Source organism: Nicotiana tabacum, chromosome 3, assembly GCF_000715075.1.
Source record: "Nicotiana tabacum cultivar K326 chromosome 3, ASM71507v2, whole genome shotgun sequence".
In the NCBI taxonomy this organism is placed as follows: Eukaryota; Viridiplantae; Streptophyta; class Magnoliopsida; order Solanales; family Solanaceae; genus Nicotiana; species Nicotiana tabacum.
The window spans coordinates 145,753,906-145,825,994 of NC_134082.1; the positions used below are offsets into that span (position 1 = coordinate 145,753,906).

The following is a 72,089-nucleotide window of genomic DNA, read 5'->3' on the forward strand; positions in this document are numbered from 1 at the left end:
GCCCAAATATGACAATTAGCCCAAATCATGATGAAAACAAATAAGTTTCAGTCAAATACGCGGTAAAATCATCAGTCGAGATGGACCAAGTCTCAATCCCCAGTAGTAAAAGACCCCACGTTCATCATCCAGCGCGTGTCTCACCTCAATATAGCACTACGATGTGCAATCCGGGGTTTCAAACCCTCAAGACATCATTTACAACCATTACTCACCTCAAACCGGCTATAACTCTAGCTCGCGATGCCTTTGCCCCTCGAATCGGCCTCCACGCGCATCGAATCTATCCAAAATCAGAACGATACGTCACAATATGTTAAGGGAACAAAGCCCAAGCGAAAACAATCGAAAAATATCAAAAAACCCGAAATTAGCAAAACCCGAGCCCCGAGCCCACTTATCGAAACTCAGAAATTTTTACATCAACGGGTTCCTTATCCTCCCACGAGTTCATACATATCAAAAGTTCTCAAATCCGACCTCAAATGGCCCTTCAAATCTCTTTTGAACTTTAAATTCAAAATCTCAAGCCCTAGTTCTTCCATTTTTAGCTTAGGTTCCATGAATTTCTAGGTTAATTTCACAATAGAATCACGTTTTAGGTTCATAAATCTTACTTCCAATCACTTCTCCTTGAATCCCTCTTCAATATCCCTCAAAGAGCTCTCAAAATGATCAACTATGGTGCAAAAATGGCTCAAAATCGCGGATAAAATGTTTTATAAACTTACTGCCTAGTTCTGGTATTCCTTCATCGCGATCGTGGCCCAAGCCTCCCGATCGCGAAGAGCAAAATTCCACGACTCCAAAAATACACTATGCGAATGCGATGACTTCACTGCGAACGCGATGCTTGATTTCCTAGACCTGTGCGAACGTGACCCAACTGATGTGAACGCGAAGAACAAAACCACTGGACCCCCAAATACTTATCCGCGAAAGCGAAACACTGCATGCGAACGCGAAGCACAAGATCAAAGCCCTCCGCGAACGCGAGACCTCAAACGCGAACGTGAAGCGTAAACTCAGGCCAACCCAAAATCCTTCTACACGATCGTGATGGACCCTATGCGATCGCAAAGGCTTAAAACCTGCAACATCTGATCAGCCAATTCTACAACTTCTTAAAGCCAAAAATGGTCGAATTGACCATCCGAAACTTACCCGAGGCCCTCGGGACCTCAACCAAAAACACCAACACATCCTAAAACCTCATTCAAACTTGCTCCAATCATCAAAACACCTCAAACAACATCAAATTACCTAAAATTCATCGGATTCAAGCCTAAGTTTTCTAAAAACTTCCGAAATACGCTTTCGATCAAAAACCCAACCAACCACTTCCGAATGACCTGAAATTTTGCACACACATCACAAATGACATAACGAAGCTACAATAACTCTCGGATTTCCATTCCGACCCTCGAATCAAAATCTCGCCTAACAACCGAAAATCGCCAAAATACTAACTTCGCCAATTCAAGCCTAATTCTACACCGGACCTCCAAAACCAATCCTGATACACTCCTAAGCCATAAATCACCTCCCGAAGCTAACTGAACCATTGGAACTCTCATCCGATCCCTTTAATACACAAGTCAACATCCGGTTGACTTTTCCAACTTGAACCTTCTCAAAAGAGACTAAGTGTCTCATTTCTTACCAAATCCACTTCGAACGCAACCTACTCAACTAGATCATATAAAACATGGATAACGAAGCATAATAAAGCAGAAATGGGGGAAACAGAGCGGTAACTCATGAGACAATTGGCGGGTCATCACATCCTCCCCAACTTAAACAGACATTCGTCCTCGAACGAGTCAAGAAACATACATGAAGCCTCAAATAGGTGAGGATATCTGCTCCGCATCTCCTGCTCGGTCTCCCTAGTAGCCTCCTCCACGGGCCGACCTCTCCACTGCACTTTCACTGAAGCTATATCCTTTGACCTCAACTTACGAACCTGACGACCCAAAATAGTTACTGGCTCCACATCATAGGTCAAATCATCATCCAACTGAACCGTGCTAAAGTCCAAAACATGAGACGGATCTCCAATATACTTCCGGAGCATAGAAACATGAAATACCGGATGCACGCTAGACATGCTGGGTAGCAAAGCAAGCTCATAAGCCACCTCCCCAATCCTCCGAAGCACCTCAAAAGGCCCAATGAATCGCGGACTCAACTTTCCCTTCTTACCAAATCTCATAACACCCTTCATGGGCGAAACATTCAGCAAGACCTTCTCACCAACCATGTAGGATACATCTCGAACTTTCCGATCCGTATAACTCTTATGACGCGATTGCGCTGTACGAAGCCACTCCTGAATCACCTTCACCTTCTATAAGGCATCCTAAACCAAATCTGTCTCCAATAGTCTAGCTTCGCCGGGCTCGAACCAACCAACTGGAGATCTACACCGCCTCTCATACAAAGCCTCATACAGAGCCATCTGAATACTCGACTGGTAGCTGTTGTTGTAGGCAAACTCTGCAAGCAGTAGAAACTCATCCCATGAACCTTCGAAATCAATAATACAAGCACGCAACATGTCCTCCAATATCTGAATAGTACGCTCGGACTGCCCGTCCGTCTAAGGATGAAATGTTATGCTCAACTCCAGCTGAGTACCCAACTCTCTCTACACGGATCTCCGAACCTACGAAGTAAACTGAGTACCTCTATTTGAGACGATGGAAACTGGAACACCGTGCAACCGAACAATCTCCCGGATATAAATCCCTGCCAACCACTCTGAAGAATAGGTAGTACATACCGGAATGAAGTGCGCAGACTTGGTCAACCGATCCACAATCACCCAAATAGTATCAAACTTCTTCAAAGTCCGTGGGAGTCCAACAACAAAGTCCATAGTAATCCTCTCCCACTTCCACTCGGGAATAACTATCTGCTGAAGCAAGCCACCCGGTCTCTGATGCTCATATTTCACCTGCTGACAATTGAGACACCGAGTTACAAATCCCACAATATCTTTCTTCATTCTTCTCCACCAATAGTGCTGCCTCAAATCCTGGTACATCTTCGCGGCACTCGGATGAATAGAATACCGCGAGCTATGGGCCTCCTCCAGAATCAACTCTCTAAGCACATCTACATTGGGCACGCAAATCCAGCCCTGCATTTTCAACACCCCATCATCCCCGATGGTCACATCCCTGGCATCATCATGCTGAACTATGTCCTTAAGGACAAGCAAATGTGGATCATCGTATTGGCGCTCTTTGATGCGATCATATAAGGAAGACCGAGAAACCACACAAGCCAACACTGTTGATACCCAATTTTTCCCTATGTATTTCTTTTACATGCAAATACTTTCAAATATCATATACATACATATATAAGTATGCCCAAGTGTTTTAGTATTTTTCCAATTTTTTAAAAAAGATTTTTTAAATTGATTTATTGCTCAATAATTATTCCCAAAATTATCACTTTGGTGAATAACTTATTTTATTCTCATATTTATACCAAAATATAGGTAGGTTACTTTTCATATATTTTTACAAATTAATTTGGTATTTTAAAAGCTAAATTGCATATAATTGCAATTTTAGCCTGCTTTAAGATTTAATAGCAATTTTAGCATGCTTTAAGATTTAATAGCATTTTATAATTATGAAACTGGTTCCAATATTTTTTAATTAATATTTATATACTATTAACGGATCCAGTGCTTTTAATTTGCTTTCAAAATTATTTTTTACTATGTTTATAAAATAAAAAGGGAAAACTGGCTATTTAAATTTTGGCCTCAGTTCGTTTCAATTGTAGCCCCATTACATTTTGATTTTAGCCTAAAATTGACCCAATTTCAAACTCAAATTTGGACCAGCCCAATTACCACTCTAACCCAACCCAGCACTTATTCAACCGACCCAGCCCATAACCCCTTTTAATCCCGGTCGTTGATCATTTAGATCAACGGCCACCGTTGCTTCTTACCTTTTTTAATCCAAACGAACCTAAACCCTACCTCATTCTTTCATAGACGCCGCCTTTGAATCCCTTCTTTCTCTCAACTCTCTCTCAACTCACCTCAAACCCTAGCCGTCGCCTCTCACTGAAACCCTAATCCATGGCTTTTCAGGCTCATCAAAGGCCTATACCAGCCTCTCATGGCTTCTACGTGCTCGTTTCTGAGGTCCTATGACCAGATCTTGAAAGGTTTCGACCAAGCCTTTGCTTGATGACTGTTCTCCGGTCGTCTTCAGCCTTTGTCCGGCCAACCATGGCTATCCGAGTTCGACCTTCGACTCTCCTACTTAGATCGATGGTTTTCAAAGCCTTCCTCATCACCTGGTTTCTTACGAAACCCCAAACTCTAAGGTTCCTCCAATTTTATTTCAGATCTGCTCCGGATCTATGTGTGTTTTGAACTTTCTAAGCATTTTTTCTCGAAGTTTCTTTAATTTTGCTTTCAAAACTCTTTATTCTTCAACTAGGGTTTCATGTTAAGTTATTTCGAATCTCTACTCTGATTCTCGACATGTTTTGCTGTGTTTTGCTTGTGTTGTTTTTCTATTTGAGTTTGCATGTTGAAAACCCTAATTTTTTGAATTTTGTTTGAGTTTCTTAGTCTGTTTGTTTGTATTAGTTTGATTTACCTTGTTTACACCTGATTAGCGTTGAAAACCCTAATTTTTGGGGTTTATTTGAGATTCTGAATTCGCTTGTTTGTTTCACTTGTTTATCGCCTCTAAACTCGACTAATTTTCGAAAAACCTTAGTTCTTTGGGGCCTATTCGAGTCCCTTGAGTTTATTCGTGCAATTCGTCTGTCTGAAGTTGCTCAGCCTGATTCTTTTTGTTTCAGCATCTCTCTTCCTTATGTGATTCCTTTTTGTTCTGAGTTCCGACTATCTGTCAAACTCGACTGTGTTTTCAGAAAGGTTTTTACTTGATTCTTCGCATGCTTCTAATCTTTTCCTCTACTACTAAATCACTGAAACCTGACCTACGTGACTATCATGCTATAAATGTTTGCTCTATGCTATTACTGTATGATGTTCCTTCTTGCCATAGCTTGGCCTCGCATGCTTATTACTTGTGCACTTCATTTATATACTGAGTCCCTTCTGTGATTGATTTTCAAACTTGTGATTGATTTTCAAAACTTTTCCTTATGAAATTCTGATTTTTTTACTCGCCCGTTAAGGGTTAATTGATTCTCTCTCTTTGTTTGGCCTTACCAGATCCTTTCCAAAATAAGTACATTCCTGTATTTAGACTTAATCCCTTACTATATGGTTTTACTGCTCCTTCTATGGTAACAATCATTCTGCTTACAAATTGATCTTCTTTCCTTATATTAATCTTGTTAGTGTCCGTTTGAGCAGTAATCCCTTGATTAAAGGGGAATACCTGTGTTAATTGATTCTGACTGTGTTTATTTCCATGTTTGTGTTGAAACCTTATTTGTTACCTTATTCTCTACTCGTTTTCAAAACTATAAATACTTGTACCTCTTCTCTTTCAAAAAACAAGTTCGAACACACAGCATAAGTCACCACTTCTTCTCTCAAATACACTTAGGTTTTCTAAAAAAGCATTCGAGTTTTCTCTGAACTCATAAGCTCTCTTCTTTGATTGTGTTTTGGCTGCAAGTATCCTGCTTTTCTTTGTACTTACTTTTCTGCAACTGGTATGTCTCTTCTTGTTTAAATTCTGCCCCCTCTCTTATGTGTTTATGCTTCAGTCTTTTCTTTGTTTATTTTACTGCTTTCTGCAAGCTTGTTATTCCTTCTCCTATATGAATCCCCATCCCTGAACCCTTTGTCTGCTGAGTTATGGTTCAGAAAACATGACAACCCTTGACATTGTTGTTTATGTATATGGAATGGACCCCCTGAGTCCTAAACTCTTTCAATTCTCATTCCTTTTCCCCCTTATATGTATTCGGAGCTTGAGACCTTGGTCTGGCAGTGTCCTAATCACTGCCTAGACCACAATCTGACCTTCAATAGGTCTATACTCTTATTTGTTGGTTGAACAGGCTTGGTCAGGGGTGTGCCAGCCTACCTTGTGGCTAGGCATGACCACCAGCCTGCCATGGCATTCCCCAACCCCCTCTCTTGCACTTACACTCATTCTTAGAACCTAAGTTCTGCCCCTCTTTTGTGAGCCTTGATTTGGGATCCATGATCTCCCTCTGAACTTGTACACCTGAGGGCTGGCTCTTCCACACTGCACTGTAACTCTTTCTAATTAACATCTTGGGTGTAAGCACTGCCTAGAGTTCCTGAAACTCCTTGGATCTCTGAAACACCCTAGATAAGAGAAGGCTTTAGAAATCTGGATCTCGGAAGTGGTTCAATCTCATATTGTTAGATACTAAGTCTGAATTAGGCTGCTCGGATGTAGTTGTAATTTCTGATGTATTTTTTATTTCTGTCTTATTTTTTACTGGTCTGTAATAATTTGTATAAACTCATGGGATTTTAGTGAAAAGGGGAGGGGGTTACTTTTCATGCACAAAAGGGTAGAAATCATGTCTATAGGTTTAATTTCTACACTGCACAATTTCACACGTAGAGACCATGCCTATAGGATTTAACTTCTAAACTTTCTGCAACTATGCATATAGATACCGTGCTCATAGGGGTTTACATTTCTGCACATAATGATATCATTAGGCAAACTGTAGGCTTAATTATAAAGTTGCATATAGATACCATATTTGTAAGACTCTTGTTAAAAAGTGTTAAAATTAGTTGACGTATAGAAAGCATGCCTATAGGAACTTCGAGTCGGAACTGTCTCATTTGTTCAAAACAGCACCAACCGTTTAAATTAATATATACTTTGGTAAAACTGGCAGTCTTCTGTGATTTTCTGAACCTCGTAAGTTAACAAACATTTTCTAAACCAAATTGGCATTTCTGAAACTCACTTTTTTCTGATAAGGTTTGTGAAAACTCTTTTTTTTCCAACTAGTATGCATGTCTTCTGAAGCTCCTTTCTTTTCTTTTAAATATTTTTCAAAACAGTACATTCTTTTTCTGAAACTCGTTTCACTCTGATAAAAAACTGGTAACTCTTCATAACCAGTTCGCTTTTCGAAATCGTTAGTTCTATCCAACACATAGCTGAAAGTAGACTAGTCCTTAAGAACTGCATTTGAGCGAGCCTAATGCGGACTTCCTGTCTAAAAGTATGTGTTGAACCAGTCCGCTTATCGCTTTAATTTTAAAGACCAAACCAGTACATGCAAGACATGCTAAACTCTATGGCTTATCCGACTTAAGGAGGTTTTTACTTGAGCCTTACTTGCTTATCTGCTTCCCCTTTTACTTGCATTATGTGTTTTGATTGACGCCTAGTGTTTTTGTCCTTTGAAAGCTCTCAAAAGGCCCCAAATATCTTTCCCTTTAGGATTAGTAGTCCTAAATGCCTCCGGGACTGATAGGATTGGGACGGGTACTAGCATGCAATAAGTAACAAAACTTTCCGCGCTTTAATACCTTAACGGGGTGGGATGCGTAGAATATGGATATGATGACCGGTGCGCTAATATCATGTGCGACCCCTCTTTGAGGAGTGGTTGCTGGATATTGCATTGATGTGATCCATATTATTTGTAAACCTAGGACCCTCTCCCCTTTACTTGTTAATTTTTAAGTTTTCTTTTAAATTAAATTTCCAAACTCTCTACTCCTTCAACTCTTAAACTTGTTTGCAAAACTATGTGAAAAATCCTTTTCTTTTCTACTTGTCTGCTTAAAGTCACAATTGTAGCATGGCCGGGAACCACACCAGTGGATCTTGAGGGGTGCCTAACACCTTCCCCTCGAGATAATTTCTAGCCCTTACCCAACCTCTGGTTCTTCATCTCAATTCTTTCTTAAAGTGTCCTAATGCACTATAATCATTAGGTGGCGACTCTTCAAATTCTAAACCCAATTCTTGAAAGGGAATAGAGTTGTCCTCCCAAATGTCGTATACCCGATTTCGACTCTTAGAAAAAGGGGGCATCGACAAACACTCGACTGGGTTCCAAAATATCTAATCTCACAAACCGATTGGCCAAGGCCTGAACATCAACTGCAAGGAGTCTCTCCCCAACTGGAATATATGCCAAACTCCCTATACTCACTGCCTTTCGGCTCAAAGCATCGGCCACCACATTGGCCTTTTCCGGATGGTACAATATGGTGATATCATAATCCTTAAGCAACTCTAACCATCTCCGCTGCCTCAAATTAAGATCCTTTTGCTTGAACAAATGTTGAAGATTGCGATGATCAGTGAATACCTCACAAGATACGCCATACAAGTAGTGCCTCCAAATCTTCAATGCATGAACTATGGCAGCCAACTCCAAATCATGAACAGGGTAATTCTTCTCATGGGGCTTCAACCGACGAGAAGCATAAGCAATAACTCTACCCTCCTGCATCAGTACACAACTAATCCCAACTCTCGAGGCATCACAATATACGGTATATGAACCTGAAGTTGATGGCAAAACCAATACTGGAGTTGTGGTCAAAGCTGTCTTGAGCTTTTGAAAGCTCTCCTCACACTCATCCGACCATACAAATGGAGAACCCTTCTGAGTCAACTTGGTCAAGGGCGATGCGATAGATGAGAATACCTGAACAAACCGGCGATAATAGCCTACCAACCCAGGAAAGCTACGAATCTCTATGACTGAGGACGGTCTAGGCCAACTCTGAACCGCCCATATCTTCTTTGGATCTACCTGAATACCCTTACTGGACACCACGTGTCCCAAGAAAGCCACTGAACTAAGCCAAAATTCACACTTAGAGAACTTTGCATAAAGCTTCTCCTCCCTCAGTCTCTGCAATACAACCCTCAAATGCTCCGCGTGCTCCTCCTAACTACGAGAGTATACCAAAATATCATCAATGAATACTATAATGAACGAATCCAGATAAGGCCGAAATACATTGTTTATCGAATGCATGAACGCTGCTGGGGCATTGGTCAGCCCGAAAGACATGACAAGAAACTCATAATGACCATATCTGGTCCTGAAAGCAGTCTTAAGAATATCTGAATCTCTGATCTTCAACTGGTGATAGCCCGAACGGAGATCAATCTTGGAGAACACTCTCGCTCCCTGAAGCTGGTCAAATAAATCATCAATGCGAGGCAAGGGATACTTGTTCTTAATCGTTACCTTGTTCAATTGCCTATAATCGATGTACATTCTCATTGTGTCATCCTTCTTCTTTACAAACAGAACCGGCGCACCCCAAGGTGACACACTGGCCGAATAAACCCCTTATTTAGGAGTTCCTGAAGCTGCTCCTTCAATTCTTTCAACTCTGTTAGTGCCATACGATACGGCAGAATAGAAATAGGCTGAGTGTCCGGCACCAGGTCAATACTAAAATCAATATCCTTGTCTGGTGGCATGCCCGGCAGGTCTGCAGGAAAAACATCGGGAAAATCCCTCACAACAGGAACAGAATCAATGCTAGGAGTCTCAGCTCCCGCATCCCTCACAAATGCTAATTATGAAAGGCAACCCTTCCCAACCATACGTTGGGCCTTCAAGAAAGATATCACTCAGCTAGGAACATAATCAGTCACACCACGCCACTCGATCCGCGGTACACCCGGTATAGCCAAAGTGACTGTCTTAGCATGACAGTCTAGAATAGCACGACATGGAGATAACCAATCCATGCCCAAAATGACATCAAAATCCCCCATGATCAATAGCAATAGATCCACTCGGGTCTCCAGACCCCCAAAAGTCACCACACATGACTGGTACACACGGTCTACAACAATAGTATCGCCCACCGGGGTAGATACATGAGCAAGTAAAGCAAGAAACTCTCGGGACGTACCCAAATGATGAGAAAAATACGAGGACACATAAGAATAGGTGGAACCGGGATCAAATAATACAGAGGCATCTCTGTGGCGGACTAAAACAATACCTGTAATGACAGCATCTGAAGCAATAGCATCTGTCCTGCCTGGAATAGCATAAAAATGAGCCTGGCCACCGCATGATTGACCTTCCCATCTGGAGCAACCCTTGGCTGTTGACCCCCACCCCTAGCTGGCTGGGCTGGTGGTGAAGTAACTGGAGCAGAAGTCGAGGGCAGTGCCTCCTCATATGTCCAAACTCTCTGCACTCATAACAACTACCCGGTGCTGGAGATGGGGACTGAAGGGAACCCCTGGCACCAGAATGACCAGTAGAAGGACATAGCATGGAAAAACCCTAGACTGATGGGGCACGTGACGAGATCTGGGCTGATAGGGCACTGAGTGATGACTGGCCCCACTGAGATCCATGATTACCATGACCCGAAGATGCCCCGCGATACTTTGGACGGGCCGACTGAGCGGGCCTGAAAGAACGACCTCTACTATGCTGGAACTGGCCCCTCGAAGGAGCACCACTGTAACTGTCAGACCCTCGAGGCCTCTTGGCCCCCCTCTCCTCTCGATCCTGATGGCGAACCGTCTCAATCTCGTGCGCGATATCAACCACCTTCTCACATGTAGCACCCAATACTCTCTCTCTAGTCATAAGAATACGGAGATGGTAGTTTAGGCCATCAACAAATCTCCTGATCCTCTCACGGTCTGTCGGAACCATCCAGACGACATGACGAGCCAACTCAGAATACCTCACCTCATACTGTGACATAGTCATATCTCCCTGCTTCAGCCACTCAAATTGCCTACGCAGCTCCTCTCTGCGGGACTGCATTACATACTTCTCCAAGAAGAGAGTGGAGAACTCCTGCCAAGAAAGGGGCACTGCACCAACCGGCCTACACCTCTCATACGCCTCCCACCAAGTGAAAGCAGCCCCAGTAAACTGAAAGGTAGTAAATGCCACACCACTAGTCTCAAGAATCCCTGTTATACGGAGCATCCGCTGACACTTATCAAGAAAACCCTGGGCATCCTCGCCCTCAGCACCACTGAATAACGGAGGCTGGAGTCTACCAAACCTCTCAAGATGACGTTGCTCATCCTCTGACATAACTGGTACAATGAACTCTTGAGCTGGTGTAACCGGCTGGGCTGGAGGTGCCCCCGATGTCTGTAGTCCCTGCACTACCTGCTCAGATGTGCGAGCAGTGGGGGTCTGATTGCCTCCACCGGCCTGTAAAGTAGTTGTTGTTGCTGTGGTGGCTGAAACTACCTGAGCCAAGCCAGTGCAAACTGTCAAGATCTGTGCCAAGGCCTCCTGTAGACCCGGGATCACGATGGGCACAACTGGTGCCTGAACTGGTGTCGCTGGAGCCTGATCCAGAGCTGGGGTAGCTAGTGGATCAACAAGTCCTGCCCTCGTTGCTCTGCCTCTGCTACGACTACGACCGCGTCCACGGCCTCTGGTAGCCTCAATGGGTGGCACTGGTGGTCGTCCACCTCGTCTGGTAGCTCGCGTCCTCACTATCTGTGAGAGAATAGAATAACAGAAGTTTAGTTCTCGGATCAACAAGGTCGCACGACAAGAATTTCAAGAATATGAAGTTTTTCCTAAAAAGGTTCTGCAGCCTCTCGAGGATAAATACAGATGTCTCCATACCGATCAGCGAGACTCTACTAAACCCGCTCATGACTCGTGAGACCTATGTAACCTAGGCTCTGATACCAACTTGTCACAACCCAATTTCCGAACCCGATCGTAATGGTGCCTCTTGTGAAGACAAGGCCAGCCCGACCAAAACAGAACACATCTTTTAAACAATTAAATATCATAAACAGTTTTAAAGCATGATATAATATCCATAATTTGCGGAATTAACGATAACAACAGTAAAAGCCATCCCGACACAGCCCAAACCGGGGTGTCACAAGTCATAAGCAACTAAGAGAAATCCTGATACAGTCTACTAATCACTAAACCCGATACAATAGTTCTAAGAACATGAAAATGATAAGATAAGGGAGGCATGGGGGCTGTGGACGCCAACAGCTACCTCGTGAGCTCCGAAACACTACCTGGACGGGAAGATCAGCACTCAGGAGCGGATCTGCGATGCCTGAATCTGCACACACGGTGCAGGGAGTAATGTGAGTACTCTGACCCAGTGAGTAATAATTATAAATAATGGCTGAAAGCATGAAAACACGTAAAGGCACAAAGCAATTCTATATCAAAGTAGTAAAAATCACGTAAAGCAGTAAATCAGTGAAGAAGTCAAGTGAAATCTCTTTAAATCAGGTAAAACAGGTAATTTAGCAGGTAAATAACAAGTAGAAATCCGCCCCTCGGGCACAGTATCAATAACTCAGAACAGTATCAGCTCCTCGGGCTCACTCTCATCACTTAGTGCTCATTCCCAGCTCTCGACCCATATATATGTCATAATAATAGAAATCAGAATAACCACTGCGGCGTGTAGCCCGATCCATATAGATAGTCGACTGCGCTCAGTGGGGGTGTGCAGACTCCGAAGGAGCTCCTATAGCCCAAACGCTATATTGTTGCGGTGTGTAGCCCGATCCAAATAAGTATTGCTGCGGCGTACAGCCCGATCCATAACATATATAATATCCTCACCATTGGGTTCTCAACCCCTCTCAGTCATTAACCTCACAGCCTCTCGGACACAATAATAGAAGATAGGGATCTCAGCCTGCAAATTCCTCTCATTTAGGAATAGTATGATAAAATAGCTCGAATCGTTTAAAACAGATAGAAACATGACTGAGGATATGAATTTTAACAAGTATAGTGAGGAAAATCAGTCAAAATTCCCGAAGGGTTCAAATAGTTGGCACGAAGCCCAAATATGGTAATTAGCCCAAATCATGATGATAACAAATAAGTTTCAGTCAATACGCAGTAAAATCATCAGTCGGGACGGACCAAGTCTCAATCCCCAGTAGTAAAAGACCTCATGCTCATCATCTAGCGTGCGTCTTACCTCAATATAGCACTACGATCTGCAATCCGGGGTTTCAAACCCTCAGGACATCATTTATAACCATTACTCACCTCGAACCGGCTACAACTCTAGCTCGTGACGCCTTTGCCCCTCGAATCGGGCTCCACGCGCATCGAATCTATCCAAAATCAGAACAAGTATATCACAATATGCTAAAGGAACAAAGCCCAAGCGAAAACAATCGAAAAATATCAAAAATCCCGAAATTAGCAAAACCCGAGCTTTGGGCCCACTTCTCGAAACTCAGAAATTTTTACATCAACGGGTTCCTTATCCTCCCACGAGTTCATACATATCAAAAGTTCTCAAATCTAACCTCAAATGGTCCTTCAAATCCCAATTTAAAAATTCAAAATCTCAAGCCCTAGTTCTTCCATTTTTAGCTTAGGTTCCATGAATTTCTAGTTTAATTTCACAATAGAATCATGTTTAGGTTCATAAATCTTACCTCCAATCACTTCTCCTTGAATCCCTCTTCAATTTCCCTCAAAGAGCTCTCAAAATGATCAACTATGGTGGAAAAATGGCTCAAAATCGCGGATGAAATGTTTTATAAACTTATTGCCCAGTTCTGGTATTCCTTCATCGCGATCGCGGCCCAAGCCTCGCGATCGCGAAGAGCAAAATTCCACGACTCCAAAAATACACTGTGAACGCGATGACTTCACTGCGAACGTGATGCTTGATTTCCCAGACCTGTGCGAACGCGACCCAACTGATGTGAACGCGAAGAACAAAACCACTGGACCCCCAAATACTTATACGCGAACGCGAAACACTACATGCGAACGCGAAGCACAAGATCAAATCCCTCCGCGAACGCGAGACCTCAAACACGAACGCGAAGGCTAAACTCAGGCCAACCCAAAATCCTTCTACGCGATCGCGATGGACCCTATGCGATCGCGAAGGCTTAAAACCTGCAACATCTAATCAGCCAATTCTGCAACTTCTCAAAGCCAAAAATGGTCCGATTGACCATCCAAAACTCACCCGAGGCCCTCGGGACTTCAACCAAAAACACCAACACATCCTAAAACCTCATTCAAACTTGCTACAATCATCAAAACACCTCAAACAATATCAAATTACCCAAAATTCATCGGATTCAAGCCTAAGTTTTCTAAAAACTTCCGAAATACGCTTTCGATCAAAAACCCAACCAACCACGTCCGAATGACCTGAAATTTTGCACACACATCACAAATGACGTAACGAAGCTACAACAACTCTCGAATTTCCATTCCGACCCTCGGATCAAAATCTCGCCTAACAACCGGAAATCGCCAAAATACTAACTTCGTCAATTCAAGCCTAATTCTACACCGGACCTCCAAAACCAATCTCGATCACACTCCTAAGCAAATCACCTCCCGAAGCTAACCGAACCATCGGAACTCTCATCCGAGCCCTCTAACACACAAGTCAACATCATGTTGACTTTTCCAACTTGAACCTTCTCAAAAGAGACTAAGTGTCTCATTTCTTACCAAATCCACTCCGAACGCAACCTACTCAACTCGTTCATCAAAAACAGGATAACGAAGCATAATAAAGCAGAAATGGGGGAAACGGAACGGTAACTCATGAGACGACTGGCCGGGTCGTCACAATGTACTACTAATTTAACTATGGTTCTAACAACTTAACAATGGTCAGCTGGGACCCACCACTAACTACTTTTTAACTAACTAAAGTCAAGCTTAATTAACCACTTATTAACCACTTAGTCTTCACAGGTTTATATAATTACGAGTCTCCAATTTCTATTCCTTGCTATCACACAAAGAAGGCCGAATATTCCAGCTTTTTTTGGATTCTGTCTCTAGTACTTTTCTTTTTTCTTCTTGTATTTTTATCTATCTTATGATTCTATGTATTTTAGCCAAATACTGAAATACAACATTAAAAGATTTCATCTCAATTATCTTTCTAGTTGGTCATGTCTTTAAAAAAGAATTTGCTTTTGCTTGGACAATATTAAATTTTTTAGAACAAATGAAAAAGGTACAAAATCTTTATAAAAAGAAAGAAAAGAATGGATAATTTTTACTAATATAAATATTTTAGAACTTTTAATAAAATTATTCAAATCTTCAAATTAGTAAATAAAGTTTTATAACAAGATCCAAGGTAATATATTGCAAACAATAGCTAACATCTTTAATGATCTTAAAGACATTATGTCTTGTAAGCATACTACATTATAAACAACAAAGTGCAAAAAAGAAAAAAAGACAACACTAGCCTAAAGTCAAGTGTTAATAAGAAGTCTTAAACTTTTAATTATATACAAATATTAATTAAAAAAAGTTTAGGTCTTTTATTAAAATTTGACTTTAGGTTACTAATTTTATTGAGAGCTCCTTGTTTCTTCCCCGTTATCCCACATTGCCATTGCTTAGCACTCACTTGTTTATATTTACCAAACACCGATTTGGCACTATTGTTGTTGCGGTAAAGCTTTATTGATGGAAAGAAAATATTATCTACTTCCTTGTAAGTTTACACATTTAAGCATTTTCTAATATGGTATTGCTTCAATTAATAGTTTGTTTATTAGTTATAAATAATTGGACACCCTCTTCTTTGTTTTGCTTACTCTGCTAGTTATTTTTTCTATTGTGTTTGTTTTAATTTAGCTTTGATACTTGTTCATTTCTTCCTTATTTTATTTTTAATTTTCGTTTCTTTTCTAATTGTTATTTTCAGCATTTTTCGCTTTGGCCCCGGCTGTCTTTGGTTGATCTACTGAAACTGAATTAGGCTTTGCTTGAATATTTCATTCTTGATTCTTTGTTTCATTCATTTTCTTCTTAGTCCATGGATTTCAATCTAATTCGAATTAGTAATATATAGGTTGAAAAAGTGTTAAGAGAGATGTCACAATTAGTGTCAAGAGAAAAGTAGCTCATATCATTGGTTCTAAGTCGTTTGATAGGATGCATTAGATAAAATAATACATGCATCAGCTTTTGGTATTACTAATTCATTGTTTGGTATACTTTTTTCAGCCTATGTATTACTAATGCAAGTATTAGTTATACAACATATTTGGTATTATCATATATATAACTAATACATAACTATGATATTAGCAATACCAAGGTTATTAATGCATGTATAAGCATGATTAAAGATAAAATTATCCTTAAAGTTCCTTAAAGCTAAAGAATATAGAGTGCATTTTTGTAAACAATTAATTTCTTTAAAATTATACAATGCATTTTAATACGTCACACTAGGGCTGTGCATTTGGATCGGATATCCGAAATCCGATCCGATCCACTCTATTTCGGATTTCAAATTTCGGATTTTCGGATTGGATACGGATTGTGTTTTATGAAATTTCGGATTTTCGGATTGGATTCGGATTGGTATGATTTTAATCCGATCCGATCCGATATCCGAAATTATATGTACCTATATAAATACACACTAAAATTTTAGGGTTATGCTTATTCATTTTTTCACACACACCCTCACTCACTTAGATTTTTCCGCCTCTCTTGCACCTCTCTTCTCTTCAGTGAAGACTAAAAGAGTCTCAATGACTCAAACTTCCGATTTTACTTTGATTTTATGTCTCTTTCTTCCGCCTCTCTTCTCTTCTCTTCTGTCTTTTATGTCTATTTCATGTTCTATTCTTCAACTTTTGATTTTATTTTGATTTTTTTGTTTGTTTTGGTAGATGGAAGATGAGATAGAGACACCGAATGAACTTTAAATTGTTGAAAAAATTTGTGACAATCCGATCCGACAATCCGAAAAATTATCCGATCCAAAGTTTAAAATCCGATCCAATCCAATGTTAATTCGGATCGGATTCGGATTGCCCTTTTCAGAATCCGAAATCCGAAATCCGAATCCGAAATAGGCTAAATCCGATCCAATCCGATCCATGCACAACCCTACGTCACACCAAACATTAAGTAAAAAATAATCTTTGTGTAACTAACGCAAACATTATTGATACACTTTATCAATACTATTCTTATATATCCTGTCAAACCACACCAAACATTGGGTGCAAGCATTACTTTTTTCGTTTGGACTGAAAAAAGCATGCATGTTTCGGAATTTAGACAAGTTGTGGGAGAAACTTTTACACCTTGTTTTTCGAAATAAACGTTATACATTCATTAGAAATTGCAGATTGACGTCATAGAAATGATGGGACGGCTTGCGTCAATCTGTCAAAATTCAATAATGTTTCTTCCAGGTCATTGTCCTACAGTAATAGGGAATAATAACTAACGGACAAACAAAAAGGCTTTAGGTTGAATACATGATAATGTTTCTTTCTTACCAAAAAAAGAAGAAGATAATATAATGTTTCTTGAAGTGATAGACATATTAAGTCTAACAACGGCATTAAGTACGTCGAAGATCAATTTAGTGAAAGTTTATATGTTAATTAATTTAAATACTATTTCCTTTATATCATTTTGTTTGAACTTGTTTAGAGATAAACATATAATTCAAGAAAAATAAAATACTTTTGAAACTTGTAATTTTAAACAAGTTCAACTTTTTTTTTTTTTGTAACTATAAAATTTTGACATTAAGGATAAAATAAAAAAATTAAAAGTAAATTATTTTAAAATTTTAAAAAGCAGCATTCTCTTCAAAAAGAAAATAAAAAGTATACCATAAATGAAACAAGGGTCAAGGAGTAGTTATTTTGGTCTTTTGTTTCTATATCCCAAGCTTGATTATAGGAAGAGATATGACGTGATCTATAGGTTAAGGATTCGAACAGTAAAAACAGTTACTAATATTTGCCTTATAATGTACTATCTACGTTGTATTTTTGGGGTGCGTCCAAATGCTGTATAAATACAGTAATGGTATGCGCATCGAATTACCTTTTTCTTTAATCATCGGAAGAGATAAGAATCCCTGCTGAGAAGACCATTCACAGGGGCAATGTAGGCACACGTGAAGGCCACGAAGGGACAACAATATATAATGACTTTGCCTTTTGCATTGATAAGAATAAGGCCATGCTCCAATGTATGTAGCCTTTTAAACGACCAGTTACATTGAGGGAGTACTGTAGGGTATACCCATCATTTTAAAAAAGGGATCATGAATTTCTTAAACCTTTTGTCTTGTTTGTGAGATTTTAATAAATCATATTGCAGTACATAATTTATTTTGGTTTGATTACATACTTCTGATATTAGTGCTACTCACCAACAATCATTGCAAATTCAAAATTTCCTCTTCTTTGTTTGCATCCTCACTTTTTAATGCCTATATCAGTTTTGTTCGTTTCTTTTGTTAATATTTCTTCCACTTTGTACTGTTTTAGAAATGACATCTCTATTAGTGAGCGAGCTAGCCACTGTTGCAAAGAGGAAGTAAATACACTGAAGGCTATGTTATCAGCATTTCTATTTTTATTTGATAATCATCATCATTTTTATATAAAAAAACCACAAATAGATATTAATGGTTCAGTTTTCTCATTCTAAAATTGGAATTTCGTAAATTTAGAAAGTTTCTGTTGCCTAATTGGTTTTAGATAATTAAATGTAAAAATAATAATTCATATATACATATAATTAACAAAAAGAATTAACAGAAACATGCGCACATGACAACTGTTGCGAGGTTGCATTTCATCGAAGAGGTAGACAGGTAATATCAAGTGGCACATGGACTGGCTAAGGAAGCACTGGAAAACCTCCCCCATCATCAACTACTACTTAGGCCCCCTAGTAATATCATAAATAAATTAGATGTAGATATGCTTGGTTATGTTTATCTAGTTAAGAAATTATCTACTGTTGTTTTGTGTGATCTTGCCGATCTGGGCAATATGAATATCCTCAGTATTACTATCACTGAGGACGATGTAATGAACTATGTTACATAACTCTATGTAAGTATCTATCTTTGTTTGTCAAAAAAGAAAAGAAAAGAAGAGGTAGACAGGTAGTTAAGTTACTAAATGCGCTAAAGGTGTATGCTGTTAGTTGAATTTCTTATAGGAGTAAAATGATGTAGGACTAACGCAATATATGTAAAATACAAACTGTTAGTGTATATGTATACTCAATCTAAAACTTTAATTTTCCCACTGCTTCTATGTCCTAAAAGCTAATACCTTCAAATTTTCTAATGCTCTGAAAAAGAGTGTTTATATTATTCCTTTGGTATTATTTATCTCATCGCATCTATTTTTTAAAAATACTGATCTAAATAAGTGTGAAATATTTTAAAAAAAAATATGGATAAATAGTTCAATAAAACTATATATAGTTGTTAGTGTTTAGTATGATCGAAAATGGTTTTTAGAAAATGGCCTACTTTTTGAAAATTATTTCATGTATAGAGAGTGAATATATTTTGATTTATAAAAAAATGAAGACTAATTAATAATGTTAGTAAATTAAACAAGTACTTTTAAAACATACGAAAAATTCCTATGGTCCAAAATGTCCCAAAATTGCGTCTTCCTCAATCAACCACACGGAACCCCAAAACGTAAAAGATAAAAGCAAAACAAAACATCATGAAAAGCCCCTTGAACCCCCCCCCCCCGCCCACTCTCCAACGCCCCCACCTCCAACCCCCCCACCCCTAGTTGGTTGTAGCAAAAAGTTCAGTGTTTACACTTTAGATTTTACCATCATCATCATATTCTTCTTCCTTCCGTATCTCCTCCTTTTATTCTCTTTCTCTCTCATTTTCAACGGTTCATCATTGCATGCACCCTATAATGGAACCCTAGGAGTCTTCAGTACTTTTCTACAACACGTGGGTGCTCCTAGTCCTATATTAAAACACTAAAAATACATATATTAGTCTCTTCTCTTTGAATGGCTTGTTTGAGCGACGACACTTGGTTCGCTCTTTCTCAAATGCGTACCTTAACCCTCCAAGAAAACCCAGAAAATTTTGGACCTAATAATTCAGCTATGGCGGAGTACCGCTTGGAAAAAGTCTTTCCAGTTTACGCTGTCGGAGTATCCGAGCCCGACCCGAACTTGATCGTCTCAGTTGCCAATACAGCTTCTACTGTAGGTGACCCTATCTGGGATGCTGTTAAGCTTGAAGCTAAGTTGGAGGTATTCTTGAATCCATCGAGATTTTAGCTTTACATATCTTTCTTTTAACAACTTGTGTACACCTAACTAATTCATCCGTACCTGCATCGTTTCACAAGAATCAAGATATCTGCATCTTTCCGCCTACGTTTAGGTAGATAAGAAGAAACCAAGACTTTGTTGGTATATCATGAGCCAGCTTTTTGACATAGCTTTACATTAATTTGAGAACTGTTTCATTCAAGTTACAATGAACAAACTAGGATCAAGATTTATTTTTGCATCAGTCTCTTAGTTCGTATTCTTTTCCTTTTATCTGCGATTTTTTTTTTGCTAATAGTCGTTCTTGGGATTGGATTTATATCAGTGGTATAATTGCTAAAGATTTAAGTTGTATATACTAATAGTTTAATTGGTTGAAGCAAGTTATTTATCCTTGTTTCCGGGTTAAGTTATTTATCCTTGTTTCCAGGTTACCGATTCAAACATGCTATAGATGGTTACTTGGAGGTTAATTTTAGGTAACCTGATAGATTAATTCTCAACACTGATAATTATATCAATTAATCCGACTTCTAATGCTCTATGTTAGTTTTACAATGAAATAGATGTTTTTGAGTGTCCCAAGTGTTTGTAATCTTTCAGGCCGGAGTTAATGTAACAATTTGATAGTTAAATAGTTTGAAAGAAGTAATAAGGAGTAACATAGTGACCAACTGGCCAAACCAGTTGTCTCTTCTACAATCTTGCTATTATGCAATTGTTTCAGCTTTCGGTCATTAAGAGTAATGTGTCAAATAAAGATCTAAATCTACTATGTAAGCTTAGGTAGTTTGATTCTCTCGATTTGTTAGTTCTGCGTAAAGACCCCTACCCCTAACTTATTTCGGAATGATTTAGAAAGCTGCGAATCAGGCTTTCAGAGTGGTGGCAAGATTTTTAAAATGTTCTTAGCTGATAGATTTCTGGAACCATTTAATGTTGTTTCTATTCTGTGATCCAGGCAGAGAAGGAGCCAATATTAAGCAGCTTCTTGTATGCGAGTATTTTGACTCATGATTGTTTGGAGCGGGCATTGAGTTTTGTTCTTTCCAACCGCTTGCAAAATCCTACACTTTTGGCAACTCAATTAATGGACATATTTTCTGATGTAATAATGCACGATAGGTGCATCCAATGTTCTATTCGACTTGATTTACAGGTAATCGGGATTCTAAAAGTATATTCTATTTTTATATACTTTTTGACAAGTACTGACAGTTCCTTTTGTCCCTCGTTCTTGACAGGCATGTAAAGACAGGGATCCTTCTTGTTTGTCATATTGTTCTGCTCTTTTGTACCTTAAGGTGCTGTTCTTTTGGTCTTTTATCCTAGTTAGCTAATTATTGTTAATATTTTTGTTTTATCCCGTTTCATCTCTTCACTCTGAAGGATCTGCTTTTATGTCCGCATCATTTTGTTGATTATTGTTTACCATTACATCAACTTCTTTTGGTAAATGCTGTCAATTGCCATACTTCATCTAAACGCTATTTAAATGCAACAGCCATTAGCATCTATATTCCAATGAACTTGTAAAGGAACCTCATTAAATTTATCCTTGGTTTTTATCTGTTGTCCTGAAAGGCAAACTATATTTTAGGAAGTCTGTTTCTTATCTTAGTTACCTCCATGCTTGATACCGGTATTTCTGAATATTATCACCACGTTTTAGTTGATTTCTAGAGGAAGGGGCACAGGGAAAGATAATCATGGTTCTGTGTCCACTTAGAATTTTGCTTTTCTTATATTTGATTGCAATTTTCAAGTTCCTGATATTGAAGCTAATCTACTCAGGGTTATCATTCTTTACAAACACATCGAGTTGCACATGCATTATGGAAACAAGGGCGCAAAGTTTTGGCATTGGCGTTGCAAAGTCGAGTTAGCGAGGTAATGTTATATCCTCTACTTGGTGATAGCCATCATTGTCAGGCATTGCACCTATTTCTCGATGTTGCTTCCTTCTAACATAAAACTGTCACTTCAATACAGGTTTTTGGAGTTGATATACATCCAGGTAATCGTTCGAGTTACTCCCCTAACACTGCAACAAAAGATATGGCTTCTGTTGTATTCTTATCAGTTATATTCTCACAAGAGTTACTTTCGCAAGGGATAATTATGACTAGGTTATACCTGTGTTTGCCTATAAAACAGCTGCCCAAATTGGAGAGGGAATTCTTCTGGATCATGCGACTGGTGTTGTAATTGGTGAAACCGCTGTCATAGGGAATAGAGTTTCGCTAATGCAGGTGACTTATGCTGATTCCTCTATATTGGGTGTTGGTGTCATTTTATACAAGTTTCCTGCAATATGGTTTATTTGATTGAGGGGATAAGAAAATTAAGCGTTTGCTTCATTTTGCTTATTCGCTTTACCTTTATATTAAAAGATCTAACAGAAATTTGAGTATAATGACTGGTAAATTAAGTGTTTATATGCCTGTCAACATTTTTCGACTTCTTCAAGCTTAACACAAATCATTGATCAAACATTTTCATTGTCTTGTATCTTCCAGGTTGTTAGAAATAGCGAGTGCTAGCCTTATTAGTGTATGGGATACTTACAGCTGATACACTTATATTTAACTTTTCTTTGCTCTCATTGCACTGTTTTGATTCTTACTTTTCACATTGAAACTTCTACTTCTGCCTTCTTTTTCTTATTTTATGTTTTCCCATTAGCCAAAAAAAGCTAGCAAAAGGTTATGTTCAGCAGATACTTTCGTTCTTTTGGAGGTTTTTTCCCGATGTTCTGCTATTGTAAAGGGCTGGTAAAGATGTTGAGCAAGGAGATTCCATTCCTTTGGCGCTCTAATTGGTTGATTGAATTTGGTTAGGTGTTCAGAAGTACCTTCAATGAGTGGAGTTTGTGTTTCACGTTTACTCTATAATTTTAAGTTTACAAGTGACAGTGCAGCTTGTCATTAGTCACTTTTTAGGGTATGCGATTTAATCTCTGTGACACGCAATGCAGAGAGTATATTTTAGAATCAGTTCATACACCCTCCAGAAGGAAATGTAGTTGTGGACACGGGGGAAGGAAGCCTGCCAAAAAGTTCTGCACTAAGGCCATTCGTGTAGTTTGTGTAGTGATTTTCAGTGATGTCCAGAAGTTGCAATTAGCAGAATCCTTTACGTGAAAGGAAAGGGAAGCCATGTGCATTATTACCTAACGAATTCATTCCATCACCTAGACCATAATCAGTATGTGCTATATATAGCTGCGGAACTTGAATGTCAAAGCTCATAAAATATGTACTCCCTCCATCCAAAGATAGACCGGATTTCTTTTTGGTCAGTCTCAAAATAGCATCCACTTCTCCAAAATGGGAAGTTAAATACACTTTATATAACAAAAAGTTTGGATGCTTGTTACACTTATCAGTATTCCTCCCATTTTAATCTTCTACACTAAACTTAAAATACAGGTCCGCATGTCATTGCAATAAACTACTGAACGACTTGTATGTTTAACTCTTGTCCTAATAACCGCACAAAGTCAAAGCTGGACAAAATTGGGAGGGGATTACTAACATTTTACTTGCCTTGGCCAAGTTAGGGAAGTGTCCTTTTACCTACGCTTTGACCAACTCAAACAAAAACCCTGAATCCTATAGAGAATTCCATTTACTACCTCTCAGGTGATGAGTGAGTTATAAACTAGAGCGTCAACCCCTGTGAACCTGCTCTCTAACCAACTTAAACTTTAAATCTCTGAATCCTATTGTGAAGCTTATTTATTGCCTCCCAGCATAGACAGTAGAACCCCATGCTCTTCCTCATGTATTTGTCTTTAAACATAGCATAACTTATTATTCATTCTCCACAGCATGTCTATATATTTGGTCGGTGGAGATGCTTGTCGGTAGAAATTCTCTTTAAGACTCTTTCTTCACCTAAATATATTTTGGGCAGGGGGTAACCTTAGGAGGAACTGGGAAAGAAACTGGTGACAGGCATCCCAAAATAGGTCAAGGTGCACTCATTGGAGCTAGTGCAACTATACTTGGAAATATAAAAATTGGGGAAGGTGCAATGGTTGGTGCTGGTTCCCTTGTAATGAAGGATGTCCCTCCCCACAGGTGGGGTACCATATATTTTAAACTTCTGGTTTATCTGTAAAATAGTTCTGATAATACATGATGAATTGGTTGTGATGTGCCTTCTATTGGTTTTACAGTATGGTGACAGGAATACCAGCAAAGGTGATTGGTTATGTAGATGATCAAGATCCATCTTTAACAATGAAGCATGGTATGTTTGTTTTAGCAGACTGGCAGTATATTCTTTTCTCTTGGAAGCTCGCTCTATTGCGGTTTAGTTTTATTATGATATATATACCACATATGCATGTAAATATTAGTAGAAATTGGTTGTTTCGAGAAGAAGGGAAAAAGAAAGTAATGCTGCCCTCTCCTGCAAGAGTTAGCTCCTCTAGTCTTTACTTAAGGAGGAACAATTTGACGGATCTTCTTTATCAGGTTGTTTTGGTCTTGCAGTTGCCGTCTTAGAGGATGGTAAAAGGGAGAATTCTGAGTCTCTGACTCTAAAAGGTTTTCCTGGAAGATCGGATCGAAGTTTCTTTGTTTAAAATACATATATTTGTCTACATGAATATGGGAATGCTAAGGTGGAGAAAAGAGATTCTACATTTAACCCTTTCTCCTAGGAAGCCAATGAATTGCCGCCCATTTTGGGCTTAAGTAAGCAGAATAATATAGGTTGGCACTTGGCAGTATGTCTCCAAATTATTATTTACTGATTATATTTTTTCCTTTCTTTTCTAAAACGACGCAGAGATAATGTCAAAACATGAGCGAAGCAAGGTGCCATAGATTTGAATAAACAGATCCTAGATGGAAACATTAAACAGAGACAGTAAGATGTAATACAATTCAAAATGAAAAGAACGTGGAAGGTCGTTACGGTCATGATTAATATTCATCTTTACTCCATCAAATTATGATGATATTTAAAAGTGTCAAAGTAAACGTCTTCATTAGAAGATAACTTTCTCGCAAGAAAATTTTCTAATTTCCTTGAATTAGTAAGAGTTGACATATTAGACCCCTGAATTCTCACCAGTCTAATATCCTGATAGCTCATACTGACTGATTATCCAGAAAATTTTACATTGTTGAAAATTTCATTGCTTTCTGCATTCCCTTTGCTTAGAAGTTAACTGCTCATGGCTTTTTACTGCCATATTGCAGATGCCAGCAAGGAGTTTTTTAAACAAGTAGCCATAAGCTGCAATGAAGCAAGATCCAACGGTGAGATTTCATTATGCAGTATGTTGCTTAAAGTAGGGATTTATTTGCCTTAGTTAGAATAAACCAACAGTCATCCAGTTTGTCTTGAGCTTTGCCCCTACAGCAGTTTCTGCCTGGAAGCAAGCTATCCTCTTTGCCACATCCAAATAAATGATATCGATGTTATAGATATTCCAATTCGCCTTCTCCTCTTTTCTTTCTTCACCCAAGTAGGTGAGGTGCTTCTCAAATATTGCCCAGTATCTTTTCTGTTTTCAAACTCCAGTAGTCAAATCTGTTGAAAAACTTTTCTTGCCACTTTTAGCAGTCATGAGTGCTAAGTCAGGCCTACATTTCTGGTTAGCAATCTGATTTCCACATAATTCTTATTGTGCTCTGTATCTCTTCTTGACAGGAGCTGTGGCTTCAGAAAGGGACGATGCTGCAACATGAGAGATTAATGAACTCCATTTGACTTAACTTACCCCATTCACTTCAACGTGGTGAAAAAGGTTTTAGTGTTTTCACCATCTTAAATATAGGATTCTGAAAAGAAAAATAAAGCTCCTTTTTAGATTGATGGTCATTCAATCTGCGTGTAGTGCCATGTAATTTGTGCCAAGATGAATTATGTATTTCTTATTCCAAAAGATTCATTTGTATATTAGACTCATCAATCTGCAACATTGTTTGAATTAGTGCCGGAATGAGGCTCTTTGCAAATATTTGGGACAAGTTGCTGTCTAGTACTCAGTAAGCCTTGCAAATACAGTTCGGTGTGTCTTTTGAAGTGCAACACGGCAATACAGATTTCCTTTGTTGATCTGAAAATAGTCTTACTCTGAATTCATCGAGTTTATGTGACAGCTCTGACCTGTTTGGCCAAGCGTCTTTTGAGGCAAAAATACTTTTTTTTGGTCTAAAGTGTTTTTCTCCTAAAATATTAAGGTGTTTGACCAAGCTTTTGAAAGTAAAAAAAAGTACTTTTGAGGAGAAACAGAAGCAGTTTTAAAGAAGCAGAAAAAAATAGTTTTACTCCAAAATCACTTTTTAGGAAAAAACACGTTTTTAAAACACTAATTGCTGCTCAGAAGTGTTCTTCAAATTAATTAGTCAAACATAAATTACTTCTCACCAAAAGTATTTTGCACTTCTCAAAATAAATTTATTTTTGCTACTTGGCCAAACCGGCTATTAGTCAAAGCTCAAGATATATGCGTTACAACTTAGAACTTTCACGTTATTGGTGGGTTCAATTCCCCCACCTTGTAATCCTTTTCCCCATTTCTCTTGGTAGAAAAAAAAGTTAATATTCTACTTATAAATTATTAGATATAACATTTAAACTCATGAATTTAACTAGCTTGAAACTGCCATATATTTTATTTATCAAACCAACTTTTCAATTATTACTTTAATATTTCCTTTCGCTACTACTAATGTGATGTATTATATTAAATTAATAGCTAAAGTCGTTTGCGCAATTAAATATCTCCAAATAGCATGGGCTAGCCAGTTTTCGTAGTAGTAGTTAAAAAATAATGTGCAAAGTCATTTAAAAATAGTCATTATTTTATGCAGAGATAAAACTTGGACAAAAATACCCTAGTTGGAATACGAAAAGTTCCAGCATAATATATTAGATTATGAAGCTCATGCGTTAAACGTCCAACATATTATATCGGAAATCCAACACATTATGAAATTTTAATCATGGTGGAATTTCATATGTAAAAAAGTCATGCTGGAATTTTTTCGAATTTTTAAGGGTGTCTTTATTCAGATTTTATTTTTACATGCAAAAGTGACTAAATCTCGATTACTTTTGAAACTGTAGCTAATTTTCAATTAGCAGTTGTAAATAATATTATTTTTTCCCATTTAAATGAGTTGTGAGAAGTACTTGATTTGGTTACGTCATGTTACCTCTACTTTCTCATAATGTGATAACCAATTAACAACCATTCTAATTTCTCACATATACTTAGTGAGTCAAGTCTTTTAGTAAGTAATTTTCTATGAGATCAGTTCGATTTGACAATTCTACATTATTTGTTACTCCAATTAACACTTGTTATTAATTTTTAATTTAATATCCAAAATTTCATCAAAATATTATCCAATTTGTTGATATTATTGTGGATCTTTAATAAATATTTATTTACAAAATAGTTTTCATTAAAATATTTTTCTTCCTACTAAACAAGAGAAAGTTAGAAAATGGGATTGACAAAATAGAAGCGCAGATGGTATGCGGGAAGCTGTAGTCTGGGAAGCGTGAGACTGCAAGCTCCACCCACGCCTCACGCGATCTCAGAGTTTTTCCCCTGCCTTCTCACGCCCTTTGCGGACTATTGAGATTTCTCAATTGATACGTTAATCATAAAGAGATTTAATAATAAGCACTCTCAAACCCATTAAATTCTCTCTGTTAGCAGCTCTGTACATTTCACCAGATCTGCAGTTCCCCACTGCTTCATCCATATTACTTCAAAGGTCAGCCTTTTTTTTCTGTGTCGATGCATTGGTAATTTAGCTTTGTGAATAAAATTGAGGTGGTTCAATTTAGTTAAGCGTACGATCTTGTTGATACTGTAATCTGCAAATGTTTAATTCAGCAACAGAAATATGAATTCAGCTATTAAAGCTCAACTTCTATTGAATTTCCAGTGTTCTTTGGAAAAAATTAGAAGGAGCCAATTTCCTGTGTTTGCACAAAAAAAAAGGTTACATTGGTGTGAACAATGTGAGGTGATGATTGGGAGATAGTCTGTGATGTTTGGAAGCTTATACTAGCTTCCATTTCATCGAATTAACTTGCCCTTTGGATCTTTCTGTGTCACTTCTATCTACTTTCCAGAATTTGACATTCAAATAGGAGCTTCTTTAATCAACGGAGACAAAAAAACACTAGGTTCTTTCCTTGGTGGGCAGACTTACTCGGTACCTGTGTTGGTGGGAGGTAGCAGGTACCCGGTGGAATTATCGAGGTGCCGCAAGCTGGCTAAAAGGAGCTTTTTTAATTTTGTTGATAGTAAGGAGCTTTCAAAGCTGATATTTGTGTTACTTTATCTTCGTTTTTTACTTTCAAGGCTGAATTACATGATGCGGTATTTGTGGATTATTTGTTTCGTGTTTTATGATTGTTACTCATTGCAGTTGATGGTGAAACAATTTAAGCCCTCCTTCTTTGAGGCAAAAGCCGAAACGATGGAGGGAGATATTAATAGTGGGGCTGCAGATAATCACTCAGAAGATGCTAGCAAAACAGAGAAACAGATCAATAACTTCAATATTGAGAGTAATCATGTAAAGGAGAACGGAATTCATGATGGTTATCAACAGACAGGTGATAGCCATGATGATCTTGTGCAAATGCTCGTTGAACTCAATTTCCAGAATGAATATCTGAAATCTCAGATTGTGGGGTGGCAAAACATCAACCTGTATTCTGGTGAATCTGGCCAACAAGTGAGAGCAGTTGGGCATGAAAATGGGGCAAGTGATAATTCAGTTGATCTTAATGAGAAGATAGAATCCTTGGAGAGGGAACTTTTGGAGGAAAAGCAAACACGAGGTGCGGCTGAGGAAGCACTAAAGCATGTTCAGACTCTATACTTGGAAGCAGACACAAAGGTCCAAGAGCTGTCTGCCAAAGTTGCTGAAGGTTGTGATTTACTTTGACTTCTATTTTCATCTTCAAGTTGCTTAAATTCAACATCAAATATAGAACTTGAGCTTTGATGATAAGTTCTAAAAGTGTAGTGATGTATTTTCACTGGTAGTTGCAGATTATTTTGGTTTTCTTTTCTTAGTTTCAATTGATAAAGCAGATAAGCTATTCTGAAGTTGATAAATGGTTTGTTTGAATAGTGCAACATAAGATGGATCAAGAAATAAAAGAACGTGACGAAAGGTACTCAGAGCTAGACTCAAAGTTCAACAGACTTCACAAACGAGCAAAGCAGCGCATTCAAGAGGTGCAGAAGGTAAATTCTGAGATCATCCTCTTTTATTTGATCAGTCGATGTCTTTCATTAATATCTCATCAGAACTTGGTCAACTTTACTAAAGCTTTTTACATGGACAACACTTTCGGAATTCTAGCAAATATCCATAGATAACAGTATTTTCTCACAAACCAAAAACACAAATGAAACCGAAGAGGACTTTTGCTTATGGATAGTTGGTTATCAACTCCTTCAAATTTTACTAACTCTTTTCCCTCCAAATCGTCCAAAGATGCGAAGGGGCATGCATTTCTACTACTCTTTTCTTCTTTATATGCATCTTCCTTGCCCTTCAGCTTATCGTTGCCTTCGCACTAGGAGTCACTCATGATATATTGAAGAGGGGGCACTGTGGACCATAACTCCGACGTGAAACTACCTGATCATCCCCCCCCCCCCCAAAAAAAAAAAAAAAAAAAAAAATCCGACGTGAAATTACATTGTAGAGGAAGATAGCCTACTCTTCCATATAGGTTGAGATGGCTGCTAGTTGTTGGATTGGTGTTGATAGTAAGTTACTTATGCTCAGTAGACTGTCCCTTAGTTCAAAAGAATTGTAGCTCAAAAGAATCGGACTAGTTCACTTGTGAATCTGCCCTTTGTGAATTACAGCATTGTGGAATAGTTTAAGAGCTGCTGATTAAAAACATAAATGTGTCCTTGATGAAAACAAGTCCAAAAGTAGAGCTCAATTCGCCTGAACTTTAAATCAACTAAGATAAGCATGAAAGCGCTGTTTGAATGAAGTGGAGGAATCACGAATGTGGTCATGATGTGGTCTTATTTTCTTCTCTTCCTAAAGATGCAACTGGCTTGGAATTAAAATAAAAAATGCCACGGACAAGTTAGTCAAGTTGTACGTTAGTTGTTTTCAATTTTTTTTTTCATTTTTAAAGAGAGAATCACAATAATTAACTGTTTTTTGTCGAAGTTCTGTTTATTTAGGAAAAAGATGATCTTGAGGCCCAGTTTCGTGATGTCAATGAGAAATCCGAGTGTGCGGCTTCTCAACTGTCTGCATTGCAGCAAGAACTGGAACGCAGTCGGCAACACGCTCAGGAGGCACTGAAAGCAATGGATATGGAGAGACAACAGTTACGAAGTACTAACAACAAGTATGTTCTCCTCATGGCTTAGCTGACACTGCTCATCTACAAGTGATTTTGATGGATTATCTGCTTATTTTAATAAAAATTAGCTTTAAAGGAAAAATGCAGGGTAAGGCTGTGTGCGATAGACCCTTGTGGTCCGGCCCTTCCGGGACCCCGCGCATAGCGGGAGCTTAGTGCACCGGGCTGTCCCCCCCTTTTTTTTAGCTTTAAAGGAAAAAGAAAAAGGAAAAGAACAAAGAGATACCATCAGAGCTACATGTCGAAAAACTTCTTGATTTTTTCTTTTGATGAAGTAAGAAGATTTCATTAAAATTGCATCAAGAAGATGCAGTAGGTAGAAAAGAGATGAAGTAGTTAGCTACTTAGCCCCGATAGATGAGTAGCTACGTTAAGATCAGGGAGCTAACAAAGTCCAAAAAAATTTCAGTACTATTTATAGGGGTCAGAAAGTTCCAGCTAAACAAGATAACCAAGCATCTGGCTTTCAAGGAGTATGTTGGAGCTGAGATACCTTAAAACACCTGAGTTTCCTCTCTATCCAGATACACCAAAAAATAGTTGCTGGGATCATTTTCCAGATCCCTTTGATGGCATTATCAGCTGTCCAATAACACCAGCTTACACAGGCTTCTTTAATTGTCTGTGGCATGACTCAACGAATAAAAGATGCTCCAAAGGTCGAACAACTTCTTGATTGAGCTACAACATCATCTTTTGAGCTCCTCCAGTGTCCATATACTTACTGAGAAAATAATTTTTCAAGTATTTCTGACTACGAAGTTACGCATGTGGACAGACTGGATGCACGCCTAACCAGAATGAAAACTGTCTCCGCGACATTCATGCTTTTGACTTCAATTGATGATCATTTATGGCTCTTTAGTTGGTTAAAATATATGAAGGCCTTGATTTTTGTCAATTTCTTTTTTATCAAGAACATATGTTTGCCTCAGCTCTTATTCAGCTTGCATTCTCTCAATCTGTCTTATCTTTTTCACGTAGAAATTGCTCGCTTTATTTATAGAATCAATGTTCTCTTTTTTTTTTACGCAAGCCAAGTCTTTATTAAATAGTTACATCAGGCTCTGGAATTGTCAATTTTGCTTAGATGCAAAGCTAGTTCATGTCAGCTGGTACCTGATGTTCTATCGATTTTGTTATATCAAATAATTTCAGTATTCCTGTTCTGAATGTGAAACTTTCTTTGAGATTTTCTAATCTTAAGATACTTTCTATGCTTACTTATTTTCACTTTATATAATTATTGATTTTTAGGCTCAGAGACAACATTGAAGAGCTGCGCCGTTCTTTGGCACCAAAAGAAATTGCTCTGGAGGCATCACAACAGGCGCTTTCAGAGAAAGAGCAGGTATGAAGCCCTAAGAAAGTTTTCACATCTTGTGTCAAGTTACATGCCTATAATCAGAAATGGTGTCAACTGCTTAATGGCTTCCTGGGTCAACCTTATGTCTTTACCCATCTTCTAAGCATTTCTTAGTTCCTTTTGGCACTTGTATGCAATTTTCTGTACGTAGGTGGTGAAGCTCTAAGTTGAAACAGGAATATACCCCTGCCACATGGGTGCTCACACCTGACACACACATACCCGTGAAAAAGTAAAAAAAGAAGAGACAGAAAGGAAGAAAATGAAGGCGGAACAAGGGAATAGGAAGAAATAGGACAACCAAATAGGACTGGGTTGAACCATCGCTAATCTACTTATCATGTTTGGTAAACTAAAAAAAAAAACTTAAGAATCTTTATTCCCTCTGCATCACAGGTAAAAAAGGGAGAGGGAATGGAAGGGAGATAGGCAGTGGGCCCTGGAATTAAGGAGAGGACGAAGACATTTAGGATACTGTACTGGCCTGAAGAAAGGAGGGAGACAGTTATCTCCCTATTCTTTTTCCAATGTCACTGTATGCTCACTATTTTTATTTGTCAGTTCTGCAGAATAAATCCAGCCCTTCAATCTACTTGTTAAAGCAGGAACAGTGGGCAGTTTTCTTGATAATTCGAATTAATAGTTCTGCTTACATTACACCAAAGGCAAGCTCTTCATTAGCTCAATTATCCCATTTGCTCGGCATAGATCATCACGTGAGTTGTCTTCACTTCCCTCAGCATAAGGTCGGGATTGAAAGATCCAATCCTAGTCTTGAAAATGGAGTGTTGGTCTTTGTATCTGACGACAGGAAGTTTCAACTTCCTTGAAGCGTAGTGCGAGAAAGTCCTTTGACTTTTATTGTGCGGGTAAATGGCTATATAGAAATATTATTAGTAATACTGAAAGAAATAGGACAAGGCCGGGCTCCAGTTTGAGGTGGGCTCTTGGGGGAAGGATAAGAAGAAAAGAGTCTGATTATTAGCATCAAGGTTGGTTTCAATGCTAAATGTTTGTACACCCAAAGCTGGTTGCTTGTTATAGACTTTTGTGCTATTGGAGGCTTATGAATTTTTATCCTTTGCTATGTCATTTCCATGTTCGAGAAAGCTATTCTGAAATCAGATAACCTGAGTGATGTGTGAGGCATTAGATGAAAGCTTTCAGACTAGTGAGTAGACAAGTTGATCTGGCAGAACTCATTAAAACAACAGCATAAGTTGATTTGGCAGTGTGGCATTTGTAACTGATCTGTCCTTACCTGGTTTCTTTTATAAGAAAATTGTTACTCCCTCCGTTCCAATTTATGTGAACCTGTTTGACTGGGTACAGAGTTTAAGAAAAAAATGAAGACTTTTGGAATTTGTAGTCCTAAACAAGTCCAAATGGGGCCCAGAGTATTTGTGTGGTTATAAAAGCTTCTCATTAAGGGTAGAGTTGTAACTTTAAGCTAAATTGTTACCAAATTTAGAAAGGGTTCATTCTTTTTGGAACGGACCAAAAAGGAAATAGGTTCACATAAACTGGAACAGAGGGAGTAATAAGTTTACTATTTGTCTTTATTTTCACTGGCAAAGGGCGTTTTTAAAGCTTTTTAAATTTGTAAATACTATTGTCAAAGGAGAAATAGCTCAAAGACAGCCAATTATCAGCTGCGGCTTTAAGTACATGGTGCCGGAGCAAGCTGGTGTTGAGAAGAAAGGCAAGACGAAAAATCTATAAGTATAATGTAAGAAAAAATTAACCGTAAACAATGAAGTAGTGGATTGGGAACTGCAAACAATTGAAATTTGTGAAGTAAAACTCATGTCAATCAAGTTAAGAACTGTTCTAAATCTCCAATTCAGATGCAAGATACAATTTTAAGTTTAATTCAGATATTTGCTAGTTTTCTATACTAAATTTTAATTTCATGTTCTTAATCACTCAATATCCATCCATAATATTATTAACTAATTAATACATCACTCTATCATCGTTATCTATCATATAGTGTTACTCACTTCAAGATAGATCCCGTGGGTTTAGAGGCGACGACCATGGTGCATTGAAGCTTGCATAGGCGGCCAAGCTCTTATCCACCTGCTTTCAATGCTTAAGCGTGCCTCAAGCTGGCCTTTAACTAACATGATTAGACTCTTGAGTTTTTCTTAGATTATTAGTTTCTGATTTTATTGTTGTCCCCTTGTGTCATTTCAGATAAATGTATTTAATCCTTTTGAGATTGAGACAATGTTAATTATTTGTTCTCGTTTTAACAAGATATCTAGTAAGAAAAATCCACTTCTTGAGTTATTTTTTGGGGTTTTCCACTACGATTACTAATTGCACTTCATGTGTGGTGAGGTTATGTGATTTCTTATCTTTTGTATTTAGTCATCTTTAATAGATTGCTAGCTGCCTAGCTGGGTTCAGATTCAAATCAGTGTAAATCTCTGCAGACTTCATGTTCAGATGGTTGTCCAGGGTTTATTCCAGAAGCAAAGACACATTCTGTCTTTTAAATGGCCTCGTGTTCTTTCCAGTTTAAATGGATAAGATTCAATATAAGTCTATCAAGGTCTGGAGAGATGCTATTGTAATTTCAAGGAGAAATTAGAAGTTAATTTGAGGACCAGGAATCTCATATTGGATAGAAAAGGCTAGAAATAAAACAGTTGTTCAATTCTGAAATTCATGGTATTTTTAATGTTCATGGCCTTATCATGGTATAGGTAGCCTATGTTTAAGTTCTCTCTCTGATACACCTCTTGAACTTGGAGGATCTTTGCTTTAATTAGCATTTATGTAACTGAATCTTGGTTTGCAGAAATTAGAAGAGATGGGAGTATTGCTGCAGGCAGCAGATGAGAAGAGGCAAGCTTCACTTGATGACCTCTCTTCAAAGCACCAGAAGGTACAAAGGCAGTATTACTGTTGATCATGCTTTAGCTTCTTTCTTTAGTTCTGAGTAGTTTATTTCCTATATAAAATTCTCTTTTATATCAGCAAAGAGAGAGTCTGGAAGCCCAAATTACTGAGGCATTGGCTGAAAGAAGCAAAGCAACTGAAACAATTTCATCCCTACGGGTAATAATTCTATTCATAGTTGTACACAAGAGGTGGAAGGAATACAAGAGATTTAAAACAACTTCATCTTGCTCATCAATATTTTGGTAATTTAATGAGGCATTAACGATCTGACAAATGACATTTAATGAGGTTTATATTTCTTACTCAGCCGATTATTGGTTCCATAGCATTCTCAGGATCCTGTCATTATGTATTAATTGTTCAAGTTTTGTATCTTCTGGATATACGGAGTTTTAGTGTGTGTTTTTCCTTGTAGGCTCTGATTGCGGAGAAGGAGTCTAAGATTGCAGAGATGGATGCAGCTTCCAGTGGCGAAGCAGCAAGACTTAGAGCTGCTGTTGAAACTCTAAAAGGAGACATTATTCATCTGAAAAGTGAACACGTATGAGCTGACACCTTTTGCCAATTTGACCTGACAAGTCATTCCTAATTGATGTTTTTCGATTCATGTCAGTCATTCGAACATTACATTATTCCAAGACAATGAAGTTGCTAAAGTTCCACTCCCTTTTGAGATTGCTAAACTTGAAAAGGAAGTTACTACTTCAATTGCAGTCACACACCTGATAATGAGCTTAATGGTTGGGAGTCCAAATTATACTTGTTACTCTCTGCCTACCAAAATTTCTTTCCCAACCCGTCCCTTTTTAGTTGAGTAGGAAAATATGGTGGATGAAACTGCTGATCTTCTAAAGAATAATTTTGCAGTTACTCCTCAGCAGTCATAATATCTAGCTTCGAGAGCCAGTACGGAAACATAGTTAAATATGTGCTGGAAATTACCCCTTTTTGTTTAACAATTTGATGCATGTCCCCATAAGGGTCGATTCTCGATCTCCCATGATGTAGTCTTTTATGATCAAATTTGGTCATATGTCCATTATTATTTGTGCTTTTGTCAAGTGATATATGTAATGGAGCAAATAACTAACTAATTTGGCATAACCATTTTCATTTTCTCTCGTCTCTGCTAAGATGTGTAAACTATTTTTTTTTTTATATCTTTTTACAACTGTAATGTTTTTTATTCATTCAGGAGAAAGAAAAAGATAGTTGGGAAACCACCTGCCATTCACTCAGAACAAAGCTGGAGATTGCTGAGAGTAACTGCATCCGTGCCGAGATTGAAGTAGCCAAATTTAGAAGTACATCCCTGTATTCTGGTTATTTACAGTCAAACCTCTCTATAACAGCCTCGTTTCTTCCAGATATTTTTGGATGTTATAACGAATTGCTGTTATAGAAAACATATATTATAACAGAACATGAAATTTGGTTTCAGAAAAACTTGGCTTTTATAGTGAAGTGTTGTTATATAAGGATGTTGTTACAGATAGGTCTGACTCTACCTTGTTTTAGGAGATGAATTTGGATCTTATACTTGTTTTCCTCATTGTAGGTCAGCTGGAGTCAGAATTATCAGCTCAGTCTCGGGTGTTAAACGCAAAAGAGGCTGAATTAATGGCGACCAAAGAAGAGGTAATTCTAATCTCTTATTCTAACTCGTATTTTTCGTCCTCTCGCAAATGTTTAGGCCCCATTTGTTTTTATCAGATTACGAGGACTGAATGTATATACACATCTGAATTTTAAGATGTTGCATCAAGATCTGAATGCTGAATAACTAGGATTGTTTTCTCCAGCAATTGCATGTTGATTATCTTTATTTAAAAACTCATATATATATAATTCAAATAAATTGCTAATAAATATTATATCTACAAAACATTAGAAAATATTTATTAACATGGTGTTATATAAATTGTTTATTGATGAATCACACTATAAAAACTAGCAGCAGTGACTGGCGGCGGTGGTGGTCGGCTATAATAGTTGTAAGGTGGTCGGTGGTGCTCGTGGTTGTATGGAGGAGATTGGAGATGGTGGTTGTGCAGCGGTGGCAGAGCTGATGTGAAGGTGATGGTTGTGCAATAGAAGTTAGTGGTAGAGGTGGTTGGTAGTGGTGAAGGTGGTTTGTGGTGGTGATTGTGCAGAGGAGACTGGTGGTAGAGGCAGTTGGTGGTGGTGACTAGTTTTGAAGGTGGTTTGGGGGTCAGCACTGGTGGTCGTGCGGTGGAGGTGGTTGGTTATTTGGTGGTAATGGTTGACAGTTGTGGAGGTAGCTGGTGCCTGGTGGTGGAGGTGGAGGTGGTTGGTGGTTGTGGTTGCGCGGTGGTGGTTGGGGGTGGTAAGATATTCACTGGAATTTTAAGTGAACGGTCTTAATGATTTTAAGATTTTGTACAAGATCCGAATTACTTAGACCTATTAATAGCTAATAAGTGGTTGTGAAAGAAGAAAAATGCACTCAATAGGCTGGCGTTCGATGATTTAGATTCAGAGCTTTGCCTGATAAAAAAAAATGAATCAGTTTCAGAATCAACAGCAAGCAAATAGGCCTTAGTCGGAGATATTCCAAGTTGATGGATGTTTGATGCTTATTACTCTTTTCTGTTTCTGCTGGTTATTAGACTGCTTTCTTTAACCAAAAATCTACCCAAAAATGCATATGCATTAAATAATTTCATCATTCTTTAATTCCCACATTATAATCCCAGTATTACTTGTCCATAACCAAACCCCTCAATAGAATTAGGCGAGTTTAGGATGTTGTGTAGCTCTTTTTTAGAATCAGTTTAGGATGTTGAATAACTCATCATTGACTTTAACTATTCCCTCCGTAGGAGTTTGGTCCTAGAGAGAGTTTCTTGCATGAAAAGTGGGCTAATATTTATTACTGCGATACCAAATGTTGACGCAAAGGCTCTTTGCCTTATGTATCATGATTTGCTCTTCTATGGCAACTTGCAGATCAATCGCATTCAAAGTGAATTTTCGTCTTACAAGGCTCGTGCTCACGCACTTCTTCAGCGAAAGGATGCAGAATTGGCTGCTGCTAGGGACAACGAACAACTTAAAGCACTTGAGGAAGCATTGAAGGTACATGCTTCCTGGTGTTACTATCTAACATGCGAAATGCTTTGGATTAACAGTTTAACATTAAGGTTGTTTAATTGTTGCTAAAACATTAAAATCTTTGCTCTTTTAGGAGGCTGAGAAAGAGGTAATGTCAGTCTCTTCTGAAAGGGATAAAGCCCTTGAAGATCTAAAGGACACTTTAGCTAATCATGAGAAGGAACTTTCAGACAGGTAATCCGAGTTTGATGACTTGTTTCAATGTCCAGATTGACCTGAAAACAAATTTTGCGCGGTTTTGTTTTTGATGTGCTTTTTCCAGACATTCACAGTATGCATCTCAATAAATCTGGTTGCAGTTTGTTATCTTCTTCTGTTTGTTGAATATTAAGCTCACACACGTTGACTCACTCTTAGCTCATTCACTCCTTCAGGCTCTATTGTTTTGAATCTAAATTGTTGAAGTACAGTGAGCTTTTACAGAGTTGATTTAGTTTTTATTGCTTTAGGAGAATGAATTAACACACTTATCCGTCAAATCCTTTCCAGAGATGAAGCTCTTCGTGCTACAGAGCAACAGATCAGAAGCATGGAAATGAAGCTCAATTCTGCTTTTTCTGCCCACCAAAAAGAGAAGGAAGCATGGGAAATAAACCTTCACAATGTGGAAGAAACATGGCGATGTAATCTTAATTTTATGTATTGCCAGTTATTTAGCTTCCAAACAGATATATCATTCAAGATACTATTTTGCAGTGAGATGTGATGCATTTAAAGCGGAGAGTGTGGTTACCTCCAGTGATGATGTTCAAAAAGAACTAGAGGACCTCAAACTAAGCTGTAAAAAACTGAAGGTAATGATTTAAAATCATATTATGATCATAACACTTTTTAGTTTTAGTGATACTGAGTTCTTTAACTTGTAGGAAGAGCTTGATTCTTTCCGTGACCTTGCTGATAAGATGATTGAGGAGAAGGACAATGAGATCTCTAGACTTCTAGATGATAACGAGAACCTTCGCCACAAACTTCAGTCCAAATCCTTTGTAAGTGTGAATTAGTCTCCAATTATCTATTCATACTGAGTCGTTCATGTATCTGCTTTAGCAATGCACCTATTTAACATTTGTATTCAAGCATTCTGTTAAAATCATTATCTTTCTTCTGCAAATCCCAGGCCGATCATTATGGCAATTCCAATGCAGGTATAAGATCTTCAGCACCTTTTAGTTCATTCTACAGTTTAAAAGAGAATTCTTAAGTAGTTGCTTCAGTGACTAATACTGCTCTTGGAAATGATTGTACAGTGTATGACAAGCAGGATGCTCCAAATTCGACTACCTCAGCTGCTGAACAACAGATTCTAGTATTTACAATTTTCTAATTACATTATTGTGCAATATTTTCATCAAGTTACTGCGAAGGGGAAAAATGAAATAAAAAAGAGTGAGATATAGATGGTATGGGTGGCAACAGTTTTTAAGTCCGTCCAAACATGGTCTGACATGCTTTATGCAATTCTTTGAAGACGATAGTTGGATGTCAGGGGACAGGCATTGCCGTTCGATTATGTACGAATGTTTAGGAGTAGGACTGACTTCTATTTCTCGAATCATTTGAGTACATGCAAAAGGTCTACTGACATACGTGAGGAGCAGGGGCAGATTTACCCTTGTTGAAGCGGTGTCATCCGACACCGCTTCGCTGATTTTTTTTATTAAATATATATAAGTAATATGCAAAAGAAAAAAGGCGTACAAGTAAAATAAAATGACAAAACTTAGTCAAAGCAACATAGTTAGTTCACTGGTAAATCCTCTGAAATTTAAGGCAGTGGTCAGCGGTTCAAGGCTTTCGCAGCTTCATTTTTGAGCAATATGGTTTCCGTTTTTCCAAAAGCAGCACACTTTTACTAATTAGAGAATTAGATGCCATGGTCGACCTTCGCTTTCGGGCTTTCAGTTTTAGAATTACATTGTGATGTCCGAGATCATGATAAAAGTTTTTCAGGCCTTAGGGAACTTGGTAATCTTTCCATAAAACTAGTGGAGACAAAGAAACATGTGACTTATCTTCTTTGTTTTTCAACTTAAGAAATTTGCTTTGCTTTTGCCAATTACTACTGCTACAGTTGAGAGAGCTTTTTCGGCAATGAAGTTGATTAAAGACCGATTTGTAGAGTCGAATGGATGATGAGTTTTTCAGTAGCTGTTTGGTGCCTTACATAGAAAATGATGTATTTAGTCTTATTCCTAATGAGGTTGTTATGAATACCTTCCAAAATATGAGAACTCATCTAGGAGAGTTATAGTAAGGTACTTTTTTAAAAAAAATATGATGTCGTTACTATATTTGTTTCTTTGTCTACTTCTTTAAATGTCGACACCACTTATGAAAAATCCTGCGCACGCCCTGGTGAGGAGAAAGAATTTCAGTCTTCTTTCCACCTAATAAAGAAGTAATTATCTGGGGGTTGGAAGTTATCGAATCAACATTATAAAATCTTGTAGGTATTTGAGGTACTCCTTGCAAACCCTCCACATGTAAGAAATTTCGTTCGATAGTTACAACATGCAAGTTGAGTCATCAATATGGTAATGTTCTGTGAAAGTCTTGTAAATTTATGTTTTTGTGTATTAATAGACTGCCAAATAATTTCTTAGCCTTGAGGGTGCTATAATGAAGTGGGTATGGTGTGAGGTTTCGATCCCTCAACTCTTAACCAGAGGTCTAGGTTCAAGCCCTAGGAATGGAGAATCTTTCAGTAGGGAGCATATTACCCCCCCCCTAGTGGGCCTACCTAGCACGAATGGGGATCAGTTAGGTTAGTGAGCTTCGGGTACCGAGTGGTTAAACTAGACAAAAAAGAAGAAGATGGATTCATAATAGAGGTAAAAGGTTCAGCCTCTGTTTGTGTGACATATTTACAGTGCAAGTTGGTAACGCCATTGGAAGACAGTATAACCACATTCCAATCTGTAATTTGAGTGGATGGAACTTTTTTTGTTCATCAAAAGCTCTGTATCCGGGTTTTGGTTATTGAACATTAGTTTTTAGCACTCAAAGACTCCATTTCTGTCTCACTAGTCAATACCATTGCTTATTTAAATGTCTTTGGTTTTCAGGTTTTGGCAAGGCAGCAAGCGCAAAGAGAAGAAGAGCTTTCTCAGTCACAACGTCACATTCTCGCACTTCAAGTAAGTTATTCTCTCCAAGAACATCAAATATTCTTAAGAGATAGTTCCCTCTTTAGACTCTGATGTATTGATTCAGGAGGAGATAGAAGAGCTCGAGCGTGAAAATCGTCTCCACAACCAGCAGGTATGTCTAATATAGAAGTCTTGTATCTGTCAATATACATCATGTTCTCTTCTAACTGGTGTACTCCGTCTCAATAACTAATTATCTTCTTTCTTGTGGATTGGCTGGGGGAGTGGTTGCTTGAGTTGTTTGGCCATTGGTTTAATGTTTGAGTGGGCTTAGGCAGCTGAATCTTTTTTTGTCGGCTTAGACAACCTCTTTGATTTTGATTCGAATATAAGTTTGCTTTTATGAGTGCAGGTAGCTAAGTTGAAAGAAGAGCTAAGAAACATGGATAGATCACAGAAGAGGGAAGGGGTAGATATGACGTATCTTAAGAATGTCATTTTAAAACTTCTCGAGACAGGTAACTTTTCAGTGTTACACTGAAAAGGTTTAAAATCTGTTCCCTGCAAAAGCAGGAGTCATTTTCAGTTGAACTAAATGTTTCCATACGTAATTATTTACTTGTTTGTGATAAATATTTCACAGGTGAAGTAGAGGCTCTGTTACCTGTGGTTGCAATGCTTCTCCAGTTCAGTCCTGAGGAGGTGATATTCTTGTTACCCAATTGTAGTTGTAAACTACTGCTTTCATTTTTAAAATATTGCTGATGGTTATGTCAATATATCTCGATAATATTCATGAATATCTGTTAACATAGGAACATGGAGACTTATTGTGATTGGTACCTTTTACCTCATCTGACGTCGGCAAGTGTCTGCATTTTAACTGCAGATATAGAAAACTTATTCAGATAATCATCTTATGTGTTTATGAAATGCAAAAAGCAGTTCTATAAAATGAGTAGAAATTGCAAAATGTGCTATCACTTGCGTATATTTTAATTTGGAAGGCATATGCAGCAGAAACTTTTTGCAGTTTTCAGTCTCATGCTGGTATTTACTCTGTTAAATACTCCTACGTCGATACTGAGTAAAACCATAGGAGTGTAATAACCTGAAAACCTCATGAGTTTACTCGTGCAGATGCGGAAGTGCCAACAAGCATATCGCTCCTCTATAGAAGCTCAAGCCAGCCCTGCAAAAGATACTTCAGGATCTGGGACTTCACTGTTTTCTAGATTCTCATTCTCTTAATAGCCATTAGATGGTTGCAGAGGTGCTATATGTTGTATAATCCAGCTTCAAGTAGATTGGATAGCCTGGAGCCGACGTGGAAGCAGAGTTGCAGTAGAGGAAATTTTTGTGTTCTTATGTAATTAACAAAGAAATGCCGTGTGAAAAGAGATTATGTTTACTGTATAGAACGGATGCAAAAGAAAAGCAGAAAAAACGCAATACGAGATACAGGCAAGAATAGGGCATCCTTTGTCGTTCTTCACTTGAGTTGTATACCAGTGGTATTTCGTTCTTCCATTTTTCCTTTTTGGGTGTAGAGAGAGGGAAGATTACATTTGTTAAAATCATGAAATAATAGTGGAAGAGTTATTTTGAAAAGTGAAATCAAAGATTTACTTTCTGATTGCCGGAGGTTATTTGATTACCGCTATGGAGCCAATTGCTTATCACATTTAAGCGCTGTGTAAGGGGTAGTCATAGTTGTAATTAGGAGAAGCTTTAATGCTGCGCCTACGTGCATAAAAACAGTTGCTGGTGGGGTGATTTTCTCGGTGTTGGTGCGATGACTGTTATGATTCTCTGGCTGATTGTCAAAATAAATGTGTATGCTAGACTATGCATCTTGTAAATCTATTTAAATTATACGATTGCTTGTACAACTCGTCTGCTAAAATCAGAGGAAAAAAGAAAAACAATGATCAGCCAATATTTATCAGTTAAACATCAATCGAACTTGAAAATTTTCATTGAATATCTATAGTTGGAAGTTTCAAATGAGAATTGCAATACTAGATGTGATGTCTATGCCTAGACCAAAAGATTAGTCAAATTCGCATGTTATACAATGTCTTTAGCCAAGCAGTAAACATGCAACTTGCTCCAGCGTAATGCAGCTTCCATTGCCGTAATTGGCAAATGAGGAGTCTTACCCTTTGGCAGTTTCCATTAGTTAGGTCATTATAAATGCTTTATTTCGGGGCGAGCAAATTGATCTAGAGTTGTGGTCTAGTATTTAAACTATCTATAATAAGGAGGAAGATGCAAAGCAAGAGGGATTCTTGACAAGTAGTGGCGGATGCAGTATAGAACCATCGGGTTCAACTGAACCCAATACTTTTAACGGGGAGCATAAATTTATGTATAAAAAATCAGTAAAATTGTAATAAATAGTAGATATGAACCCATAACTTTAAATGCTGAACCCATAGATCTAAAATCTTAGATCCGCCTCTATAATGACAACCACGTATTTGACTTGTAGACTATATCTTAAAGAATGAAGCATTAACAATAGCACGTTTTCACTTGTAAAGCTTCCATCAGTGTCTTGAGTCATAGTTGGGGTTGGTGATATAGAAAATGACTGGATCTTGAATGGTGAATCTAACTCATCTTCTTTTGCCCTATTTTTCCACCCGAAAGAAGGAAAATATGGAAGATTCACTAGTTCTATTTTGATATCCCAAGCACCAGACTGGAGAGATTAAAATGGGTGATTAACAGAAATGACCCTAGGGTTAATCTTTAAATATTGTCTATGTTTTCTAATGTATTTAGAAGATGACCCTTGGCCTTACACATCCTTATTGCTTGTCAGGGATTTCACTATCGGATTTGAAGATTTTATGCTATATTTACTGTACCAGTATTGTTAATTATTTATTAACTCTATCAGGTTAATATGACTTTGTGATTGTTCAATTATTCACCTAACTCAATCATATTGTCATGACTTTATGTTATGCATTCAACCTATTTGTTAGGAGTATTTTTTTTTTACAAATTCTACCCAGCTGGCATGATTTTGTGCTTGTCCAATTGTTCACGAAACTCTATCAGATTGGCATAAGTTTTTGTCATCTGCAAATGATATGTCTGTTAAATTATTCATCAAAGTCTATCCCATCACTTTTAGCCCGCGTCAGAAACTATTTACATTTGATAGCCGAAAAAGTATATAAAATTTGTATAATTTTTGTATATAACATACATAATGTACATATATATATATATATATATATATACAAAGAAATATACAAAAAAGTATATATTTTTTCTGCTATTATTTTAAGAGCGGTTATATAATGTCATTTCCCTTGTTGTAACTTTTTTGTGTTGTTCAACAAAGTGCTCTTCGAAATTGCAATTCTAATTTAGATCAAATCACCCCCGAATCTTCTCCAAATAAGCTCAAATTTAAAATAAAACCTCTAGATACCAACACAAATGATCCACAATCACCATTTTCGTAAATTAACATTAAATCAAGGCCCACTTTGTATTTTTCAACACTTTTTAAGGACGAATAATAGAGTTTTTAGAATTTTCAAATAAATCACTAAATCAATATTTGAACTAAAAATTTAAGCATAAAATATTAATATTCAAATAATTTTAATAATAATCAATCATTAATTTCAGTTTCCACTCTCAAGTAAGGATTCCAAGTTTCCAATATTGAGGAACTATGATATTTTTGACGAAGAAGAAGCCTATTTTGCAACAAAGTAAAAACTGCTATAGTAGTTAATGATCAGTTCCCAAGGAGGACCACCAATGTAATTTTTCAGATTAAAATGGGTGAATTACAACCAGACCCAATAGTTAAAGGGAGATATGCACGGAGATGAACAAAGTAGCTGATCTGCTGGCAAAAGAGGGTGTCAAGAAGGTTTTTTTTGATAAACTTTTTGCAACAACAGTTCCTCCGATGTTTGCTACTCTCGCTTTTTGGGCAGACATCACAAGAACTGTTTTCTCAATAGAGGTTTTGAATTGTAATAGTACTAGTTATGCTCATAGCGCAAGGGAACTAGTATACCCGGTAAACAATGCTACTGTTTTATACCCTAGCGGGTAGCGTTTATAATTAATGTTTGAAAGGCACCCTTTAAAAAAAAGGGGGAGGGGGAGGGGGGGGGGGATGTGCCTCTAGACCGGACAATTTTATGAGCAGGGAAGGCCAAATCATTTAAAGAGTCGTAAATTCACACAATATTAACAAGAATAATTCAAAATATAGTACTTAACTAGAATAATTAGAAAGGTATTTCATCGTGATTTAGTATTTTTATTCAAATAAGTTTTACTAATTTGAATTAGTATATTTAACTTCCAAATACACACCTTACTGGAAGTAGGGGTGTACATGGACCGGATTGGTTCAGTTTTTATCAAAACCAAACCAAACCAACTATATCGATTTGGATTGATTCGGTTTTGTCAGATTTTTCGGGTTTTCGGATTACATGAATATTATTTCAATCTTACTTTGTTAAAATTATAGATAAAACTTTGATAAGTGAATATATGTTTAGTAAATATGGAAAAAAATTGACAAACATATGATCTATTAAAATATTCTAATGGAATTTTTTTTTTAGTAACACATGATAGTTATTTTCTTAGTCGTCTAACAATAATTTTTCGTTAATTTACGCTTTCAAGGTTAATACATGAGAGGATCCCAAATATTTCTACATTTTCTAAAGAAAATTCACTATAAAGTCTTAAAAATATAAATAAAATTTATATATTTATATGTCGGTTTGGTTCGGATTTTTTTACTCAATACCAAACCTAGTCGGGTTTTTTAATCAGTTTGGTTTGGTTTTCGGTTTGGTGCGGTTTTCTGGTTCAATTTGAACACCCCTAACTAGAAGTTACAATTTTTTATAACCGTGGTAGCCGGGCCAGCTTGTGCGCACCTCAACTAATTCCACGGAATACCTGTCATGGTTTGAACCTAAGACTCAAAATTCTCATTTATTTCATTAACCACTAGAACACATCCTTAGTCATGGTTCAATTTGAAAAGTTAAGTTTCTTTTAAATTTGCTCGGGAGTACCTTTTTGAAAGAAACCATTTTAGAGTGTCGAGAAAACTAGGTAACTTGGGTGACTTCCTAGAAATTCATTTTTGATACAACCTAAAGAGAACTACACCCCAAAAGCTAGCTATTGAGGTGGAAGAGATCATAACTATATAAACCCCACATCAGCACTTTGTAGTACCGATGTGGGGCTCAAGTTCCATTCCTTGCAATAGACCATAACAAACTACCGTGCTCCGCATCCGTCGTCCTCGACGACTATGCGCTAGACATTTCTAGCCCCGAGCGAACACTGCAATACCGACGTCAACATTCAAGGCACGGTGGGTAAAGAGAGTGGTGGATGACTCTGATACCATTGATTATATCAATAATGAACAATGTTCGAATCAGCTTGCGTAGACCTAATCATACCCACCAAAGGAGTTCCTATACATTTCTCCCTTGCTATCCTTTGGGCCTGGCCACTCAACCCACATCATTTTTGTTTGTGATTTCAAATTCTTTTGACTTGGCTTATACAAAAATTTCACGTACAAAATGCTTGATCCAATTTTTGTCCTGAATTCACGGTTCTTGGCTAATCATCCTTTCATCAATATTCTCATCTATAAACTCCTTCCTACCAACCCCTTTGCTATTGGTGTTATTAGCAATTTCACTTAACCAAGTTTGCGAAAATCTTTATTTTAGATCATAACTTATTAGTCCCTCTATTTCATATTAGATGAAGTATTTTCTTTTTTGGTCTGTTCCAAAAAAAATGATACATTTCTAAATTTGGAAATAATTCAACTTTAAACTCTTTTATTTTACCCATTTACCCTTAATGAGAAGCTTTTATAGTCACACAAATATCATGACACCACAAACTTTTTACCCCTTAAGCTTTAAGACCACAAGTTTCAAAAAAAATTCTTTTTTCTTAAATTCTATGTCGGATCAAACTACCTCGTCTAGTATGAAACGGATGGAGTAACTAATACCTATATAGAGGTTGGTAGCAGGTCCCAAAGCAGCAATCAATGGGACAACTACACTACCGACAAGTTAGAAGTCAACAACAGTTGAAAACTGGAATCTAAGGTGTGCGGATCTCTCATGATTCAGTAACACTAACAAATAACATGGCACGTCCGATATTAAACAGAATAAATTCGTCATACTGTTCTGCCCCTACAAGTCTACAAAACAACCCCTGCAAATCTTGAAAAGATCTCACCTTCACTTGTTCAATCATAGTGCAATCTTTCCTCATAAAGTGAAAGATCCAACAGCTCAACCATGAAAGAAAAAGCAAAAGAAAATCTTTTTTTCCATTAAGCTTTTAGTACTAATAATAGTTTCAATATTTCTAAAAAACTAGGACCAACACATGCTTAAGTATCATTCATTTTGACTCATAAACCCAAATAAACCAACAGAACATAGAGACACCAAAAGAAAATAATGAAAACATAAAAGACAAAATATAACACAACAAGATACTAATCAAGCATGCTTAGCTTGGAAATCCTTCATGAAAGCAACCAACTTTTCAACACCAGCCAAAGGCATAGCATTGTATATTGATGCCCTCATTCCTCCAACAGACCTATGCCCTTTCAGCTGCACCATCTTCTCAGCAGCTGCTGCCTTCACAAACTCAGCCTCCAATTCTGGTTTAGCCAATGTAAATGGCACATTCATCAATGACCTCACTGATTTCTCAACCGGGCACCTAAAAAACCCATTGCTTGAATCAATAGCATTGTATAAAATCTCAGCCTTTTTCTTGTTCTTCTTCTCAACTTCCACCAATCCACCTTGAGCTAACAGATCTTCAAATACAAGCCCACACATGTAAATCCCATAACAAGGGGGTGTATTATACAATGAATTGTTCTCAGCATGGATCTTGTAATCCAACATCACAGGGGTACTTTCCTGTGCATTTCCAATCAAATCTTTCCTTATTATAACAATTGTAACTCCAGATGGACCAACATTTTTCTGGGCACCAGCGTAAATAACACCAAATTTGCTAACATCAACTGGCTTTGAGCAGAAATTGGATGACATGTCAGCAACAAGAATGGTATTTTCATTAATGGGTTTAGGATAATCCTTGAATTCAACTCCGTGAATAGTTTCATTGGCGCATATATGCAAATACTTGGCACCTGGGGTTTGTAGTAGAGAATCGAAAGCCGGGATCTTGGTGTATTTTTCAGATTTACCACTCCAAATGACGTTAGGCTTGCAGTATTTAACTGCCTCCTTGTATGCCTTGTCACCCCACGAACCGGTGACGACGTAATCGACGGCGTCGTCCGGTGAGCAGAGGTTGAGGGGAAGGGCGGCGAATTGGGTGGTGGCGCCGCCTTGGAGGAAGAGAACGGCGTAGTTTTCGGGGATATTAAGGAGGGTTTTGAGATCTGATTCGGCTTTTTGGATAATGGAGAGGAATTCTTTACCACGGTGGCTCATTTCCATGACAGACATGCCACAGCCGCGCCAGTTGACGAGGTCGGCTTGGGCTTTTTGGAGGACGTTTTCTGGTAAAGTGGCGGGGCCCGCAGCGAAGTTGAAGACCCGATCTGAGGAGGTGGAGGATGAGGCTGTTTGGAGGGGGGTAGTTGTGGTGGCGGCGGCTGAGCAGGTGATGGAAATAGATTTATAGGTAGAGGTGAGGGTGGTGGTAGGGTGGACATGGGTGGTGGGGAAGGTGGCGAGATGGGTGGTGGATTTGAGGGTTGGGTGGTTCTGGTGGGTGGTGGGGTTGTTGAGGAGGAAAGATCGGGAGGTGGCAGCTGACATAGCCATGGGTATTAGATTGTTGTTTGCTTTTTTCTTTTCCCTTGGGCTCTGGTGTTTGAGAGGGTTGGGCGATGCAGAGGAAAAAGGAGAAAGTTGGTGTTATTTATATTAGGGAACGTGAGAAAAAATTTCTTCACATAAAGTAGATTCGGGATAAGTTCTAATTTTTTTATTTTGAAAAAAAATTCTTTTTTTTTTTTGGCCAACTATTGTAAAAAATTTCATTACATTGGGGTCAGAAAAACGGAAGAGGGAAATGGAAAAGTGAAAATCTAACCACGCATATTTTGTGGAATACTCTCCGCTCATTTGAAATTTTAAATGAGTATATTTTATGTACTTATCTAGTTTATATAACCCTACTTTTTTGTAATATTCTCATTAATCTAATATAAATCTAGTCGCATCTATTACTTTATTTGAAGGTTTCAAGTTTAGCTCATGCATGTGTAATTCGTCCAACCCATCTAAAGTTGAATTTATTAAGAGCCCGTTTGGATATAAAAAAAATTCACTTTTTTTTTTTAATTTTTTTTACTTTTTTTAGAATGGTCATAAAATTTTCAATTTTCACTTGAAGATGAATTTTATAATTTTTCAAAAATTTTAAAAACTTCAAAAAATTATTTTCCAAAATTTTCATTCAGATCACTTATAAAACTTCAAAAACAACCCAAAATTATATATATACATATTTTTGAAGTTTGATTAGAGAGAGAAAACAAAGTGCTAAATGCCACTTTGAAAATGCTCCTGACAGTAATATAACATTAATTATAGTTACATTACACAAGAAGCAACACGAAAATGTATTACAAGCCCAAAACACAGACCAAGTATCTATGTGATTTACCACACATCTATTTAATTAGAAATCACCTTTTTCTCCGAAGCTAGGTGCCACACGACAGATGCCTAAGAGAAAAATTTGTAATCCTTGGCTTGTATGATGATGGTTCTTAAGCCACCAATTGGTGCTAAAACAGTCAACATTACTCCCACTATTATGCAAATCCAGTTAGTAGTCCAAGAGAGACCCTATCTCTTTGTTTTGTAGATTGAAAGCCACATGATGCAAGGGAGAAAATAGGTTGTTGGGGCAAAAGCAAATCCTCCCCCAAAGAAAGGGAAGATGATTCCAACAAACTTTGTGAAAGCAACATAAAGGTTTCTGGTCATGAATCGCAAGTACCAAGTTGGCTTGAACTTAAGTTTCTTTACAAGGTAAGTCTCAAGCATGTCAAACACCGGAATTGCATACAACTGATAGCTCCCAATAATGTGGATAACAACAAAGGCATTAGCCAAGACAATGAGTCAAGTAGGTTTCTCCAAAGAGATAAGAATGTTGTCTGATACTGAATTCCCAAAGATCCAATAGCCAATAATAGCAACAGGGAAGTAACAAAGAGCCACAATAATGTAAGCAACAAGAACTCCTTTCCACATTGGTCCTTTAGAAGGTTTCTCAGCTGTTGAAGGGATTGTAGCTTGAATTTCTAACACAACATTATGACCTGCATATGCAAATGCCACTTCTCCCAATCCACTGAAAAAGTTGAAAATACCTTCCCCTGTGTTTTCAGCCCTGTATTCATATTCCACATCTGGTTGCACACCCTTATCAATTGAAGCCCCCCAAGCAATTGTACAGTAACTTAAGGACATGATAGCTGCTACCAAAGACACACCAGATATGGCATTGAAGTTAGGAAGATGAGAAAGCACAAAATGGACAGAAGCAAATATCATGATGTAATAAGTCAGTTTGATATCTTTGCAATTATCTTTGCAGACTAAATCATGGATTTTCTGGAATGATTTTCCTCCAGTCACCATATAAACAATGTCAAGGCCAACTTCAACAACCAATTGCTGAGGCACCACGATCCATAAGCCGAGCTTGTTACCAAAAACATGTTGCCCCAATTCATGATATCTATCGAAACGTTTCCCTGGAACCATTTCGTGTATCTCAACCATTTGCCATAGTGTGTATAATGTTATAACCCATGATACCACCATCACTGTTACACCAGGTCCCCATCCGAGCTCTGACATGGCATAAGGAAGACCGAGGATACCAGCTCCAACCATAGCAGTAACATTGTGGAATGCAGAATACCACAATTTTGCATTCCTAGAAGAAGTAATGGGAAGCCATTCGTCTATCGCCTTTTGTTCTTCAGTTCTTCCGTCAGCCGCATTGTTGTCTGGAGAGGCTACCATATTGTTGTGTTACAACTTACAAGGGCTTGAAAAATGAATAAGATTTACAGTTATTTGATGGAAGGTATGAAGAATGAAGCCAGATGTGAACCAGTTGTGATTATGAATTCCCAAATTGTAACCATGACACAGGTTTTCAAACACGACTTTAATTATATTCATGTACAAACACAACTTTAATTTTCAAACACCATTTTACTTGAAAAAAGATTCACTTTTTTTTGGAATTTTACAATTCTTATGTCCAAACGCCCACTAAGTTGAGTACAACTTAGTTTTTTTTCATCTGGGCGCAACCAAGTAAAATCATTTAAAAGTTTGATAAATTTGGATGTAGCTTCAATTACAACAACAACAACAACAATCTAGTGTAATCTCAGAAGTGGGGTTTGGGAAGGGTAGTGTGTACGCAGACCTTACCCCTACCCTATGGTATAGAGAGGTTGTTTCTGATAGACCCTCAGCACAAAAAGATGAAAAAAGAAAATAGAACAGTGACATTAATAGAAGCCATAAAGATATGATCATAAAAATAAATGAAAAAAAGTGATAAAAAGGGCAAGATACAAGGAAACTGGAGTGGAAAAATAATAAGAACACAACATGTAATACTAGCATACGAAAACAAAACACTAACAAACTAGCCTAATACCCCGTACGGAGTAGGTAAATACTAAGCTACCTTCTAACCTACAACTCTAATATTCATTCCACACCTTTCTATCAAAGGTCATGTCCTCAGTAAGCTGGAGACGCTCCATGTCCTGCCTGATCACCTCTCTCCAATACTTCTTAGGCCGTCCTCTATCTCTCCTCAAACCCGCCAAGGTCAACCGCTTGCACCTCCTCATCGGGGCATCTAGGCGTGTTCTCTGCACGTGCCCGAACCATCTGAGCCTCGTTTCTCGCATTTTGTCTTCTAGAGGAGCCACGCCCACCTTCGCCCGTATATCTTTATTCCTAATCTTATCCAACCTAGTGTGCCCACAACCCGTCTCAACATCCTCATTTCTGCTACTTTCATCTTCTGAACATGAAATTTTTTAACCGGCCAACACTCTACCCCATATAACATGGCCAGTCTAACCATCGCTCTATAGAACTTACCTTTAAGTTCCGGTGGCACCTTCTTGTTACACAGGACGCTAGATACCAACCTTCATTTCATCACTCTGCCCCTATATGGTGTGTGACATTCTCGTCGATCTCCCCATTTCCTTAGATAACCGACCCAAGATATTTGAAACTTCCTCTCTCGGAGATGACTCGTGAATCCAGCCTAACATCCATGTCCGCTTCCCATTCGCATTGCTGAACTTGCACTCCAAATATTCTGTCTTTGTCCTACTCAACTTGAAACCTTTAGACTTCAAGGGTCTGTCTCCAAATCTCTAATTTCTCGTCAGCACCTCATCGGGTCTCATCAATCAAAACTATATCATCAGCAAATAACATACACCACGGCACATTCTCTTGAATATGGTGGTTCAGTGTGTCCATTGCCAGTGCAAATAAGAATGGTTTGAGCGCGGATCCTTGGTGTAGCCCCATAACCACCGAAAAATGCTCTAAGTCTCCTCCCATTATCCTAACTTAAGTCTTAGATCCATCATACATGTCCTTAATCACCCTAATGTATGCTACCGGAACGCCTTTTTACCTCCAAGCACCTTTAAAAAAAAGCTCCTTAAGGACCTTGTCATATCAATAGATACCACGTGTAAATTTTTTTTCCTATTCCTGTATTGTTCCACCAACATCCTAATAAGATGGAAAAGTTGGATCAATTTGGATGTAGCTTCAATTGATTTTAAAAAAAAAAACTTTGTCGAAGAATGAAAAAGAATTCGATGAATTCAGTTTGGTTTGCTAATTAAACAGATATATTTAAAAAAAAAACAAATGAAAAAATAGTTTTTGAGTTCAACATGTTGAGTTACAACTAATTTTTTAGCCTAAGCTAACTCAATTCGTTTTGATTTGAGGAACCTTTAGTCGAATTAAATAATGATTCATTATTTAGTCACTCCATTTTAATTGAATTTGTATACTGTCTGTGATTTAGACACAGGATGTATTTGGTCACAGGGCCCCAAAGGTTGGTGAAGGATTTAAAAAAAAGTGTAAGGACTCAAGTTCGATGTCGTATTAGTGAGGTTGGTGACTAATAACTTGTTTGGCCAAGCGGTAAAAATTAACTTATTTTGAGAAGTGTTTTTTCTCAAAAGTATTTTTGATGAGAATCAGTTTGTGTTTAATTAATTAATTTAAAAAATACTTCTGAGCAGCAATTAGTGTTTGGCTAAGCTTTTAAAAACTACTTGTAAGTGTATTTTTCTCAAAAGTGATTTTTGAGAAAAACTATTTTTTTCTGCTTTTCAAAAATTGTTTTTGCATCTCCTCAAAAATACTTTTTTTTTCTTCCAAAAGCTTGGCCAAAGACTTCAACTTTGAAGAAGAAAAACTTTTTTTAAAATAAAAGAAAAGAAGATGATTCTAGGTTTGGGGAAGCTTGACCAAAGAGGGTATAATACGTCAAAGAGTAGCAGCAATTTGGGCAATTGGCATATGCTTTTGCGCCACTCCTCTAGTGTTTTATTGGCGATTGGTCTCCTTTTCTTTTTATCTTTCAACCAAAATACTTGTCCTCTCCAATAATAATTTATTTTATCTCATTTGACGACCCAAATCCCTTGTGTCGTTTCCTTTCTGTTAGTCTGTGGAATGGGAAAAAAAAGAAGAAGAAAGGAAATGGTCAATTACGATGAAAAGCTTGTAGTAAAATTATGTTCCATTTCATAATCTCAACCATTCTTTTATGAGTCTATTAAAAAATGTTTTCAGAATAAGTTTTCGAAATGCCAAAAGTTACGGTATTTTTTGATTGGTGACACTTATTGAGTTCCAAATTTTGATTGATTAATATTTTGATAAATTTCACATAAAGAAAAGAAGAATCTTAACGGCACCATATTTTGTACCATGTGAATAAAATAGGGAATGAAATTCATTCAATTTCGTCAGTCCCCTACTAATAATTTATGCAAATCAAATGGTACCTTCAATTGGAGGTTCCGACTTTCTCGTAGTTTTGTAAGGACGTTAGGGAAAAACGGACTTTCTCGTCAGGACAGACGGATTCAGAATTTAAAGTTTATCGTAATTTTAAATTAATATACAATAATAATTGGATTCACAATTAAATATTTATAAATTTTTAATAGATTTCTTAGTAAAAATACAATATTTATACAAAAATTGTTGTATACAAAAGTTACTGGGTTACGAAAACCCAATAATAACACCCTAGATTCGCTTACCTTCCTATGCCACATATGAAATCTTATTACCCTCAATGTTTAAGGTTAGAGATAATTACATTTAGTATACTAAATTACCATTTATATATCATAATTTAAAACAGGGATATAATTAATGGGGCATTTATATGAGGCATAATTATAAGACCGTATATTCCCACGTTTCTCTTTCCTTTCAGCTCAACCCCCCCTCCCCATGTTTTACCTTTACCCTTCACTCCCCCACGTTTAGCGTCTGTTTTCTTCTTTACAGAACAAAAGCTACCCACATTCTTCATTATTCTCCATTTAAATTCACCAAATATTGAAGTTATCATTCTAAAAATTTCGTTCAAATCTTTAGTCAAGTTGAAGTTAAACCATGAAGAACATCAAATCTCCCAAAAAATACCTAAAAAATCTACAGTATGTGATATCCCCTCTTTCGATTTGGGTGTTTTAACACCAAAATCACCACAAAAATAAGTAAAATCTACACATGCAATAGAACCTACTACTCACAGTTCATCTCCTAGACAAATCCGCGCTGAGATGAGAACAAAGCAAATGCACGATGTAGATGTTGGAGTAAGTGCTACAACTGGCGGCAAACAACTCAAAAGAAAGGGGAAAGAGGTATGTGTAGATGACGACTTTGTTGAAGATGTCCCTAAAATTCCAACAGTTAAAAAACCCAAGTGGTCTCCTACTTCCTCAAAACAAAAAACGAAGAAACAGTCCAAAAAACTCCCAAAATTGGTTCAGAAAAAAAATTTGGTGAAGGTAAATATTTATTATTTTCGTTTTCAGTTTTTTAGTTTTGTTTTGGATGTAAAAATCTCTGTTTTAAGTGTTTTGGTAAATTGTAGATTAGTTGTCTTAATTTTGTAGATTATTTGTAGTTGTGATTTTCTACAGTTTATAATTGTAGTTATTTTGTAGTCGTTTTGTAGTTATATTGTCGTTAGCTTTTAAATTTTGAAACAGAGTTGTAGTTACTTTTTTCTTCCTGCATTTTTGTAGATAATGTTTATATATGTAGATGTCTTGTGGTGTTTTGTAGTTATATGTGTGGATAGGCTGTATTTTTGTAAGCAGATTTATATGTGTAAGCACGTGATTTTTGCTCCACGAACAATCACTCCAAAAGAAATCAAAAAATAATAATAAATGGCATCGCGGTACAATTTTTACGTGAGATGCGCTGGTAGTCATTTGTGTTTCTGTCCATTTTTCATTGAATTTTATCGAACAAAATACAAAATATGTATGCCATGTATTTGAGCCATAATTCGGTCATTAAAAGAAAATTCCCAAAAATATGCATATTTTATTCTAGGCTGTGATTTAACCATTTAAAATTTTTTAATATGTGTGTGATAATTGTGTTAAGTGTTGATTAATGGGTGTTTTAAATTCATTTTAATTTAGTTGTATTTTAAAATTAGAAAACAAAAGAAAAGAGTGCAAATTATTTAGAAAATCGGATTGGGCCTATTTGTTTCAAAAATTTTGAGGCCCAGAAGCAGCCCAAGACCTATCCTCAGGCCACCAAAACGACGTAGTTCAACCCCAAAACTACGTTGTTTCAGGGACGGTTCATCTCAGCCGTTCCAACCAGTCCAATCCAACGGCCAGGATCATACCCCAGATCCATGTAACATGACCCGGTCCATCCCCCTTACCCGGTCAACCCAACCCCTCACTTAAACCAAAACGACCTCGTTCCCATACCAAACGACCCTCGTCCTGTCACTCACCAGTAGATCCAAGCCGTTGAGATCACTTGATCTAACGGCCCTGATCTATCTTCCCCTTCCGTATATAAACCCTCCATCACACCCCACGCCCCCTATCCAAACACCCCCCGGTTCCATCGTCCCCAAGAGCCCAACCCTAAAATCCTAAACCCTAGCCACCACCCTTCACCTTCACTGTAAAGTCGGCGGCAAGGATGCCGGTGACTGCCAAAACAACACCTCCGATACATCCAACCACCCTGAACACGAATCCACCAACCATGTACCTCGAATCACACTCCTTCGTCTCGAATCTTGATTTGAAGATTCGAGACCAAACCCCGATCTACACCAAGCCAACCCAAATTCACACTGGACAACCCCCTGTCCTCCCTCGTGACCAAACCAAGCTTGGTTTGGTCCGAATCTACCCACAAATCCTAAAATCCCAAATCTGAAGATTCAAACTATGGAACACAAGAACCTGGGGAATCCGGTCAGTTTCATGGGGATTTTGGGACCTGATAGGCTTTAATCAAGGTGTTCTCGGTCGAGAACACCCCGATTAAAGTTTGTTCGGCCTCAAATGGTCAAAACTGGTTCAGGTCTGGTCCGTTCTTGGTTAAGCTTCCACAGTAAGTTTTCCCTTTTCTTTTATGTTTTATTTGAGTACTGATTTAGTTTGTTAGCATGTTCTGTTGTGATTATTTGGTATTTCTGGTATTTTCATTCCAATTTATTCCTTCTTTGTAAGGCCTTTTATTTGGTCGATTATTTTTTGTGCATATTGGAATATACTCTGTGATATACATGTTCGATTAGATTAGTCGTCGCATAAATAATTCATATGGCCTCCCAGTATTGTGCAATGTTGTCTGAAGTTATTCAGGACCCCGTACGTATTGTTTATTTAATCGATTGATTATGCCTTGTTATAATTAGTGTGGTCGACTTGATAAATGTCGTCGATTAGTTTCCTATAACTGAAGGTTCAAATATTCTAATTCGTACAACTTCACATGAGTGAACGAACCTGTTGTTGTTAATTGATTGCTTGACATTGTTTGAAAATAGTTTGTAACTGCATTATAAACAACTAAAAGACTCAAGCTAGGGCAGTTTTGAATTTGAACTTTCAGAAGTTCAAAATGCCCTGATGCTGCAATGGTTTAGGACAGTAATAATCAGGGTTTAACAAGGGTAATTTGGGTGTTAAAAAGAACAGAAATAATTAGTTTAAGTGAGCTGACAAATAGGGTACTGAATTAGGATTAAACTAAAGACAATGGGGAACAAAACATCAAGGCATGGGTTCAAAATGAATACTTTAATACACCCATGACTCTTGATTAGAGTATTAAAACAGGCATGGGGAAATGAAGGGGATGGGCAGACCTGGGGGCTGTGAAGTTCTAGGCAGCCCTTAGGGGTTCTCGTTCAGTTATAAATAGAGTTGTTTCTAGTTAAGAAAGGGGCTAGACACTTTTATTCTTCAGAGAGGGAAAAACAGAAAGAAATTTCAGAATACTGTGAATGAGTACTGTCTGAAAACTGCATAAGAGTTCAAATTGGTCAAGCTATCTTTGCTAATTGTTGTTGGTTATTTGCCGAGCTGTTTGTGATTGTTGAACTGCTGGTGCTGTTACATAGAATACCCTGGTTTTCTGTTGGTTCACCATTCTGTTTCTGGGATTGCTTGTTTATTGCTCGACCACTTGTGAGCTTCATCATTGTGGCTGGTTGTTTGTTGCTGTGTTGATGCTGTTTATCTGTTGTTGCTGTGTTTGTTGCATACTACTCAACTGGTCATTATCCTTCTTCTTTTGCTTTGCTATACCAGGTACACGATTAATACTGTCCATGTAACTTGAAAGTTGAGCATGAATACAAAAAGAGAAGAGTTGAAGATTGTTCATTTTTAGAAGTAGCTTGTATACTGAATATCACGGAATGTATAGTAGTTTTACATTTCTGTTTGGATACTTGAGTTAGCTCTCATATATAGCAAATGCCAATGGTAGGGTAACTTGATATTTTATTATGTGTGTAGGTTGACAGATAAAAGGTTTGACAGTATAATAGGCTACAGCTCAGAAATGAGCTATGTCTGTGATTAGCATGTCCATTAATGCATAAAACTATCCATCATTAGTTAAACCTCCTTCCCTTTTGATAAACTGCCTTATTATAATTGATAAACCACATCTTAAGAACAAAGAACACAAGTTTACGGTCTCAACCTCATGAAGGTCGAGCCCAAGTTGAAATGGACCAAGCAGGACCTCGTCAGAAAGTCAGTGGCCCAGGCTTGGCCAACCTCGCACAAGCTGGGTTTGGGCCCATGAGATTCGATCGCGTGTCCGTAGGCGTGGCCCTGTTTCTGAATTTTGTAAAAGTATTCGGAATCCTGCTGTAAATAACCGACAAGCATGTAATTAACTAGGGCTATTTCTGCTTTCGATTAGTAGAGACAAACGCGACAAGAAACGTAGCTGCTATAGGATATCCTTTTAAAATAAAGACGAGATGAGCCTCGACAAATAAAAAACTCACCAGCTGTGGGGCCCTCGTTAAATGTATATATCGAAGCATTCAGTTTCCAGGACGGGTCGTTTAGCAAATCTCACGGCCCTCTCAGAATAATAACGCGATAGTCTCTTTAAGCGCGTATTTAATAATGTTATCTCCTTAAACTCGGGTGCACATTTATGTGATCCAAATCCAAATCTCAACGGAATCGAAATGTGTCTCTAATCACGGGTACATTGATTGTGGCGTGGTCTGAGATGCATTTCCATGACGTTGCAAAATTCTTTTGTTTTTTATAAGGAATGAGACGAGCCTCGACAAACAAAAAATGTACAAAGTGCGGGGTCCTCTAAATGTATATATATTAAAATACTTAGAATTCGGGATAGGTCGTTTAGCGAATTTCATGGCCTTCCCCAAAATAACAATACGCTAGTTGCTTTAAGCGCGCCTTTAATAATTTATTTTCCTTAGCTCGGGTGCACATTTATGTGACCCAAATCCAAATCTCAACCGAGTCGAGATATGTCAACAACCACGTGTACATTGATATAACGTGGTTCGAGATATGTTTTCACGACGTTGCAATTCCTCGTAAAAATAATGATAATAATTATGAAAGCGGTAAAAAGTTAAAATTTGCACATAAGTTCATACTTGCATAAAATCAGATAATCAAGCCGAATATGACAGTTGAGCGACCGTGCTAGAACCACGGAACTCGGGAATGCCTAACACCTTCTCCCGGGTTAACAAAATTCCTTATCCGGATTTCTGGTACGCAGACTGTAATATGGAGTCATTATTTTCCTCGATTCGGGATTAAAATTGGTGACTTGGGACACCCTAAATCTCCCAAGTGGCGACTCTGAAATAAACAAATAAATCCTCTTTCGATTGTCCTTTAATTGGAAAAAACTCCCTTGTACCCTCGCGGGTACGGAAAAAAGAGGTGTGACAGCTCTGGCGACTCTGCTGGGGATAACCCAGAACCACTGGTTCAGGGTTAGAAATTCGAGCTTAGATAAATTGTTATATTTGGTTTTATCTGATTTTGTTATATGTTTGGGCTCAATGTGCTAAATGATGCTTTTACCGCTTTGATATTATTTGAACTATATATAAACTGTGCTGAAACCCTTCTCTTCTTACCTCCGGGAAGAAGCTCGCTGGTCAAGGCTCCCTATTCTATTAGTGTCAATACCCGAAATATGAAAGAGGACGGATAAGTTACGAAGCCGGACGGCCTTTTGGTTCCCGGTAAGTTGCCCCCTCCTCGACTCGAGTTGTCCGCTCGGGTACACAGTCTAGAACATATACCCAGGTTATAAACCTAGTATAACGAAACCTCATGCCGGATCCCTAGTAGGAACGCTTATCTGCATCATGTTGCATTCGACATAGGGGACTCAACACAGGGGTTGGGTCTGTCTAGGGCAGGCAGCCTGAAATGAAAAGACCATCCTGCTGCATCCCGTTTGTTTTGCGCATCTATTCGCTTCGGATCTGCATGCTGACCGGTTTCCGAAAAATTTTCAAAAAAAAAAAAAAGAATAGTAGGGTAGGGAAATAATTACTTATTTTTGGAGAAATAAAACCAATGTCCAAGTAATGTCAAAACCTCATCGGAATTTTTCTTTAAAAAAAATGAATGAAAAATGAAAAAAAAATGCATAAATATTTCCTTAGTCTCTTTTCAGAAATAAAAATATATATTCTTTTTTTTAAAAGATTTTATTTGCTTCCCCCTATTTCTGATCCGCCCGAACTAGCCCGGTTTGATTCTCGCAGGGTGTGAGATACGTAGGCAACTCTCGTCGGGTCCAACCTCCCATTCTGCAAAAACAAAGAGGAGTCTTTGAAAAAAGAGATCTAGATAAAGTTTTTTTTCTTCACTTGGCATAATCACCCTAATAAATGTGCAGGATGAGCACGATACAAAACGAACCTTTTTCAGTAATGACCAAGATCCCTTTTGAGTTGCGATTATGGTGGAACGACTTAGGCAAAGAGGGGCAAGACAAAGTAAGGAAATATCTGAAAGATCTCCCGGATCTACTAAACGTTCAGCCTCGGGGTGATATTATCAGATCATTGGTCACTTGTTGGGATTCAGCACACAACGTGTTCCATTTTTCGGACTTTGAGCTCACCCCGACATTGGAAGAAATAGCAGGATACATCGGAAGTGATGAAGCTCCTTTAAGGTTCAAATACTTGATTGCACCTAGGGCTGTCACGGTACACCGGTTTCTGGATTTCCTAAAAATACCTCGAACGTTCCACCATCCAGATCTTGCCAAAGGATTCTGCAGTCTCCACCTCATATATGCTGGATACGGCCACGTGGGCGGATTCAATAAGCCGGATTTCAAACTATGCAGTAGAGGCAACCGACAAAAGTGGGACGAACACAGGCTAGTAGCTTTTATGACAGCCTTTCTGGATCTTATAGTGTTCCCAAGGAAAGACGGAAACATTGATCTAAAAGTAACCGGGGTCGTCAATACTTTGCTTACCCAAGATAAAAGTACTCTGGCGCCTATGATTATGGCTGACATTTTCCAGGCTCTCACTGCTTGTCGAGCCAGGGACAACTTTTTCGAAGGATGTAACCTACTGTTGCAAATGTGGATGACCGATCATTTATGCCATCGCTCCTCGCTCTTGGGTTATGGTTCGCCCGAGAAAACTTGTATTGGAGAATTCTACACGAGAATCAAAGGGTTCAATTTACCTGAGGGAGTCACATCATGGACCTCATTTCTCCGAACTCTCACTGCCAGCCAAATCCAGTGGACGCTCGGATGGTCGCCTATTGAGGAAATCATATACATGCCGACAACCAGGCCCCACTTTCTGTTGATGGGACTTAAAAGCATCCAACCCTATGCACCATATCGGGTTTTGAGGCAACTTGGGAGGTATCAAGTGGTGCCGAAAGATGAAGATTTGAGTACCCAAGTGATTGAAATCAGTCCGAACGGTCATTTCCCTGAAGAAGAAGTTCGCCAAATCTGGAGTGAGTGCCAACATCTGACAGCAAACACTTGTGTGATTGATACAGCAAAAGGAGAAGTTGCCCCGGGGTATCACGCTTGGTTCAGAGGTAGCCTGTCCTACGAAAGACCGGCTAAGAGACCGCATCTCAAAGATTTCGTAGAATCGTCCCAAGGGCAATGGAACTGGTTAGCAAAAGAAAAGGGTTATCGGGCAGAGAACGGTGATTTGAAGCTACAAATTGACAGTCTGAAATTCAATAACAGCGTACAAATCGCGGCGGATCGAAGCGAAAAGAATAGATTGATCCAAGAGAATGAAGAACTTAAGGCCCAAATCCAAAAATTGAGATTGTCTCTTGATGAACAACCCAGAAGTCGATCAGACCAGCAGTTGATAAAGGGTTTGAAAAGAGAAGTCACGGAATGGCGAGATGGTTTAGAAGAATCTGAAAAGGTCATGGCAGAGCTCAAGGCACAGTGGGGAACAAGAGTAGATAAGCATCGCCGATACTTGAACCAATTGAAACGTGACCACGAGAAAACTGTTGCCAAAATAAAGAAAGAGATGGCTACACTTGAGTTTAAAGCAGTTAAGCAGGCTGAGGATTTCCAATTGGAGAGTAGATACTGTTACGACTTGTTGGCCCAAATGAAGACAGAAGTGCGGCAGCTGAAGAATCAGCATATACAGGATTCTCAGGTATTCAAGACGTACAGTGATCAGATAAGACGCCTACTCATAGAGAAGAAACAAACCAGAGATAAGATCAGGGCAATCGCCCACGCCATCATCAGACGGTGTTTACGGTGTGAGAACATGACCACCGTTACTGTTCTCTCAGCAGTGATGGGTTATGTCAAGCAGACCATGCACGAGTTGGAGCAACTCGAAAGGGATCTCGCACCTAGAACCGCGAAAAGGCCGAGTGATGCCTCGTGGGCCCCTAAGTTGGGAAATTAATCTTCGGACGAGTCCTGTTCATTTGGCTTTGTGCTTTCCCATATGTTGTTTTCTTTTCTTTTAGCCAAGTCAAGTAAAACTGTGGAGTCTGTACTGTTGCTATTCTCGGTTTGAAGTAATTTGTAATAGCAAAATTTTGAGAATGAATTTAATGATTCCAAAAGAATTTTGTGTTTCTTTACTTTATGGCAGAACTACGCCTGGTCTGATTCGCGCGGGGACGTGATACGTAGGCAATCCCCATAAGATTCGACCGCTTTTAATAAAGAAAGAAAAGAAAATACAAAAATAAAATAAAATACAGGGTTTCCCAAAGTACTTTAAAAAGGGACAAATGAGCAAGCCGGGATGACGCATGTTGTTTGAAGCAAAGCATGTAGAAACGGTTAACTGCCTAGGAGCATTGCATCCTCTATGTGTTATGATCAAATCTGTTAAGATCTAACGCTAACAAAGTTTGTTGTTGTCTGAATCCAGACAGTTAGTTGTTAAAGAATTCTGACAACACACCCTTACCAAACCAGATCCAAAGGACCAGTAGCAACAAGCATGACTACTTCAGAGAATAGTAACGAGGAAGAAAGGCCGATGAGCCAATTGTTAAAAGAAGCGATGGAAAAGATTGAAAGGATGGGACTAGAGATGAATGCAATGCAGCTAGCTTTAGCCAAAGCGCAAAAGAGCCCTGAGCCACTGGGGCACATGCCGGAATACCCTCACTCCGGCCCTTCAACAAGCCTTCCGAATCCCCGTTATCATCAGGAAAGAAGCCCACATGATTCCCAAGCTCCACCACCCCATCAACCTCTCCCAACACCAAATATTCCCACTTTTGTAGGACCCACATCAGCCACCCTGCAAAGAACGACTAGTGAGCCATTGTTTCAGGCTCCCGATATGCAATACTTTCCCCCTGAGCCTACATTCCATGCCCCCGAACCACATGCCTATAATCCGCATTTGGAGGTACCGGCAGAAATTGAAAAGCCGGTTAAAGCCCCAGAACAGGATGAGGTATTAAGGAAGTTCAAAAGCCTGGAGCAGTCCTTCAGGAACCTGCACGGATTGGGCAACCAAGTCAGCGTGGCCTACAAAGATCTATGCCCTTTCCCGGACGTCCAACTCCCAGCTGGGTTCAAGATGCCTAAGTTTGATTTATATGAAGGGCACGGTGATCCCATGGCACATTTGTGGGGATTCTGTAGCAAAATGAGAGGGGCAGGCGGCAAAGATGAGCTGCTGATAGCTTATTTCGGCCAAAGTCTGAGCGGATCTGCACTAGAATGGTATACCAAGCAGGATTCCAGCAGATGGTACACTTGGGATGACCTAGCAGGCTTTCGCAGGTCATTTCCAGTACAATCTCGAGATAGTCCCTGACCGTCTCACATTATTGAGGACCGGGAAGAAGCCCGGGGAAAGTTTTCGCGAGTACGGGTTCCGCTAGAGAGAGCAAGCAGCTAGAGTGGATCCTCCCATGAGAGAGGGAGAAATGGTGGACTACTTCTTGCAAACACTGGATCCAACCTACTTTGGTCACTTGGTGACAACGGTCGGAAAATCCTTCAACGAGGTAGTGAAGATAGGGGTCATGATAGAAGAGGGTCTGAGGTCTGACAAAATCCTGAATTACTCAGCACTCAAGGCCACGACCCAGGCTATTCAGAGCGGCACGGGAGGTGCGCTGGGAAGAAGAATGAAAGAAGAAATTGCCACGATTGAGGCAAGCAGTTGGGCCAGGTCCGGCAAACCCCACTACAATCAACCCAGGCCCCACGGGACAAACTACCCATACAACCTACCACAACACTACTATCCACCTCGAGAACCACATTTCTCCATACACCAAGCCCAGACATACACTCAGCCTCCGGTTCGCCCGCAATGGCACGCGCCGGCTCCCCAGAACACATATGCGCCACCACAAAACACCTATCCTCTACCGAGGGCATATAGAAACCCTCCAGGGGTAGGCTTTCGGGGAAATCCGGATGCTAGGAATAACAGGCTGCGGAAACACAGAACTTTCACCGAGTTGGGAGAAACCTACACCGCTTTGTTCCACAAATTGAGGCAATTGGGTTTGGTTAGTCCTGTCCAGACTCGAGAACCAAATCCCCCACCCCAGATTTGGACCGATCAGTAAGCTGTGAGTACTGCTCAGGGATGCTGGGGCATGATACCGAAAAGTGTTGGAAGTTGAGGCATGTCATACAGGATCTTATTGATACCAATAAGATCGAGGTCCAGACACCGGAGGCTCCTAACATCAACCAGAACCCACTACCAGCGCACCACGAGACTCACATGATTGAGTTGGTGTATGAGGGAGGAGAGTTGAGAAAACCCTCACAAACAGTGATGATGATCCAGGCCGCTCCGAAAGAAGGACCGACCAGTGGAGGAACAGGGTTACAGTCCCAGGGAGAAGGCATCAAGCCGGTAGTGATATTGGGAAAGAGCCCGTCCGCCATAACAAGCAAACCCGAGCCAAACAAGTTGGTAATATTAGGGGCTCTGACCACACCTGCGGTTGTGCTGAAAGGGGTATACAGGGAACTGGTCACCATAAAGCCTGTAGTTCAGTTGCCAATGATTGATAGCAAGGCTGTGCCTTGGAAATACGAGAAGGCAGTGGTGATGTACAAAGGAAAACAAGTGGAGGAAGTTAGTTGTGAAACGCAAGGGCTGAGGAGTTTTGCTCTGGTGGAGCTGAGAAGAACCAACCCCGCTACAACCAAGAAACCTGTGTCCGAAGAAGAGGCTGAGGAGTTCTTGAGGAAGATGAAAGTACAGGACTACTCCGTGGTCGAACAGCTGAGAAAAACACTGGCCCAGATCTTGCTGCTGTCATTACTAATCCATTCTGAGGAACATCGTCGGGCCTTGATGAAGATATTGAACGAAGCTCACGTGCCCAACGAGATTTCTGTAAACCACCTAGAAACCATTGCCTACAAGATTTTCGAGGTGAACAGGGTAACATTCTCCGATGATGATCTGCCGATAGAAGGTACGGAGCATAATAAAGCTCTCTACCTAACTGTCAAATGTGAAAACTCGGTAGTCACTCGGGTGTTGGTGGACAACGGTTCAAGTGCCAATATTTGTCCATTATCCACCCTAAACTAGTTAAGGATCGACCACGGAAGAATCCGCAAGAATAGCATCTGCGTTCTAGGGTTTGACGGAAACGGAACAGCCACTGTGGGGGATGTTGTGCTTGAATTAACCATCGGTCTAGTCCTGTTCACCATGGAGTTCCAGGTGTTGGATGCCACAGTATCTTATAACCTTCTGTTAGGACGACCATGGATTCATGCAGCCAAAGCAGTGCCCTCCACCCTACATCAGATGGTGAAGTTCGTGGGATAGGTAGGAGGTCGTACTACACTGCGAGGACACGGCGTGCACCATGGGTGGCGCCATTGTACCTTTCATAGAGACCGATGATGACAAAGGTCCTTGGGTCTACCAGATTTTTGATACAGGGTCGGCAAACAAGATTTCTGAGGGTGAGATCCTTCAGTACCCTAGGGTAGCTTCCGCAACAATCATGATGGTCTCGGAAATGTTGGGCAACGGGTTCGTGCCGGGAAAAGGCCTGGGAGTTGAGCTTCAGGGGATTGTCCAACCTGTCTCCCTGCCCAAAAACTTGGAAAACTTTGGTTTGGGGTTCAAACCAACCGCGGCAGATAGGAAGCAAGCGCGAAAAATGAAGAAGAGAGTTTGGTTTCTGCCCAAGCCGGTGCCACGTCTCTCAAGGTCTTTTGTCAGAGCAAGCGCCAAGGGGCCGCCAGTCCCAAATATTCTAGGACCATTGATTGGTATGGATGGGGACCTGAATCAGAGTTTCGAGAGGCTATTCGCTGATGTCAGTATGGTAGAAGCTGGAGAGAGTTCCAGCAGAGCGGAGATACAATTTGTGGGGCCTGAGGCCAAGACCAACAATTGGACGGTTACTCCTCTTCCTGTCCGAGGGGAGTCTTGGTAGTAGGCTTTGATTTATGTTTTTTGTTTGTTTTGTTTTGTTCGGATTATTCCAGGGTGTAATCCAAATTTTACTTTTGTTTTGTAAAAGTGTGAACCCTTTTATCCCGCAAGTTTAATAAAATTCTCTTCTTTTGTCTCATTTTAATTTTGTCTTGTTCTTTTTCTCTCTGAACAGTTCTCTTTTTACTGGTTCTAATGACATGGCATGCACAACGGATCTTCGACCTAGTCTAATAAATCAATCTGCATCCGACTTAATGATACAAGAGGTCGTTTGTGACGATGAATCTGAATATGACAAAGATAAAGCCTTCGAAGAGATAAACCGAGAACTGTGCCAATTTGAAGAAAAATCCAAACCTAACCTAAATGACACTGAGGCTGTGAATCTAGGAGACGCTGATAATGTCCGAGAAACCAAGATCAGCATCCATATTGAGCCGAATGTCAGGGAAGAATTGATCAAAACCCTCGTGGAATTCAAAGATGTTTTTGCATGGTCATATGATGATATGCCAGGATTAAGCACCAATTTAGTGATTCACAAATTGCCCACTGACCCGGCATACCCTCCAGTCAAGCAAAAGCTAAGGAAATTTAAAACAGAAATGAGTGTAAAGATCAAAGAAGAGGTGATTAAGCAGTTGCAGGCGAAGGTCATTCGGGTCACTCGATATCCCGAATGGTTGGCCAATGTGGTACCAGTTCCAAAGAAGGATGGGAAAATCAGGGTGTGCGTTGACTACCGCAACCTCAACAAAGCAAGTCCCAAGGACAATTTTCCATTGCCCAACATCCATATCTTGATCGATAATTGCGCTGGGCGCGAGATCAGATCCTTTGTGGATTGCTATGCGGGTTATTATCAGATCCTAATGGACGAGGAAGATGCGGAAAAGACAGCATTTATCACGCCATGGGGAACTTACTGCTATCGGGTAATGCCGTTCGGACTGAAGAATGTCGGGGCAACGTATATGCGAGCAATGACTGTTGTGTTTCACGACATGATACACAAAGAAATTGAGGTGTACGTAGATGATGTGATTATAAAGTCTTGGCGTCAGGAAGACCATGTAGCAGACCTAAGGAGATTCTTCCAAAGACTCCGAAGGTATGATATCAAGCTTAACCCGGCCAAATGCGCATTCGGGGTTCCATCAGGAAAGCTATTAGGATTCATCGTCAGTCGGCGGGGTATTGAGCTGGACCTATCTAAGATCGAATCCATCCGAGATTTGCCACCGCCAAAGAACAAAACAGAGGTAATGAGTCTGTTGGGTAGACTCAATTACATCAGTAGGTTCATCGCTCAACTCACAGCAACTTGTGAGCCCATATTTCGGCTGTTGAAAAAGGATGCTGCGGTAAGTTGGACGGCAGAGTGTCAAGAGGCTTTCGACCAAATCAAAGGGTATCTGTCTAATCCAACCGTGTTGGTCCCGCCTAAGCCAGGGAAGCCCTTAATTCTTTATCTGACGGTCCTGGAAAATTCGTTTGGTTGTGTACTGGGGCAAGAAGATGACACAGGAAGGAAGGAGCAGGCCATCTACTATCTTAGCAAGAAATTCACAGTATATGAGGTCAAGTACACTCAACTCGAGAAAACATGTTGCGCCCTAACTTGGGTAGCTCAGAAGTTGAAACACTACCTGTCCTCGTATACTACTTATCTCATATCCCGTTTGGACCCATTGAAGTATATCTTTCAGAAACCTATGCCCACAGGGAGGTTGGCAAAATGGCAAATTCTGCTCACAGAGTTCGATATCGTCTATGTGACGAGGACAGCCATGAAAGCCCAAGCGCTGGCTGACCATTTGGCAGAGAATCACGTTGATGAAAAATACGAGCCTTTAAGAACGTATTTTCCCGACGAAGAAGTAATGCATACAAATGAGCTGGAGTTACCCGAGGAACCGGGTTGGAAGCTTTTCTTCGATGGAGCTGCAAACGCGAAAGGGGTTGGAATAGGAGCAGTACTCATTTCTGAAACAGGACGCCATTATCCTGTTACGGCTCAACTACGCTTCTATTGCACCAATAATATGGCCGAGTATGAAGCTTGCATTTTGGGTCTGCGCTTAGCTGCGGACATGGATGTCCAAGACGTCTTGGTCTTGGGAGACTCGGACCTCTTGGTACATCAGATTCAGGGTGAATGGGAAACACGGGACTTGAACTCATACCTTATCGACAATGCTTGCACGATCTGAGCAAGCAATTTCGATCGGTGAAATTCAAACATATCCCGAGAGTTCATAATGAGGTTTCGGATGCATTGGCCACCTTAGCATCAATGTTGCAACACCCTGACAAAATATATGTTGACCCTCTGCACATCCAGGTTCGTGATCAGCACGCTTATTGCAATGCGGTTGAAGATGAAGCAGATGGAGAGCCTTGGTTTCATGATATCAGGGAGTACCTCAGAATGGGGATATATCTGGAACAGGCCACTGGAGACCAAAAAAGAGCCCTTCGGCGTTTGTCGAATGGTTTCTTCCTCAGCGGAGGAGTTTTGTACAAAAGAACCCCGGATTTGGGATTGTTAAGATGTATAGATGCCGGTCAAGCCACGACGGTCATGGAAGAGGTACATGCTGGAGTTTTCGGGCCACATATGAGCGGATATGTATTGGCAAGGAAGATCCTTCGAGCAGGGTATTATTGGCTTACCATGGAGCATGACTGTATCTCTTTCGTGAGAAAATGCCATCAGTGTCAGATACATGGAGATCAGATTCATTCTCCGCCAACAGAGTTACATACGATGTCAGCACCCTGGCCGTTTGTGGCATGGGGCATGGATGTCATTGGACCTATCGAGCCGGCAGCATCCAACGGTCATAGGTTCATTCTAGTAACCATTGACTACTTCACCAAATGGGTTGAGGCTAAAACCTTCAAGTCGGTAACTAAAAAGGCAGTGGTGGATTTTGTGCACTCCCATATCATCTGCAGATTTGGGATCCCAAAAGTAATCATCACGGATAACGGTGCAAATCTTAACAGCAGCCTGATGAGAGAGGTATGCCAACAATTCAAGATTACACACTGCAATTCCACCCCATATCGTCCCAAGGCGAATGGAGCGGTCGAAGCAGCCAATAAGAACATCAAGAAGATACTGCGGAAGATGGTGGAAGGGTCCAGACAATGGCACGAGATATTACCCTTTGCTTTGTTGGGTTATCGCACTACCGTCCGGACTTCCATAGGTGCAACTCCTTATTTGTTGGTGTACGGAACTGAGGCTGTAATACCAGCGGAGGTCGAAATTCCGTCCCTCCGGATTGTTGCTGAAGCCGAAATTGATGATGATGAATGGGTCAAAGCTCGACTAGAACAATTGAGCTTGATAGACGAGAAACGATTGGCAGCAGTGTGCCATGGTCAGCTATATCAGAAGAGAATGGCAAGGGCATACAATAAGAAGGTACGCCCCAGGAAGTTTGAAATAGGGCAGCAGGTATTGAAGAAGATCCTCCCACATCAGGTCGAGGCAAAAGGCAAGTTCGCCCCAAATTGGCAAGGGCCTTATATCGTGACCAGAGTATTGTCCAACGGTGCTTTGTGTTTGACGGATATCGAGGGAAGATGTGTTGACATGGCTATCAATTCAGATGCAGTCAAGAGATATTATGCGTAATTTCTTTGATTATGACAATTATTGGTTCGTTTGTTTTTACTTGGTACTTATTGGATAATGAAATGACGGAGGCAATTCTTTCTTCTATCCAAACACTTTTTACCCTTGTTTCCCCTTTTTGAGCCTTAAGTTATTCTTTCATATCCCTCTTTTGGAATCACTAATGAAAAAAAAATAATAAATATAAAAAGAAAAAAAAAGAAAAGGAAAAAGAAAATTGTAAAAGAAAATGAAAAAGAAGAAGATAAAATCACAAGAAAAACAAAACTGTGGGAACTACGTTTGACCTGATTCCTCAAAGAGGATACGTAGGCGCCTCACGCCTCGGTCATAGTGTGCATAGTGTACATAGTGTGCATAATAGGCACAGTGTGTGTAACGCACGTAGCTCAACATAGTGTAAAAAATAAAATCCCCCAAGCAAGAAAACTGGGGCAGAGGTTATGTTTTAAAGTTCCAACAAAGGTTTGATTCCAAAAGTTGTAGCGGATCACCCATCAAAGTTATTTCATTTTTTTGATAGCCTTTCTTTTAACCCCACACCAAAACCAACTTCGACGTCCAAAAGACCTCCCGATCAATATCCAAGAGGTGCCAAGTCAGGCAAATAAAGCCGAGAATAATACACTGATCCCCGGAGAAGAAGAGGATCATAAAACTGGAAATGAATTGATAGTCCAAAGGAATCTCCAAAAGAGAGGATCATATCGACAGCACTCCAATTCTCCGTTGAAGAAATAAAATGAGAGAGTCTTGGCGGTGAAAACCTTCGCAGGCACCACAAGGCGACGAAAGATGAGAGATATAAAACGAGAGAGTCTTATCGGTGAAAACCTTCACAGGCACCATAAGGCGCCGGGAGCTGAGAGAAAAGAGAGAGTCTCATTAGTGAAAACCCCTCAAGGGCACTATGAGGCGACAAGACAGATCAGCAAAAGGACCCAAGTTCGCAAAGAAATGGACACCCATTTTATCCCCAGCAAGTAAGACCATCAAGCAAGATGATTGATACAAATAGACTGGGTCGGGAATCTATGGTGCACGTCATGATCATAAAGACCAGTCATGTCATCCAGATAAGTTTTTGGTGCAGAAAGATTTTTCTCCTTTTCTACCTTTTTCGTTTTCTTTCTAAAAAATTGTTTTGAAAAGGATCTTTCAAAGTTTACTACCAGAGACTGAAGGGGTCCAAAAGCAAAATACGAAAGGGATAGGCCAAAAACCGAGAATAAGACAAAAGGCGTCGGTCGCAAAACCAAAGGACAAATTGCATCGAAAGAAGGGTGACATAAAGAGAGCGGAAAATGACGAGTAAAGGACTCGTGGACCAAGTTCCGAGAAGGTCTCCCTGCAGAACGTCGATAAATTACGGACCCAAGTCCAAAGTGGTCGGACTCCACAGGAAAGGGAAATTGATCCGATACAAGATAACCCTAACAGTCCCAAAGGTTATCCCCAGGCAATAAAGTTCTATGCCTTGCAATTCCGGGAGGAAGTAAACTCTTGAAGGAGTGGTTTCAGGAGGGAAGCAGACTCCCACAGTTGGTTCTGTAAAGAGGAAAGCAAAAAGGGGAATAAATGGAAGACCATCCCCATCAGACGGGTCACCCCCAGCAAACAACTTTGCCCACCAACCAGTTGTGGGGGCACAAAGCCAGAAAAGAGAAAGAGAGAAAAATCACCTCCCAGCAGAAAGACACCGCTGCCCACCATGATTAAAACTAACTAAATCCTTTTGTCTGCTGCAGGAAAATAAAGGTTGATGATGGCAGCAAGACGCGATGCCAGGGAAATCACCAAAACCGGGGCAGAAAATTTTCTGCCGTTGTCGAAAATTTTCTCGGAAGAACGAGGAAACAAGTTGAATACTTTATGTTCTAGGTCGCCCACCAGT

At 39.0% G+C, this 72,089-nt stretch overlaps 3 protein-coding genes and 1 pseudogene across 3 annotated transcripts; 2 read left to right on the plus strand and 2 right to left on the minus strand.

Moving 5' to 3' along the window:
• Positions 1 to 19,564: 19,564 nt before the first annotated feature.
• Positions 19,565 to 26,015, plus strand: LOC107777148 (serine acetyltransferase 2). Its single transcript, XM_016597135.2, has 10 exons — positions 19,565 to 20,007; positions 20,990 to 21,187; positions 21,273 to 21,332; positions 21,823 to 21,918; positions 22,021 to 22,045; positions 22,186 to 22,280; positions 23,947 to 24,113; positions 24,212 to 24,285; positions 25,245 to 25,304; positions 25,699 to 26,015. The coding sequence occupies exons 1-10, from the start codon at positions 19,759 to 19,761 to the stop codon at positions 25,734 to 25,736; spliced, it is 1,062 nt and encodes a 353-aa protein (XP_016452621.1). The 5' UTR covers positions 19,565 to 19,758; the 3' UTR covers positions 25,737 to 26,015.
• A 1,453-nt stretch (positions 26,016 to 27,468) lies between these two features.
• On the plus strand, positions 27,469 to 42,543 carry LOC107777147 (protein GRIP). Its single transcript, XM_016597133.2, has 22 exons — positions 27,469 to 27,779; positions 28,443 to 28,950; positions 29,157 to 29,272; positions 30,239 to 30,408; positions 31,681 to 31,774; positions 34,599 to 34,685; positions 34,778 to 34,858; positions 35,118 to 35,243; positions 35,898 to 36,006; positions 36,261 to 36,340; positions 37,673 to 37,801; positions 37,911 to 38,011; positions 38,327 to 38,460; positions 38,534 to 38,631; positions 38,704 to 38,823; positions 38,955 to 38,982; positions 39,085 to 39,143; positions 40,903 to 40,974; positions 41,051 to 41,098; positions 41,339 to 41,444; positions 41,570 to 41,628; positions 42,067 to 42,543. The coding sequence occupies exons 2-22, from the start codon at positions 28,446 to 28,448 to the stop codon at positions 42,175 to 42,177; spliced, it is 2,433 nt and encodes an 810-aa protein (XP_016452619.1). The 5' UTR covers positions 27,469 to 27,779; positions 28,443 to 28,445; the 3' UTR covers positions 42,178 to 42,543.
• Positions 42,544 to 47,317: 4,774 nt separating this feature from the next.
• Positions 47,318 to 48,884, minus strand: LOC107777146 (phosphoserine aminotransferase 2, chloroplastic-like). The gene has a single exon (XM_016597132.2). The coding sequence runs from the start codon at positions 48,795 to 48,797 to the stop codon at positions 47,484 to 47,486; it is 1,314 nt and encodes a 437-aa protein (XP_016452618.2). The 5' UTR covers positions 48,798 to 48,884; the 3' UTR covers positions 47,318 to 47,483.
• A 777-nt stretch (positions 48,885 to 49,661) lies between these two features.
• Positions 49,662 to 51,039, minus strand: LOC107777150 (lysine histidine transporter 1-like; annotated as a pseudogene).
• Positions 51,040 to 72,089: the final 21,050 nt, after the last annotated feature.

Bases quoted from the DNA above. Each gene is read 5' to 3' on its own strand.
- LOC107777148 (XM_016597135.2), top strand. From the start codon at position 19,759: ATGGCTTGTTTGAGCGACGACACTTGGTTCGCTCTTTCTCAAATGCGT. The intron at 21,919-22,020 runs GTAATGTTATAT...ACTTCAATACAG, and splicing joins TGCAAAGTCGAGTTAGCGAG to GTTTTTGGAGTTGATATACA. The intron at 24,114-24,211 runs GTGGGGTACCAT...TTGGTTTTACAG, and splicing joins AAGGATGTCCCTCCCCACAG to TATGGTGACAGGAATACCAG.
- LOC107777147 (XM_016597133.2), top strand. From the start codon at position 28,446: ATGGTGAAACAATTTAAGCCCTCCTTCTTTGAGGCAAAAGCCGAAACG. The intron at 34,686-34,777 runs GTACAAAGGCAG...CTTTTATATCAG, and splicing joins TCTCTTCAAAGCACCAGAAG to CAAAGAGAGAGTCTGGAAGC. The intron at 38,824-38,954 runs GTAAGTGTGAAT...TGCAAATCCCAG, and splicing joins AACTTCAGTCCAAATCCTTT to GCCGATCATTATGGCAATTC.
- LOC107777146 (XM_016597132.2), bottom strand. From the start codon at position 48,797: ATGGCTATGTCAGCTGCCACCTCCCGATCTTTCCTCCTCAACAACCCC.